At 38.4% G+C, this 72,089-nt stretch overlaps 2 protein-coding genes and 1 pseudogene across 2 annotated transcripts; 2 read left to right on the forward strand and 1 right to left on the reverse strand.

Moving 5' to 3' along the window:
- Positions 1–22,408: 22,408 nt before the first annotated feature.
- Positions 22,409–27,001, reverse strand: LOC119521211 (annotated as a pseudogene).
- On the forward strand, positions 27,000–27,411 carry LOC119521800 (protein preY, mitochondrial-like). The gene has a single exon (XM_037820475.1). It carries the CDS (start codon positions 27,000–27,002, stop codon positions 27,342–27,344), a length of 345 nt encoding a protein of 114 aa, XP_037676403.1. The 3' UTR covers positions 27,345–27,411.
- A 26-nt stretch (positions 27,412–27,437) lies between these two features.
- LOC119521801 (phosphatidylinositol N-acetylglucosaminyltransferase subunit Y-like) lies at positions 27,438–28,203 on the forward strand. Its single transcript, XM_037820476.1, has one exon. The coding sequence runs from the start codon at positions 27,438–27,440 to the stop codon at positions 27,651–27,653; it is 216 nt and encodes a 71-aa protein (XP_037676404.1). The 3' UTR covers positions 27,654–28,203.
- Positions 28,204–72,089: the final 43,886 nt, after the last annotated feature.

Raw genomic sequence — 72,089 nt, forward strand, 5'->3', positions numbered from 1 at the left:
TGCAAGTAAAAGCCAGGCTACTTCTATATTTTGCTTGGATATCTCATCAGCTAAATATGCCAGGTCATAACTTTCAAATTCTACCTTCCACCCAACACTAGGACTCAATTTTGCCAAATTCTCTGCCACTTTAAAACAAGGATCATCTTTCTTCCAGTTTGCAACAACACATTTATGGTTTCTGCTCAAGACCTCATCAGAAGTATCTTTGGAGTCCATATTTCCATAATGGTCTCTTTAAAGCAGTTTAGGCCTTTTCTATCAAGTTCCTTGCAATTCTTCCAGAATCTTCCCCTTATCCATTTAAAAAGCCATTCCTCAACATGTTTGGTATTTCCAAATTGAGTAGCACCAGCACCCCTCTCTTGGTACCAAAATCTGTTCTAGTTTGCTAATGCTGCCAGAATGCAAAACACCAAAGGTAGACTGGCTTTTATAAAGGGGGTTTATTTGGTTACACAGTTACAGTCTTAAGGCCATAAAGTGTCCAAGGTAACACATCAGCAATCGGGTACCTTCACTGGAGGATGGCCAAAGGCATCCAGAACACTTCTGTTAAATGGGAAGGCATGTGGCTGGCATCTGTTCCAAAGTTCTGGTTTCTAAATGGCTTTCTTCCAGGACATTCGCCTCTAGGTTGCAGCTCCTCTTCAAAATGTCACTCTCAGTTGCTCTTGGTGCATTTGTCCTCTTAGCTCTCCAAAGCAAGAGTTTGCTTTCAATGGCCATCTTCAAAGTTTCTCTCATCTGCAGCTACTCTCTCAGCTTCTGTGTGTTCTTCAAAGTGTCCCTCTTGGCTGTAGCAAGCTTGCTCCTTCTGTCTGAGCTTATATAGTGCTCCAGTAAACTCTTCAAGGCCCATGCTGAATGGGCGGGGCCACACCTCCATGGAAACTATCCCAATCAGAGTCATCACCTACAGTTGGGTGGGGCACATCTCCATGGAAACATTCAAAGAATTACAATCTAATCAACACTGATACATCTGTCCACACAAGATTACATCAAATATAATGGCATTTTGGGGAACATAATGTATTCAAACCAGCAGAGGCTTAGACAGAGAAAGGCCACATCTGTGCAACAAAAGAGGTTCCCTTGAGGTCTCTGCCTCCCATTTACAACCCTAAGTTTCATAAGAACACACCTCAAGTTGAGGGCTTGATTTATGAAGTAGTGGGTTCCTAATTTCACTTAATATACATTCTATCCCAAGATAAGTGGTCATTTTCTTATATTATCTTCACTTAGTTGTACAATCCTCATCATTCTTAACTTGAAACAATTATCATAACATAATACTTCCCAGAGCTCTTATCTGCTGTTAATTATTCATCCCTAGTGTTAATGTAGCATTGGTAAAATATTCCTACTAAATATAATCCTTAATATGTAATGGTTCTGTCTCCCTGTCCTCCATTCCCTTCAAAGCCTCGTTCTCAGGCCTGTATCTCCTGGGGAGTTCTGGGAATGAGGGCCTAAGCCTCATGAAGGCATTGGACTTATCCAAGTCAGCAGCCAGTTCTACACTAGAATTACAATAATTGAAAGAACCTAAATTACCCTCACCAAGATCTGCATGGCTTATTACATAAGTCTTTAGGACCAGAAGTGTAAATGTATTCCCTTCTGCCAGATCCCCCATTCTGTGGATACAAATGTCATCCGTCCTTCAAAGCCTGCATGCTCCCAGTACCCTGGATGTTTCAGGCTCAAGCTTCCCAGCCTAATGATTTGCAAATCCATGCAGATATAAGTCAAATTAATGTTTTCTCTTTCTGCTCTCAGTTAAATGGAGATCAGCTCTTCAATCCACATTTAATTTTCAATTCAGTGGACTAAGTTCCATTTTGTCAAGTATAATTAACCAACGGCAAAAATACCAACTTCATTCATTGCTTTGTTACCAGGGTGGAGAGAAGGTGGGATAGTGGCCACTTCTGCAGGCCTCTCTGGTGTGGTGGAAAGACAGCCAGACTTGGGGTTGAAAGAACTGGATTAAAGTCCTCATCCTGAGTGACCTTGAATTCAGTCATTTAGCCTGATTGAGCCCCAGTTTACAAATTGGGGATCATGTTAAAATTAAATAAAATGGATTTTATAAAGATCAAAAAAATATAATGGGTAGTTTTTCCATATAAGACTCTGTTCTTAACCCTTGACACCAGTGTCATAACTTATAAGTATATCCTGCTAACACTTACTTAGGTTTATTGTGCTGCTTTGTGGGTTACATGCCTTTAAACAACCATTTACAAACATGTCCAACTTCAATATATCACTGATACTTATAATCCCATTAATGAACCATAGTCACACCTGACCATTCCAATACCATTAAGTTCACCTTCATTATCATATCTCTGCATTTTAGATTACCATTTCCCTTTCATTAGTTTCTAACTCTAGGTTTTCTATATTCTACATTATAAGACACTTATTTTACATTTTTCAGAGTTCACATCAGTGGAAATATACAATATCTCTCCTTTTGTGTCTGGTTTATTTCACTCAGCATTAGGTCTTCAAGGTTCATCCATGTTGTCATATGTTACATGACCTCATTCCTTCTTACAGCTGGGTAGTGTTCCATCATATGTATATACCACATTTTGTTTATCCACTCATCTGTTGAAGGACATTTGGATTATTTCCATCTGTTGGCAATTGTGAGCAATGCCACTATGAACATTGGTGTGCAAATATCTGTTCATGTCACTGTCTTCAGATCTGGTTATACCAAGAAATGAAATTGCCAGAATGTAGGGTAACTTGATACCTAGTTTTCTGAGAAACTGCCAAACTATCTTGCAGAGTGGCTGTACCATTGTACAGTCCCACATGCAGTGAAAAAGAGTTCCAATTTCTCTACAACCTCTCCAGCATTTGTAGTTTCCTGTTTGTTTTATGACAGCCATTCTTATTGGTGTGAGACAATACGTCATTGTGGTCTTGATTTGCATCTCCCTAACAGCTAGTGAAGATGAACATTTTTTAATGTGTTTTTTTAGCCATTTGTATTTCCTCTTTGGAGAAATGTCTTCTCATATATTTTGCCAGTTTTATAATTGGGCTGTTTGCATTATTGTTGAGTTGTAGGATTCCTTTATATATGCAAGGTATCAGTCTCTTATCAGACACATGGTTTCCAAATATTGTCTCCAACTGCACTGGCTGCCTCTTCAACTTTTTCATAAGTTTCTTTGAGTTACAGAAGCTTTTGATTTTGAGGAGTTCCTAATTATCTATTTTTTCTTTCATTGTTTGAGCTTTGGCTATGTAAGGTCTAAGAAGGTACCTCCTAATAGTATGTCTTGAAGATGTTTCCCTACATTAGGATTTTTTATGGTACTGTCTCTTATATTGAGGTCTTTTATCCACTTTGAGTTAATTTTTGTATAGGGTGTGGGGTAGGGATCCTCTTTCATTCTTTTGGATATGGATATCCAGTTGTCCCAGCCCCATTTTTTGAAGAGACTGTTCTGCCCTAATTCAGTGGATTTGGGGTCCTTAAAAAATCAGTTGGCATTGACCTGGGGGTCTATTTCTGAATTCTTAATTCCATTCCATTGATCATTATGTCTATCTTTGTGCCAATACCATGTTTTGACTACTGTGGCTTTATAGTAGGCTTCAAAGTCCAGAAGTGGAGGTCCTCCCACTTTGTTTTTCTTTTTTATAGAATCTTCTTAGCAGTTTGAGGCCCCTTTCCGTTCCAAATACGTAGCTTTTCCAAGTCTGCAAAGTAGGTTGTTGGAATTTTGATTGGAATTGTGTTGAATCTGTAACCATTTTGGGTAAGACTGACATCTTAATGATGTTTAGCCTTCTTATCAATGAACACAGAATATCTTTCCATATCTTTAGGTCCCCTTTTATTTCTTTTAGTAATGTTATGTAATTTTCTGTGTAGACATCTTTTACATCCTTGGTTAAGTTTATTCCTAGTTACTTCATTGCTTTTTAGTTGCTATTGTGTATGGAATCTTTTTCTTGAGTGTCTCTTCAGTTCTGTCATTTATGGTGTATAGGAAGATTACTGACTTATGTGCATTAATCTTGTATCAGACCATTTTGCTGAATTTGTTTATTAGCTCAAGTAGTTGTGTCATCAATTTCTCAGGGATTTCCAAATATAAGATCATATCATCTGCAAATAATAACAGTTGTACTTCTTCTTTTTCAGTTTGGATGCCTTTTATTTCTTTGTCATGTCAGTTTGCTCTGTCTACAACTTCTAGCACAATGTTGAATAATAGTCATGACAGTGGGCATCCTTGTCTTATTCCCGATCTTGGAGGGAAGGCTTTCAGTCTCTTACTTTTGAGTACTATGCTGGCTGTGTGTTTTTCATATATGCTCTTTATCATATTGAGGAAGTTTCCTTCAGTTCCTACGTTTTGAAATGTTTTTATCAAAAAAGGATGCTGAATTTTTTCAAATGCTTTTTCAGCATCTATTGAGGTGATCATTTGATTTTTCCTTTTTGATGTGCTAAAGTGTTGTATTACATTGATTTTCTTATGTTGAACCACCCTAGCATGCCAGGGATGAACCTCACTTGGTCATGTTGAATGATGTTTTTAATGGGTCTTTGATTTCAATTTGCAAGTATTTAGTTGAGAATTTTTGCATCTATATTCATTAGGGATATTGGCCTGTAGTATTCCTTCTGGTAGCATCTTTATCTGCTTTTGGCATTAGAGTTCTGTTGGATTCATTAAATGAGCTAGGTAGTGTTTAATTTTCTTCAATGTTTTGAAAGAGTTTGAGTAGGAATGGTGTCAGTTCTTTTTGGAAAGTTTGTTAAAATTCCCCTGTGAAGCCATCTGGTCCTTGGCTTTTATTTGTAGGAAGCTTTTTGATCACTCTTGGATCCACTTAATTGTGTTTGGTTTGTTAAGGTCTTCTATTTCTTCTCTAGTTAGTCTAGGTTGTTCATGTATTTCCAGGAAATTATCCATTTCCTCTAAAATGTCTAGTTTGTTGGTTTACAGTTGTTGATAGACTCTGCTTAAGATTTTTAACATTTCTTCAGGATCTGCAGTAATGTCCCCCCTCTCATTTATTATTTTGTTTATTTGGGTATTATGTCTTTTTCATTTTGTCAGTCTAACTAAGGGTTTGTAAATCTTGCTGATCTTTTCAAAGAACAAAGTTTTGATTTTGTTTATTCTCTCTATTGTGTTTTTTTCTCCAAATCACTTATTTCTGCTTTAATCCTTGTAATTTCTGTTCTTCTACTTGTCTTAGGATTAATTTGCCGATCATTTTCTAGGCTCTTCAGTCATTCCATTAGTTCTTTGATTTTAGCGCTTTATACCTTTTTAACATATGCTTTTAGAGCTATAAATTTCCCCCTCAATGCTGCCTTCACTGCATCCCATGCTTTGAGTTTTGATATGTTGATTTTCATTTTCACTCATCTCTAGATATTTAGCAATTTATCTTGCAATTTCTTTTTGACCCACTGATTATTTAGGTGTGTGTTGTTCAACCTCCAGATATTTGTGAATGTTCTAGATCTTTGATGGTTATTGACCTCAGTTGCATTCCATTTTTGTCAGAGAATGTGCTTTGAAAAATTTCAATCTTTAAGAATCTATTGGGGCTTGTTTTGTGACCCAGCATATGATCTATCCAGGAAAAAGTTCCATGAGCACTAGAGAAGAATGTGTTTGGGATATAATGCTCTAAATATGTCTAATTCATTTATCAGATTTTTACATTCTCAGTTTCCTCATTGGTCCTCTGCGTGGTTGATCTATGTATAGGAGAAAGTGGTATATTGACATCTTCCATGATTATTCTTGATATATCTATTACTTTCTTCAGTTTTGCCAGTATTTGTCTCATGTACTTTGAAACACCTTGATTGGGTGCATAACCATTTATGATTGTTATTTCTTCCCTGTGAATTGTCCCTTATATTAGTATATAGTGTCCATCTTTGTCTCTTATGATGTCCTTGCATTTAAAGTCTATTGTTTCTGAAATTAGTATTGCTACCCCTGCTTTCTTTTGGCTGTGGCTTGTTTGGAATATTTTTTTCTATCCTTTCCCTTTCAATCTCTTTGTGTTTCCAGTCTAAAATGAGTCTTGTGTAAACAGCATATTGATGGTTCTTATTTTAAAATCCATGCTGCCAATCTATATCTTTTAATTGGGGATTTTAATTCATTCACATTCAATGTTGTTGCTGTGAAGGCAGTTATTGAATCATCTATCTTATTCTTTTGTTTTCAGTTGTCAGATCTATTTTTCCCTCTCTCTGTTTATTTCCTTTAAGTTACCCTTACTAATACTCTCAAGTTTTGTGCCCTTCTCCAGGTCCCTCTCTCCTGTCTTTTCTTCTTGGCTGTTAGAGCTCCCTTTAGTATTTCATGTAGGACAGGTCTCTTGTCAAAAGTTTGTTTTTGAAAACTTGAAGCTCTCCCTCAATTTTGAAGCAGAGCTTTGCTGGATAAAGAATTCTTGGCTGGTAATTTTTCTCTTTCATAATTTTAAATATGCCATAACACTGCCTTCTTGCCTGCATGGTGCCCACTGATTAGTCAGTACCTTGTCTTATGTTGTTTCCCTTGAATATGGTGGATCCCTTCTCCCTTGCTGCTTTCAGAATGTTCTCCTTCTCTTCAGCATTTGACAATCTGATCAGAATATGTTTCAGTGGGTTTATTTGGATTTATTCTATTTGGAGTTCATTGGGCATCTTTGATTTGCCTATTTTTTGTCATTTGGGAGGGTTGGGAAAATTTCCCCAACAATATCTTCAAATACTCTTCCTAGCACTTTTCTCTTTACCTTCTGGAACACCAGTGATTCTTATGTTTGTGTGATTCATGTTGTCCATCATTTCCCTGAAATCAAATGCATGTTTTTCAATTTTTTTCACCATTCATTCTTTTGTACTTTTGCAATCCATTGCCCTGTTGTTGAGTTTGCTAATTTGTTCCTCTACCTCTTCAAATCTGCTGTTATGTGTCTCAAGAATATTTTTAACTTGATCAACATTAGCTTTTATTTCCATAAGATTTGCTATTTGTATTTACTCTGGAAAATTCTTCTTTATTCATTTCTAGCATCTCCTTCATATGCCTTGTATCCTGAACCATGGCATTGATGTTTGTGTTCTTTGATATTTTTTCAAGTTCTGTGTCTCCTCTGCTTTTTTAATTTGGATATTTGGATTATCCATATCTTCTGGTTTCTTCATATGCTTTATACTTTTCTGTTGTTTTTGACCTCTTTGCATTTGCTTATCTTGATAGTTTTAGTATATGCAGGATTATGTGAACATTTATCTATAATTTGGCACAGCTACAGCCTTTTGGAGTGCACTTTCCCTGAACTACCAGTAGATGGCACTCTTGAGCGACTTCTTGTCCTCAAACCAGTTCTCCCCCAACTTCATCTATGCACTGAGTTGGGATCCAAAGCATGTGGAAATCCAGTCAGTGCACCAATTTTCCATGTACATGGCGGATTTTCAGCCTTGTGAGTGAGGGTTGTGCCCTGCATGGTTTGGCAGGGAGTCTACTCTAGCACACAGAGTCCTGGCCATTCCCAGGGCTGCAGATGGAGTTCTCTGGGGCTGCAGAGCTGCCTATCTCACCTCCCAAATCAAATGCCCCACAGTCCCTGTCTTCTGTGCCCCTGCAAGTCCCTGGGATTGGGAGAGGGTTCCTGGCATTTCCATGTAGCACCCTTGCCTCTTGGTTGCGCACACCATGGGATTCCATGAAGAATGGACACTGTCACAAACCCCCAAATCCTGGATTCCTTCAGGAAGTTCTCAGCAATGGGGCTGTGAAGGGTCATACCTTCAGCAACTGCAAAGATGGCTGCAAAGGACATGGAAAACTGCCCCCCTTCTGCACTCATCTGCCTGCTCCAGCCACCAGTCCCTGGTCTGGGGGCTCTTGGCTGCAGGTCTGTGAAGCGTTATCACCCAAGCCAAGTGCTGAGAAGGGTGCCCAGGGCATGGAAAGCTGCTCCCATCCATGATCATCAGGTGGCTGCAACCACCTATTCCCCAGCAGCATTTGAGGCCAAATGCTTACCAGTCTTAAATGCAGTCTCTCAGCTTCTCCAAGTACACACTCACTATGGGTGTAGGAGTCCCTGCCCAGCTGGTGGAATGCTGAAACTGCTGTCCTGGAGTGCTTTCTGTCCTTTTCCTAGTGTTTTTTCATGGAGAAGAATTTTGCTCTGTCTTTCCTGATCTTCCATCTTCCCAGCAGTCCTTTGATGGGGTCATCAGTAGACTGGACATATCCAAGAACAGAGTCAGTGACCTTCAAGGTTGGCCAATTGAAATTTCCCAAGTGTTTTTGAGGCTGGAAGATTTGCTTTCTCCCTGGTTGGTAGCATGCTGGCTTGCTGGCTGGCAGACAATCTTTGGGGTTTCTTGGCTTTCCCATTACATGGTGAAGTCCTCAACTTTATCTTCTGTATTCCAGCTGACTTTTCTGGCTTCCTCAAATTATTCTTTATGCTCTCCCAGTGTCTTCTTAATGTCCTTTATCTCTTTAGCCATTCTGGTGGATTTGTGTAGATTCTTAAAAAATATCTTTGATTCATTGTTCCAAATTCTGTGGCTGTTCTTTTAATACTCTCTTGTGGGGGCATTCTTATTGTTTGTGGAGCTTATCGATTACAGTGTTTCATGGAGATGTGACCCTGCCCATTCAAGGTGGAATTTAATCCTTTCCTGGAGTACTTTAAGGAAGTTTACCAAAAGAGAGAGCTCAGAGAAGCTTAGAGGGACATTTTGGAGACAACCTAAGATATGTAATCCAGAGTGTTCCCCTGGGAGAAGCAAGGAGATCCCACAGGAGCTGAGAAAAGCTAAGAGAGATGCTTAGACAGAAATGCCCTGGGAGAAACAAGCATAGAACCAAGAGAAGCTAAGCCCAAAGACATTTTGGAGATAGCCATGTTGAAACCAGAACCCACGAGGACTACAAGATGTCACCATGTGCCTTCCCATGTGATTGAGGAACCCCAGATGCCAATGGCCTTTCTTCAGAGAAGGTATCATCTTGTTGATGCCTTAATTGGGAAATTTTCATGACCTTAGAACTATAAATTTGTGAACTAATAAGCCCCCATTGTAAAAGCAAATCCATATCTGGTGTATTGCATTTTGGCAGGTTTAGCAAACTGAAACAGGCATCAACAGACAATATCTTCTATGAAGAAAGGATACTGACATCTGAGGTTTCTCTGTCAGATAGCGAGGCACATGGCTGACATCTGTTGGTCCTGCTCTCCTTGGTTTCATTGCTTTCAGATCCTCTGGGCAAGTGGTCCTCTGGGGGTGTCCTAGTTTGCTAATGCTGCAGAATGCAAAACACCAGAGATGGATAGGCTTTTATAAAACGGGGGTTTATTTCACTACACAATTACAGTCTTAAGGCCACAAAGCGTCCAAGGTAACACATCAGCAATCGGGTACCCTCACCGGAGGATGGCCAATTGCCTCCGGAAAACCTCTGTTAGCTAGGAAGGCAGCTGGCATCTGCTCCAAAGCTCTGGCCTCAAAACGGCTTTCTCCTAGGACGTTCCTCTCTAGCAAGCTTGCTCCTCTTCAAAACATCACTCACAGCTGCACTCCCTTTTCTCTCTTTGAGTCAGCTCATTTATATGGCTGCACCAATCAAGGCCCACCCCGAATGGGTGGGGCCACGCCTCCATGGGAACATCTCATCAAAATTATCTCCCACAGCTGGGTGGGGCACACTCCAAGCAAATCTAACCAGCCCCAAAAACATCTGCCCCACACAAGACCACAAAGATAATGGCATTTGGGGGACACAATACATTCAAACCAGCACATTCCACCCCCTGGACCCCAAAATGACATTGTCTTTTCAAATACAAAATACACTCATTCCATCACAACTCTTCCAGAAACTCCCCATTATCCATTTAAAAAGCCGTTCCAACATGTTTGGTATTTGCAAACTCAACAGCAAAAGCACCCCACTTCTCTGGTACCAAAATCTGTCTTAGTTTGCTAATGCTGCAGAATAAAAAACACCAGAGATGGATAGGCTTTTATAAAACGGGGGTTTATTTCACTACACAATTACAGTCTTAAGGCCACAAAGCATCCAAGGTAACACATCAGCAATCGGGTACCCTCACCGAAGGATGGCCAATGGCCTCCGGAAAACCTCTGTTAGCTAGGAAGGCAGCTGGCATCTGCTCCAAAGCTCTGGCCTCAAAACGGCTTTCTCCCAGGACGTTCCTCTCTAGCAAGCTTGCTCCTCTTCAAAACATCACTCACAGCTGCACTCTCTTTTCCTCTTTGAGTCAGCTCATTTATATAGCTCCACCAATCAAGGCCCACCCCGAATGGGTGGGGCCACGCCTCCATGGGAACATCTCATCAAAATTATCTCCCACAGCTGGGTGGGGCACACTCCAAGCAAATCTAACCAGCCCCAAAAACGTCTGCCCCACACAAGACCACAAAGATAATGGCATTTGAGGGACACAGTACATTCAAACCGGCACAGGGGGTTTTCCTCTAAGCTTCTCTGGGTGTTTCTTTCTCTGAGTTCTCTGGATTTTTCTGTCCTTTATCCTTGCATAAAGGACTCCAGTAAAGGATTATGGCCCACCATAAATTGGGTGGGTTATATCTCAAATGAAACAACCTAATCAAATTACCCTACCCACAATAGGTCTGCATCCACAAGAATGGATTAAAAGAACATGGCCTTTTCTGGGGTACATAACAACTTCAAACCAGCTTTAAAGGCTACTAGGCTAACTTGGGGCCTGTGAGACTTGGCGCCCAGCAGCCTGCATGACTTTGGCCAGTTAATGTTTAATCTACCACCTCTGTGTCCTGAAAAGAATGTGCAGCTGGACTATATACATATAGAAACCCAACCTCATATATCAAGAGTCTATAGCTTACCTACTTTCTGAGCCCCCTTAGATATTTTCAATCTTATTGTAATCTACCAAAAAAAAAACAACCTATAATTCTCCACTCCCTTTCTGCACAACATAATTGATCACCCCTCTGTCACAAGAAAGTTTCTGTCTAGAAAGCCCTTGAAACCTTAACTGGTTAGCTTGTTGCATGGTCAACTTCCCTGCTGAACGCTGTACATGCCCAGTGAGGAGAAAAGCCATTTGATTTTTGATGATGTCTGCCTCCCTATAAGTAAACCCTGAGTAAATTTTTGTCTCAGAAAATGCTTGGTGTCTTCTTTGGTCTTTTGACTTGCAAAGCCCCCTTGGGCTGTGACACTAGCATATATGCCTTATGACTTTTTGCTGATATCTGGTCATCTGATTACCTTGATGACTTTATTCTGAAGGTCTGTTTCTCTCTACTGTCTAGGATTTTGTTGTTGATGGATTTGTATTAAGGCTCTTATTTGGTGGTTGGATCATCAGTATTTCATAGCCAAAATAGTGCCAGGCACCCATGCAGGGGGTATATGTCAGATCCAAAGTCCCCTGGAAGAGGGTCTAGAGATGCCAAAGAGCCCTTTTTTCCTGCACTTTCTGGCCTGCTCAACAAATAGCACTCTTTGGCTACCTATTCCCCTTAACCCTATAAAGGTAGGCTGTTATGGCTTTTTGTCATTTCTATCTCTGATACAGTCAAAAAGGTGGTGCCCAGTGTCATCTGACTGGGAAGGGTTAAAAATGCATAGATCCCATTTGCCAGCCAATATTTGGCTTAGTGTTGGGTTCTGTTCCTCTTTACTTGGGGTGGGGGCCTGCTGCAGCTGTCCCAGTCCACAGCTATCCCCTAGAGAAGCATCTGGTCACCTGCTGCTGCTTCCCTCAAGGGTGGAGGATGGGCACCAGGAGTTTTGGAAGGAATTACTCAATCTCTGATGACCATTTCTCATTTTCTATTTGTCCCACACTTCCCTGGGTGTTATACTGGCCTCTCCTGGCCCCTGGATCCCCAAGCTGTTGATTTGGTCAGTTTTTGCCTGGCTGTTAGCTGCTTTTGGGAGAGAAGCAGGTTTTGCTCTTCCATCCCTAATCCCCCATTTGGAATCTCCTATTGGGGGCTGTTTTTTATTTAGTGCACATTGGCAGCTTATATTCTGCCCTGGGTCTCTGTGGACTTAGGTCCCTGTGTCTGCATATGTGTGGGATTCTAACTGTGAGTGGCTTTATAGTATGTGTCCCTGCTGGGAGGTGGGAAGGCTCTAGGCCACTGTCTCTGGACACTTCCCAGGCTGTGTGGGACCAGGTGAGTGGGAAGAAAGGGGACCAGCTGGTCTGGAACAGAAGTTTCCTACCTGATATTTTTCTCTTTCTTCAATTCAGCATTTGTGGAGTCCTTTTACAGACTCTTCTTTCCTCCAGAGTTCTAAGCAAGTGAGCTTTGTCTTTTTGTTAGCTGAATCTCTGTTTTTTTTTCAGGGATGTCTTACATCACCATGTTGATAATGTCATTCACCAACATTAATATATATATTAACTATATATTAATATATAATACATATATTAATTAAAGAAATTGTAGGATACAGAAAAATTATGTGGAAAACACTGCATTCTCATATACCCTCTCCCCATTAACACTTTAATTTGTGTAGTCACCTTGTTACAGGATATTATAATTGTACTAAGTATAGCCCATGGTTTACGTTAGGGTGTATTTTTCACTTACATAAATTTATTATTAATCCCTTACATTAGAGTGGTACATTTGTTATAATTCCTGAAACATTTTATGATTGTACTATTAACTATAGTTCATTATATACAACAGACTGCACTGTATCATACAGTGTTTCAGTTTTCTAAAGCTGCCTGCATGCAATATATCAGAAATGGGTTGGCTTTTACAGTGGGGATTTATTAGCTTATAAGTTTACAATTCTAGGGCCATGAAAGTGTCCAACAGAAGGCATGAACAGGATGATATGTGTACTCTGAAGACAGGCTGCTGGCATTTGGGACACCTCTGTTACATGGGAAGGAACATGGCCAGTGTCTGCTTATTATTTGCTCCTGGGTTTGTATCTTTCAACTTCTGGTTCCAATGGATTCCTTTCTGAGCTTCTGTGTGTCCTCTCCTAGCTTCTTCAAGGCTTTTATCTATGAGCTTCTCTTAATTTCATCTCTTTTACAGGACTCCAGTAAAAGGATTAAGGTCCACTTTAGGGCAACTCCTCAATTGAAATAACCTAATCAAAAGATCCCTCCTAGAATATATCCATACCAACAGTAATGGATTAAAAGAACATTGCTGTGTGTGCATTTTCAAGGAACAGAGTGAGTCGTTTTCATTCTCTTTGGTGGTATCCATATCTTAAAAAATAAAGACCTTCCCATTTGAGAGCTAAGTAAATATGTTTAATGTCATTTTAAAGTATAAATCAGATCACTAATCAGGCATAAGGATATTTTTTCCTTGTTTTTTGCAATGTGTAGAGTTGTGTATTTGGAACGCAATGATTTGGACATGTATTTAATGGAAAGCTTGCTTTTGGGTTTTGAGTTGTGGTGTAATGGCAAGCATCTAGTCATGTGAAAAGCAGTTGGATCTTTGTTCTGATTCTTCGGTTTTCTTTTATAAATTCAGAGAAATGCCTTTTAATCATTTGGTTTACATATCCTTGGAAATCAGGCATAGTGACTTGCCAGAGTTTGCCTCAGTCTTTAGCAAGCCATAAACTGTAAAGAAAGTTGTACTGGCCATCTGTTCTTTGGACCATTGGCTGTTTCTCCTACAATCCTGGCGTCTTTATCTCTTGGAGAGGAGGGGTGTACTCAAGCTTTTAAATTAAATGCAGATAGATGAACTTTATTTCTATTTTGACTCAATTTTTTATCTTGTAGATTAGGAAATAATATCTTTCAATTTTTCTATTCATTCTGAAGTGGAAATTTGATGTGTTTGTAATATAACTTTAGCTTCCTGAAAGATTGATAGTGAAGAGGACAAAAAAGCAATATATTTATATACATTCTGCTTTTGTTCCACCTAGCCTATCTTTGAATGGTAAATATTTTTAACCTCTGTCCTATACTATACTGAAATACCATAATTTCATTATAAAGTAAGCAATCTTAAAATAAGCAATGTTGGTCACACTTTCAATATTCCAGCCTTACATGGTGTGAGTGTATTTTACTTGGGGACTATGTATAAGTATCCATCAGTAGTGATGATGATCAGTGTTGTAAAGAATTTATTCTGATAAATGAGAAACTGGATATAATGTCAAAATAGCTATTTTTTCTCAATAAAATATCAAATTTCCTGAATGTTAAAAAAAAAAAAAAAAAAAAAAAGAACATTGCTTTTCCTGGGGTATGTAACACTTCAAACCAGAAAATACAGTTTTATGTTTTATTTTTTAATTTTTATTCCTGTAACAAATATGATTGAAAATTTGCCCTTTTGACCACACTCACTTGTATAATTCAGAATTCAGTGCTGTAAATATATTCACAATGTTTTGCTACTATCACTACCATCCATTCCAAAACTTTACAATCAATCCAAAAAGAAATTCTGAACAATTTAATCATTAACTCATCATTTCCTACCTCTTACCCAGCTCTTGCTAACCAATATTCCAGATTCTAACTCTATAAATTTGCTTATTCTAATTATTTCATATCAGTAAGATAAAATATTTGTCCTTCTGTGTGTGGCTTATTTCTAGCAAAAAAGTATCTTCAGAGTTCATCTATACTATCACATGAATCAGAACTTTGTTCTTTTCTAATGCTGGATAATATTCTATTGTATGAGTACACCACATTTTGTTTAGCCATTCATTGATTGATGGACATTTGGTTGGCTTCTATCATTTGACAATTGTGAATAAAGCAGATATGAATATTGGTGTGCAAATATCATTGTTGAGTCCCTGCTTTCATTCATTTGATTGTATACTTACTAGAGGGGTTGCCGTGTCATATGGTAATTCTGTACTTAACTAACTGGCAAACTGTCTTCCACAGTGGCTGCACCATTTTACACTCCCACCAGCAATAAATGGATGTTTCTATTTCTCCACATACTTTCCAATGCTTGTATATTTTGTTTGTTTGATAGTATCCATTCCAATGGGTTTGAAATTCTATCTCATTTTTTTGTTTGTTTTCTTTGTAAGAGTTTTTTTTTTTAATAAGTAATATAATTATTTTAAGTACAAAAGCCACTAGAACCATGATAGTAATTGATGATATATAATTTAATGGTGTTTTCAGTGCTCATTTTGTAGGGTATGGACCTTACATTGATTTTTCTTCAATTTTATTGAGATATATTTACACACCACACAAACCATCCAAAGTATATAATCACCAGCTCACGGTATCATGTAGTTGTGCCTATATTCATGATCAATTTTAGAACATTTTTATTACTCCAGAACAGAAATAAAAAGTAAACATAAAACCCAAATCCCCCCATACCCCGTATCCCCCCATTGTTAATCCATAGTATTGGTGTAGTAATACTGTAACTGTTGATGAAATAATATTAAAATATTACTGTTAACTATAGTCCATAGTTTGCAATAGCTATATTTCCCATATAACCCTCTATTATTTTTTTTACATTTGTAGTAGTTCATGTAAGAACTTATTTATATTTATAGTGTTAATCAGTCACATACATGACTTTAAACGACCACTTCCAATCAAATTCACCTAAAATACAGACTATCATTTATAATCCCAATAATAAGCTACCATTCCCAAATATTTACGTTCAACCTTGTTAAAAAATCTCTACATATTAGGTAACCACTTCCCCTTCTCTAGCTTCTGTCTGTCTCTAGGTACCCTATATTCTAAATTATAAGACTCTGAGTTTACTGTTCTATTTATTTCATATTAGTGAAATCATATAATTTCTGCCTACAATTTCATATAATTTGTGTCTGACTTATTTCACTCAGCAAATGTCCTCAAGGTTCACCCATGTTTTCATATGCTTCAGGACTAATTCCTTCTTACTGCTGCATAATATTGCATCAATGAAATATACTATATTTCTTTTATCCACTCACCATTGATGGACTCTTGGATTTTTTCTTTCTTTTGACAATTGTGAATAATGCTGCTGTGATCATTACTGTGCAAATGTCTGCTCATGCCACTGCTTTCAGAACTTCTGGGTATATACCAAGTAGTGGAATTGTTGGGTCATAGGGCAAATCAACACATTTAGTTTTCTGAGGAACCACCAAGCTGTCTTTCACAGCAGCAGTACCATTTGCATTCCCACCAGCAGTGAATAAGTGTTCCATTTTATCCACATCCTCTCCAACATTTATAGTTTTCTGTTTATATAATAGTGGCCATTCTTATGAGATTGAATCTCATTGTGGTTTTGATTTGCATTTCCCAAGTGGATAATTAAGACAAACTTCTTTTCATATGCTTTGTAGCCCTTTATATTTCCTCTTTGGGAAAATGTCTGTTAATATCTTTTGTCAATTTTATATTTGGGTTGTTTGTCCTTTTGTTGTTGAGTTGTAGTTCTTAATGTATTCTGGATATCAAACACAAGATATATGATAACCATATGTTGTCTTCTATTGAGTTGGTTGCCTCTTTACCTTTTTGACAAAGTCCTTCAAAGCACAGAAGTGCTCAATCTTGAGGAGTTCCCATATGTCTTCTTTTTCTTTCTTTGCTTGTACTTTGGGTGTAAGATCTAAGAAGCTACCTCCTATCACTAGGTCTTGAAGATGTTTCCTATATTTTCTTCTGAGTTTTATGGTACTGGTTCTTATATTTAGGTCTCTCATCCATTTTGAGTCAGTTTTTGCATAGGGTGTGAGGTAGGGGTTGTCTTTCATTCCTTTGGACATGAATATCCAATTCTCCCAGCTCCATTTATTAGAGAGACTATTCTGCCCTAGAGAAGTGGATTTGAGGGCCTTATCAAATGAAGTGAGCTTAGAGGTGAGGGTCTATTTCTGAACTCTCAATTCAATTCCATTGATCAATATGTGCCAATACCATGCTGTTTTATGTAAGTCCTCCCAATTTGTTCTTTTTTTTAATGATGCTTTCATCTATTCAAGGCCATTTTCCCTTCCAAATATATTTAATAACTAACTCTTCCAAGTCTGCAAAATAGGTTGTTGGAATTTTTATTGGTATTGCATTGCATCTGTAGATCAATTTTGGTAGAGTTGACATCTTGATATTTATCCTTCCTATCTATGAACATGGAATATATTTCCACCTACTTAGGTCTTCTTTGATTCCTTTTGGGGATATTTTGTAGTTTTCTGTGTACAGGGCCTTTACATCCTTGGTTAAGTTTATCCCTAAATACTTGATTCTTTTACTTGCTATTGTGAATGGAATTTTTTTTTTAATTGCCTCCTCAGGTCATTACTAGTACATGGAAACACTACTGACTTTTGCACATTAATTTTGTATTCTGCCACTTTTCTGACTTTTTTATTAACTCAAGTAGATTTGTCATAGATTTCTTGGGATTTTCCAAATATAGGATCATGTTGTCTGCAAATAATGACAGTTTTCTCCTTTTTAGATTTAGGTGAATTTTATTTCTTTTTCTTGTCTAATTTCTCTAGCTAGAACTTCTTGCACAGTGTTTATCAACAGTGGTGACAGTGGGCCTCCTTGTCTTTTTCCTGATCTTAGGGGGAAGGCTTTCAGTATCTTGCCATTGATTATGATGCTGGCTATTGGTTTTTCATATATGACCTTTATCATGTTGAGGAAGTTTCCTTCAATTCATACATTTGAAGTGTTTTTATGAAGAAAGACTGCTGAATTTTGTTGAATGCCTTTGCAGCATCAATCAAGATGATCATGTGATTTTTTCCCTTTCAATTTGTTTATGTGTTATATATCATTGATTTTCTTGTGTTGTACCACACTTGCATGCCTGGAATAAACCCCACTTGGACATTGTGTATAATTCTTTTAATGTGCCTTTGGATTCCATTTACAAGTATTTTGTTAAGTTTTCCATCTATGTTCATTAGAGACATTGGTCTGTAGATTCCTTTCTTGTAGTATCTTTATCTGATTTTGGTGTTACAGTGATGTTTGCTTCATAGATTCAGTTAGTGTTTCCTTTTCATTTTTTGGGGGAAGAGTTTGAACAGGTATGATGATAGTTCTTCTTGGGATTTTGGTAAAATTCCACTGTGGAGCCATTTGTTCCTGGACTTTTCTTTGTAGGGAGGTTTTTGATGACTGATTGAATCTCTTTACTTTGTGATTGGTTTGTTGAGGTAGTCTATTTCAACATAGGTTGTCCATGTTTCTAGGAAATTGTCCATTTCATCTCAGTAGACCAGCTTATTAGCATACAGTTCCTTTTAGTAACCTCTTCTGATTATTTTATTCCTTCAGATTCCATGGTAATGGCACCTATCTCATTTCTGATTTTATTTACTTGCATCTTATCCCTTTTTTTACTTTGGCAGACTAGCTAAGGGTTTGTCAATCATGTGGATCATCTCATTTGGTTTTATTGATTCTATTTTTTTTCTGGTTGGCCAATTCATTTGTTTCCACTTTAATCTCTGTTATTTCTTTTCTTCTTACTTCTTTTAGGGTTAGAATGTTGCTCTTTCTGTAGTTTTTCCAGTTGTTCAGGCAGGTCTTTGGTTTTAGCTCTTTATTCCTTTATAATGTAGGCATTTATAGCTATAAATTTCCCTCTCATTACCACCTTGGCATCATCCCATAGGTTTTGATATATTGTATTCTCATTTTCATTTGTCCTGAGATATTTACTGATTTCTCTTGCAATTTTTTCTTTGACCCACTTATTAAGAGTGTGTTGATTTACCTCCATATATTTGTGTAAGTTCTAGTCATTCATGTTTATTTCCAGTTTCATTCCATTATGATCAGAGAAAGTAAAGAATTTCAATCATTTAAAAATTATTATGACCCATTTTGTGCCCCAGCATATGATCTATCCTGGAGAATGTTTCTTGAGCACATGCAAAGAATATATATCCTTGTGGTTTGTAGTGCAACAATCTATATATGTCTTTACCATATTGTTTAGTTTTTCTATTTCCTTATTGATCCTCTGATTGCTTTATCTATTGATGACAGTGGTGTGTTGAAGTCTGCCACTATTTCTGTAGGAATATCTATTGGTCTCTTCAGTTTTGCTAGTTTGCCTAATGTACTTTGGAGATCCTTGACTGGGTGTATAAACATTTATGATTGTTATTTCTTCTTGATGAATTGCCTCTTTTATTAATTTATAGTATCCTTCCTTGTCTCTTGTGACATCTTCACATTTAAAGTCTGGTTTGCATGATATTAGTATAGCTATCCCAGCTTTCTTTAGTTACTACTTGTATAGAATATCTTTTTTCCATCCTTTCACTTTCATATTTTGCAATCCATTTTACCAATCTTTGTCTTTAATTGGGGTGTTCAATCCCTTAACTTTCAAAATTATTACTGTAAAGGCAATTCTTGATTCAACCATCTTATCCTTTGGTTTTTATTTGTCAGATCTTTTTTTTCCTATCTCTTTTTATACTTTAAGTTACCCTTACTAATAATCTTCAATTCTGTGCCCTTCTCCAGGCCTCTCTCTCCTGTCTTTTTTTTGCCAGGCCAACAGAACTCCCATTAGTATTTCTTATAGGACAGTCCTCTTGTTAACAAATTCTCTCAGCATTTGGTCATCTGTGATTATTTTAAACTCTCCCTCACTTTGAAGGAGAGCTTTCCTGGATAAGAATTCTTGGCTGGCAATTTTTCTCTTTCAGAATCTTGAATACATTGTACCACTATCTTCTCACCTCCATGGTGCCCAATGAATAGTTAGTGATTTGTCTTTTGTGACTTCCCTTGTGTGTGGTGATTCATTTTTCTCTGGCTGCTTTCAGGACTCTCTCCTCTTCAGCATTTAACAGTCTGGTTAGTATTTATCTTGGATTGGGTCTATTTGGATTTATTCTATTTAAAGTTTGTTGTGCTTCTTTATTTGCATATTTATGTCTTTTATAAGGGTTGAGAAGTTTCCCCCAATTATCTCCTCAAATAATCTTCCTAGCCCTTAACTCTTCTCCTTCTGGGACACCAACAATTCTTATATTTGTATTCTTCATGTTGCCCATCATCTCTGAGATCCAATTTTTCCATCTTTTCCACCATTTGTTCTTTTGAGCATTCTTATTCAGTTTTTCTGTGCTCTAGTTTGCTTATTCTTTCTTCTGCCTCTTCAGTTTGCTGTTGTGTGTCTCTAATATATTTTTAATTTGACCTACAGTATCTTTCATTTCTGTAAGACCTGCTATTTTTCTGTTTATTCTTTCAAATTCTTCTTTATGCTCCTCTTGTGTCTTCTTGATATTCTTTATCTCTTTAGCCAAACCACTGGAGTTATTTAGAAAATGTATTTGAGCACCTTTATTAGTTCCAAATTCTGTCTCTGGCTTTTCAATTTGGTCACTTGGCTTGGCCATATCTTGCTTCTTCATGTGCTTTGTGATTTTTTTGCTGGTTTCTAACTCACTCACTCATCTAACATTTTGTATTTGCTTTGTTTGCATTGAATATCTCCTTTGGCACTTGTTCTGTCAGTAATTCCCAGCCAGACCAGGGCTGGGGCCCCACATGGGAGGCACAACCCTTTTTGGAAGCCTGTTAGGGGTTGGGCAGAAAAGCAGTTTGCCAGACTGCACTTTCCCTGTCTTCCCAGCAGATGGTACTCTTGGGCCACCTCTTACCCACAGCCTTGCCTCTCCCTGACTGCAGCAGGATGCTGTGCCAGGACCCAACCAGGCAACAGTCCTGTCAAGGCCATAGTTCTCCATGTGTGCTGGTAGCTGTCAACTTCAGGGGTAAGGGATGGGCACTGTGCACCTGGCTGAGACCCTGCCTGGAGGCACAATGTGTCTGGTGATTCACAGGCTCCCAAATGAAAAGATCTCAGGCTGTGGGACTGAGAGGTTCAAATTCCCCATCCAACAGCCAGCCCAGGAGTGCTCTGCTTTTCACGAAGCTGCAAGACCTGGGTTTGTTTTAGGGCACTTCTTTGTGAGTAGGGTCATCTGTATTTTTCAGTCAAAACAGGGCCAGTTTCCTGTGCAGAGGATGTAGACTAGTGCCAATGGGCCTGGAAATGGGTCTGGAGAGGCTCTGAAATGCCCTGAAGTTCTGCTGAACTTTCGAACCTGCTCAGCAGTTGGTGCTGTTTGATGACTTAATCATCTTCAGAAGATGTTTACCTCCTATATCCCAGGCAGCTGATTGGGTGGGAATGAAACAGTGGGGTTCTTGTGCACTCACATCACTGACCAAAATCTTGCTCAATTTGGGACTGTGTCCCCCACTTTACTCTTAGCTGTCCCAGTCTGCAGCTGTACCCCAAGCAAGGATCAGGCCACCTGCTGCTGTTTCCCTCAAGGGCTGGGGATGGGCACAAGGACTAGGACTGGAAACACATTCCCTCCACATTTCTCAGACTCTTCATGTCTTACTGACATGTCCTGAAGTGTCCTTCCCTGCTCCCACGTCCCCAAATCCATTGATCTGGGTATTTTCTGCCTGGCCACTTGCTACTTTTGGGGACGATTTTGTGGTTACCTCCCTAATCCTCCATTTTGGTAATTCCTCTTTGCTGCCCTTTTGTATTCTGCCTTCCCCCATGGCTTAAGTCCCGCCATAGGTCTCTGTGGGCATGGGTCCCTGTGTCTGGATGTAAGTGGGCATCTGTGACACTGCTGTGAGAGATTTTATAGTCTGTGTCCCCAGGGGAAGTGAGAGGGATCCCAGCTGTTGCTTCTGTGAACTTCCCAAGCTCTTAAGAGAAATCTTCGCTATGCTAGAAATTTTTCTTGACATGATAATCATTGTAGTAGGTTTAACTCATGTTACGTTGGATAGTACTTTGATATGTCATGAAGTTAAAAAAAAGTCACCATAGGTGCAAGCAAAACAAAAAAGCCTCTACCTAGCAGCAGAGGCAGCCCCATCCACAAGCCCATGGGTCAGCATTTCTTAAATTCACATTGAGCCCTTGATGTTTATCTCATAATTCAGGAAATATTACAAATTGGTTGATGAGATGAGACCCAGGAGAGTGGCTTCCAATACCCCCTTTCCAAGGCTCAGAAATTCCTCCAATCAAAAAAAAAAAAAAAAAAAAAAAAAAAAAAAAAAAAAAAAAAAACAGCAGTTGAACTTTTAGCCCTTTAAAAGGTTCCAGCCCAAATGTAAATAAGGTCACATTTAAAATACATGTTTCTAGAAGCGAGGTGTACAAATGGGTTCAGGATAAGCTACACATCCTTCACATCTTCCTACATGGAGAACTGTGTCTCGGGTGGAAAAGCAACCTGATTCCTACTTTTTTACCCACAGAATTAGACCATGGGGAGAGCACTGACCAGATACATCACCAGCAGTGCCCAGGGCACAAAACTCACAGCCTCAGGCTTCTGTTCCTAAAGGCTCAACATTTACTGGCTTTAGTAATGAACTACTTCAGTAGAGGGTGGTCCATTTGCCAAAACACCACAGTCTGTGTGATGTCTGTCAAATGATTGATGCAAAACATAAAGCAGAATTCTAAATCCTCTGCTTGGTATCTGACTGAAGCAGAGAATAATGAAAAGGCATTCTCCACAGTAATTCCTTGCTTGATGGACTGGCAGTTTTTTCAGTCTGTTTTCATAGTAAGATGTTGCCAAATCCAAGAGACCTATTGGAATCTTCAGGTGGCAGATCATCTCTGCCTGTGTAAAAGGTACCAAAGGAAGGCACGATACACTTGATATGAAAACTGCTCTATTTCTATCACTCCTTCATGTCTTCATTCCAGTAAGACTGGAACATAGATCAAAAGTGCTCACACCTGATTTTAAAAACAGCTTTATGGACATGAATAAATTTCCCATTAATGTGAAACTTCAGATCAGCAGTTTCTGGACTATCAAATTCTTTCTTCAGGGACTCCACAACTGTTAAAAAGTCTTCATGCTCTTCAGACAGGAGGTGCCAGGTGATGGCAGGAGTGGGAAAGCAGGTGAACACATCTTCTTTGAAGTAGAATTGGGTGAGGTGGGACAGGGTCACCAACTGGCCCCAGTACTGGCCCCACATGTATATGTTACTCCCCTGAGTCTTGGTGGCAGTCATGTTGGCAGAGTGACAAGCTGTGACCTCTACTACCCTTTGTTTCTCCACCAAGATATGTGCTGGGCTTAGCAGGTTAATTTTATTGCCAATTCCAAGCTGCCTGTTCATGTTAGCTCCCGAGACATAGAGCAAGCCATCATCTGTTAGTGCTAGAGTATGCATAGCCACAGAAGATCTGATTCACACACATGCTGTAGAAAGCCACCACTCTCATGGAGGTCAGCTGGTTACCATTATTTCCCAGCCCCAGCTGGCCACTGCCATTGTAACCCCAGCCATATACCTCACTATTGCCCAAATCAGCCATGAATGAGGTCTGATCACAGGTACTGCTGACCACCCTCTTAAAGTGTAAGCAGTTTGTGACTTTTCAAGGCATTGGGTGATTTGCTATATATCTTGAACCCACCTGGCCACACTTATAACCCCAAGCAAACACCTATCAGCTGCCATAACCATCGAATGATGAGAGCTACTTCCAACAATGCTTGATTAGGAGACTGGTACAGATCTGGATAGGAGTGGTGCCCAGATTGGTTGCCCATTTCCAAGCTTGCTGTTCCCCTTGTGGCCCCACACATACACAGCTCCATCTTCATTGCTGAAAAGAGCATGTGGTCCACTCCCATCACTAAGACTTTTAATATTCTTCCCACATAAGGCTTCTAGCTTTTTGGGTACGAGTGTACTCTAATTATTGCCAGTTCCCAAACAGTTACTGTAGTTCAGTCCAAATACAAAGACCTCATCATTGTCAGTAACATACAGTGCTTCATTGGCTGAGGTGCCAAAGACACATTTTTTTCTGAATCAAGGTGATTTCTTGGGAGAGCAATGTGAAGACTGGCCACTTTCATACATTCACAATGACTGATTACAAACAATTCCTAGAAATAAGGCAACATCTCAGAGAACACAATCAGTCCTGTCGGGTATTCTGTACTCCTTGAGCATCAAATGTCCAGTCTCTACTCTCTTTCTACCTCCTAATTACCTGTGTCCTTATTTGAACTTTCAAAGTTTGCTCACTATATTAGTTCATATTAGTGAGACCATACAGTATTTGTCCTTTTGTTTCTCACTACTTCCACTCAACATAATGTCCTCAATGTTTATCCATGTTGTTATATAGCATCATGACTTTATTTTGTCATACAGCTGTGTAATATTCCATCATATGTATATACCACAGTTTGTTTATCCATTCATCTATTGATGGACATTTAGGCTGTTTTTGTGAATAATGCCATTATAAACATCAGTTTACAAATGTCCATTCACATCCTAGCCTTCAGTTCCTCTGAGTATATACCTGGGATTGCTGGGTCATATGGCAATTCTATACTTAGCTTCCTGAGGAGCCACCAAACTGCCTACCAGAGTGTTTGCACCATTCTGCATTCCTACTAACATTGAATAAGTGTACAACTTTCTCCACATCCTCTTCAGCACTTGTAGTTGTCTGTTTTTTTTTTCATAATTACTATTCTGTGAGATGATATCTCATTGTGGTTTTGATTTGCATTTCCCCAATAGCTAGTGAAGTTGAGCATCTTTTCATATGTTTTGGAGCCATTTGTATTTCCTCTTCAGAAAATTGTCTGTCCATGTCTTTTACCCATTTTTAATTGATTTGTTTATCTTTTTGTTGTTGTATTGTAGGATCTCTTCATATATTCTGTTTATTAAACCCTTATCTGACATGTGGTTTCCAAATATTATCTCCCATTGCATAGGCTGCCCTTTTACTTTCCTGACAATGTCCTTTTTTGAATAAAGGTTTTCAGTTTATCTATTTATCTATTTCTTCTTTCATTGCTCACACTTTGGGTACACCTCCCATCACAAGATATTTAAGATATTTCCTTACATTTTCTCCTAAAAATTTTATGGTTTTAGCTCTAATATTTAGGCTTTTGATTCACTTTGCATTAATTTTTGTGTAAGGTATGAGATAGGAGCCTCTTTCATTCTTCTGGATGTGAATATCCAGTTCTCCAAGCACTATTTGTTGAAGAGGCTGACTGTCCCAGTTGACTCTGCTTGACTGCTTTATTGAAAAATAATTGTCCATAGATGAGAGGGTCTATTTCTGAGTACTCAATTCTATTCCACTGGTCAGTATACATGTATTTATACCAGTACCATCCTGTTTTGACCACTGGAGCTTTGTAATATGCTATAAAGTGAGGTAGTGTAAGACCTCCCACTTCATATTTCTTTCTCAAGATATTTCTAGCTATTTGGGGAACACTGCCGGTACAAATAAATTTGATTATTGGCTTTTCTATTTCTGCAAAGTAAGTTGTTGAGATTCTAATTGGTATTGCAGTGAATCTATAAATAAATTTGGATTGAATTGACATCATAACTATATTTAGTCTTCCAATCCATGTAAACAGTATGTCCTTCAATTTAATTAGGTCTTCCTTGATTTCTTTTAGATTTTTTTTGTAGTTTTCTGTTTAAAGTTCTTTTATATTATTGGCTAAATTTATCTTAAATATTTGTTTCTTTTGGTTGCTATTTTAAATGGATTTTTTCCTTGATTTCCTCCTCAGATTGCTCTTTCCTAATATATAGAGATGCTGCTGATATTCACATGTTGTTCTTGTATCCTGCCACTTTGCTTACTCATTTATTAGCTCTAGTAGCTTTACTGTAGATTTTTCTGGATTTTCTACATATAGGATAATGTCATCTGCAAACAATGAAAGTTTTACTTCTTCCTTTCCAATTTGGATGCCTTGTATTTCTTTTACTTGTGTAATTTTTGTAGCTAGAACTTCCAGCATAATGTTGAATAACAATGGTGACAGTAGGCATCCTTTGCTTGTTCCTGATCTAGAGAGAAAATTTTCAGTATTTTCTGATTGAGTATGTGTTCTAGTTTGCTAATGCTGATTGAAAGCAAAACACCAGAAATGGATTGGCTTTATAAAAGGGGATTTATTTAGTTACAAAGTTACAGTCTTAAGGCCATAAAGTGTCCAAGTTAACACATCAGCAATTGAGTATCTTCACTGGAGGATTGCCAATGGCATCCAGAATACCTCTGTTAGCTGGGAAGGCACATGGCTGCCGTGTGCTCCAAAATTCTGGTTTTAAAATGGCTTTCTCCCAGGATGTTTCTCTCTAGGTTGCAGTTTCTCAAAAATGTCACTCTTAGTTGTACTTGGGATATTTTTCCTCTCTCAGCTTCTCCAGAGCAAGTCTGCTTTCAACGGCCATCTTCAAACTCTCTCATCTGCAGCTCCTGTGCTTTCTTCAAAGTGTCCCTCTTGGCTGTAGCTCCTCTTCGAAAGGTCACTCTCAGCTGCACTGAGTTCCTTCTGTTTGTCAGCCCATTTTTATGGCTCCACTGATCAAGGCCCACCCTGAATGGGTGGGGCCATGCTTCCATGGAAATATCCAATCAGAGTCATCACCTACACTTGGGTGGGGCACATCTCCATGGAAATACTCAAAGAATTCCAATCTCATCAGCACTAAAGTGTCTGCTCCACAAGATTGCATCAAAGAATAAGGCTTTTCCTGGGGGACATAATGCATTCAAACTGGCACAGTATGTTATTAGCTGTGGATATTTAATATATTCCTTTATCATGTTGAGGAAGTTTCCTTCTATTGCTATCCTTTGAAGTGTTTTCATCAAGAAAGGATACTGAATTTTGTGAAATGCCTTTTCTGCATCAGTTGAGGTGACCATGTTTGTTTTCCTCTTTAATTTACTGTTGTGGTATATTATGTTAATTGATTTTCTTGTGTTGAACCACCCTTGCATACCTGGAATAAAACCCACTTGTTCAGAGGGCAGGGAGCGTGGCCAGGAGTGGCTGAGGGCGCGGTAAGGTGCAGTCGCCTGCTGCCCGACCATGCTGAGCGGACCGTGCCTCAGGCTTGCCTCAGCGCTGCGGGGCACACTCACGCCGCCCTCCGCGGTCTCCCGTAGGTGGGTGCACGCGTCAGGGTCGCGGCCTTCGTCTGATCAGAACAGGAGAGCGGAGGAGCCGTCCTGCGCCTTCGACGCGGCGCTGCTGGATTTCCTGGTGTGCCCACTGTCCAAGAAGCCGCTCAGATATGAAGCATCAACACATGAATTGATTAATGAGGAGTTGGGAATAGCGTATCCAATCATTGATGGCATTCCTGATATGATACCACAGGCAGCTAGGATGACACATCAAAATAAGAAGCAAGAAGAAATGGAGCAGCACTAGATCATAATTGAAAGAAAATACAACAGTTAAATTCTGTTAATGCTGTATACCTTTTAAAAAGTCAGGGTGGCAGGTAATAAGTGGGGAAGAAGAATGTTTGTGTCTCTTCCTACATTGACTGTCCTTATTCCACTGGTCTCTTTAGCAGGACTGTTCTATTCAGCCTCTGTTGAAGAAAACTTCCCACAGGTCTGCACTAGCACCACCAGCCTGTGCTTTTACAGCCTGCTCTTGCCAATTACCGTACCAGTTTATGTGTTGTTCCATCTTTGGTCTTGGATGGGTATTAAACTTTTCAGACATAATTAATGTAACCAGAGCCAAAATGGTATATATGTAATGACGATATGTGTTGGGCCTCTATCTCTTCAAGCTCAACTAGATGGAAATACTGGAAGCTATTTAGTTTGCAGGAAGATGCTTTGCCTTGCATCTGTCAGAGGCTTAGGCCTATGGAATGATTGAGCTGCAGAAGCTTCTGTTATTATACTCTTGTTCTGCCCTTGTTTTTTGAAGGTTCTAACTGTCTTAGAAGACATGTTTTGACAAGGTGTCTTATTTAAGAGTAACAGCCCCAATCATCAGCTGATGACTATTTCTTGTTTCACTCATTTGAAATTTTGTTTGTTTGGGTACGAGCTCTTTGGTAACATTACATGTTAGGGATGACTAAAATAATTCCAAAGGAGCAGTGCTACAGTAGTTTTAGGGAATTGAATACATGTTATGTAAACCTTACAGTAAAATAGAAATTTCATGTAGTTGCAAAAGTTTTGAGTTTGGAAAACTAACTTAATTTCTTTGACATTAAATGCAAACATTGATAATAAAATAAGATGTTAATATTTTCCCATTTAAAAAAAAACCCACTTGTTCATAGTGTATAGAACTTTTAATGTGCTGCTGGATTCAATTTCCAAGTATTTTGTGCAGGATCTTTCTGCCTATATTCAATAAAGAGATTGGTCTGTAATTTTCTTTTCTTGTACCTTTGGCTTCGGTATTAGGTTGATTTTGGCTTCATAGAATTACTTAAGTAGCTTTCCTTCCTCTTCAATTTTTTGAAGAGTTTCAGCAGGATTGGTACTAATTTTTCTTGAGTGCTTGGTTGAATTCACGTGTGAAGCCATCTGGTCCTAGGCTTTTCATTTTGGGGAGTTTTTTGATGGACTAATTCAATATGTTTCCTCGTGATTGGTTTATTGAGGTGTTCTGTTTCTTCTTGAGTAAATGCTGGTGGGTCATGTTTTTCTAAGAAGTACACTTTTTCTGAGTTGTCCAGTTTTTTAGCATATAGTTGTTCATAGTTCCTTCTCATTATCTCCTTTCTTTCTGCAGGGTCAGCAGTTATGTCCCCCACCCATTTCTGATTTTATATGTACCCCCTCTCCTTTTTTGCTTTGACATCTTGGCTATGTGTCCATCTATTTTATTGATTTTCTTAAAGAACCAATTTCTTCTTTTGTTGATTCTATTGTTTTCATGTTCTCAATTTCATTTATTTCTGCTCTAGTTTTTGTGATTGCTTTCCTTCTGTTTGCTTAGAGGTTAGTTTGCTGTTCTTTCTCAAGTTCCTCCAGGTGAACAGTTAAGTCCTCTATCTTTGCTCTTTTCCTCATTTTTATTATCGGTGTTTAGGGTGATAAATTTCCCTTTCGGCACTACCTTTGATGCATCCCATAAGTTTTGATAGGATTGTTTTCATTTTCATTTGCCTTGAGATATTTACCAATTTCTCTTTTTTCTTCCTTCACCCAAGATTTGTTTAAAAATGTGTTCTTTAACCTCCATATATTTGTGAATTTTCCTGCTTTCCACTTGTTATTTGATTCCTACTGTATTCCATTATGATCTGACAAGAAGAGTTGTATAATTTTGATTTTTTTAAATTTATTGAGAACTGATTTGTGACCAAACATGTGGTCTATCCCAGAAAATGATCCATGAGTACTTGAGAAAAATGTATATGCTGCTGTGGGCTGCATTGTTCTGTAAATGTCTAAGTCTAGTTCATTTATCATATTATTCAAGATATCTCTTTCCTTATTGATCTTCTGTCTAGATGGTCTATCCATTGATGAGAGTGTGTATTGAAGTCTCCAACTACTGTTTTAGAGGTGTCTACTACTTTCAGTGTTGTCAGTGTTTGCCTTTCGTATTTTGGAGCACTCTGGCTTGGTGCATAGATACTTATGACTGTTATGTCTTCTTGATGGATTGTCCCTTTTACAAATTCATAGTGCCCTTCTTTGTTTGTCTCTTGTAATTGTTTTACATTTGAAGCCTAATTTTTCTGACATTAGTATAGCTACCCCCATTCTTTTCTGGTTGTTGTTTGCATGAAATGTCTTTTCCAATCTTTCACTTTCACCTGTTTTGTTCTTGGTTATTAAGATAGTCTCTTGTAGACAGTATATAGATGGATCCTGTTTTTCATCCACTCTGCCAATCTATGTTTTTTGATTGGAGAGCTTAATCCATTAACATTTAATTTGATTACTTTAAAGGCCTAACTTTCTTCAACCATTTTTTCCTTTTGGATTTATATGTCATATCTTTTCTTTCTTATTTTTACCCATTTAGTTTCCCTTACTGCTAATCTTCATTTTTACACTTTTCTCCAAACCTCACTCTCCTGTACTTTCCTATCTGCCTATAGCAATCCCTTTAGTATTTCTTGTAGAGCAGGTCTCTTGTTCATGGACTCTCTCAGTGTCTGTCTGTGTGAAAATATTTAAACTCTCTCTCATTGTTGAAGGACAATTTTGTCAGATATAGAATTCTTGGCTGGCAGTTTTTCTCTTTTGGTATCTTAAATGTATCATACCACTGCCTTCTTGTCTCCATGATATCTACTGAGAGATCTGCACTTAAACTTATCAAGCTTCCATTGTATGTGATGGGTTGCTTTTCTCTTGCTAATTCCAGAATTCTGCCTTTGACATTTGACAATCTGATTTTTAAGTGTCTTGGAGTAGGACTGTTTGAATCAGTTGTTTGGGGTATGCTACACTTCTTGGACCTGTAGTTTTATGTCTTTCATAAGAGATGGGAGATTTTCATTGATCATATCCTCCATTATTCTTTCTGCCCCTTTTACCTTCTTTTCTCCTGGTACACCCATGGCACCTATATTCACATGATTCATGTTGTCATTCAATTTCCGGAGACCCTGCTGGTGTTTTCCTTTCTTTTCCCTATCTTTCCTTTTGTGTGTAGGATTTCAGATGTCTTGTCCTCTAGTTCACTAATCCTTTCTTCTGCCTCTTCAAATCTGCTGTTGTAATTCTTCATTGTGTTTTTCATCTCTTCTATTATGCATTTTATTCCCACAAGTTTTTGTTGTTTCAAACTTTTGAGTTCTTATGTTCATCCAATGTTGTTTTTATATCCTTCATCACTTTTGCCATATCTTCCCAGAACTCAGTGATTTTAGTTTTGAATTGATTTAGCATGTTTGTTTTAACACCTTTAATTAGTTGTTGCAGCTCCTGTATCTTGTTTGAAGTGTTTGTTCCTTTTTCTGGGCCATATCTTCATGTTTTCTGATGTGACTTATGATTATTTGCTGTCTAGGCATCTGAATTTCTTAATTAGTGTATTCTGGGGGTCTTTGGCTCTCTTTTGCATAGGGTTTTCTTGCTGGTTGTCTTTGATCTCTCTCTGTCCTTTGTTTCTCTTAGTGGTCATTTGCCACATTGGCTGTGTCTCCCAGTCTTCCCCCAAAATCTGATGCCTACAGTGTCCTGCCTCAGGGACTATTTGTAGGCACTTTGTACCCAAGGAAGTTCACTCTGTGTGGTACAACATCTGCTGGCTCAGAGCTTTGCTGTTTTAGAGCCCTGCTTTAATGAGCCATCCATATTTATCAGCCAAATAGAGCCAGGTTTCCACTCAGGGCATGTAGAAAAGCTCCTGTGGTTCTAAGAAACAGTCTGGAGCATCTTTTAAAAAGTGTTTTAATTCCCTTGCACCTTCTGGCCTGTCCAGCAGATGACACTGTTCGGTAACTTGATCATTCTTAGAAGCTTCTTTGCCTCCAAACACAGGCTATGTCTGCACAGGTGAGCTGAAACTGCAGGATTCCTATGCTCTCACATTGCTGGCTAAAATCTGGCTTGATGTGGGGCTGTGCTCCCAACTCCACCTGTGGCAGAGAACTCCCATAGTCATTGCCAAGGCAAGGAATTGGCCACCTGCTGCTACTTCCCTCAATAGTAGGGCAAGGGCTTTTGGACCCAGGGTTGGAAATAGAGTCTCTGTCCACATTTCCTCAGACTCTTTGTCTCTCACTGACCTGGGCCTTGAAATGTCCTCCCCTGTCCTCTGGGTCTGCAAATATTGGGGGTATGTCTCACTACTGTGAGAGATTTTATATTCTGTGTCACCAGTGGGAGGGGTCTTGTCTGCTGTTTCTGTGCCTTTCCCATGCTGAGACCTAGTGAGGGGTGGGGGGGAGAGGACCCATTAGTCTAGGATGGAAGATTCCTGCATGATGTTTCTTCTCTATCTTCAATTAAGCATTTTCAGGATCCTTCTCCAGTCTATATCTTCCTGCAGAGTTCTGAATAATTCATAATTGTCCTTTTTTCATTGAATCTCTGGAGAGAAGTTTTCAGTAGCTGTTTATGTCACCATGTTGATGATGTCCCAAACTGCTACATGGAAGGGAGATGGATGAGTTGAGTTTATCTCTTTCTGGAGAGCCTCTCTCATTCTATTCCTTTTTGAAGTTGAATAATATTCCTTCATATGGGAAGACAGAGGATTAGGAGAGTCAGGGCAAACAATGTCTCCATGAAAAACACTAGATAAAAGACAGAAAGTGTTCCTCAGTACCAGTTCCAGCACTGCACTGTCTGAACAAGGTCTGCTAAATCCATAGGGATGGTGCACTTGGTGAAACTGAGTCTGCATTCAGAAATGAGTGAGTGAGGCTGCTAGGGAATCATCAACAATGCCACAGTTGGGAGAAACTGAGATTTGGCATTTGGAGAGGGATTAGTTTAAAACCCCAAAAGCGGCTGTGGATCTGGAAGTGAGAGCCATACGGTCAAGCAAGGGGGGACTGCCTTCCCCACCCAAGGCACCTGCCTCAGTATCTGGCATGGCTGATAGCCTTTTGCTTACCCGCAGCTAATTGTCTCAGAGATAGAAAAGTGGAGGTCCACAAAAAGGGGGAGATTACCATGCCCCATACAGCCATCTTTTCAATGGACTGGAACACCCCTGTGCAGCACTGTGGCCAAGAGCTATGCCACACAGTCAAGTATGGTGGGAAGCACCATCCAAACCACTGGCACCCACCTCAGTATCTGGTGTGAATAATAGCCTTTCACACACCCACACCTAATTGTCCAGGACCTAGGAAGGCAGAGGTCTGCTGAAGGGGGAATTTACCATGCCCCATACAGCCAACTGCTCAGCAGGCTGGGAATGCCCCTACAAGGTGCAGCTGCCCAGAGCTTCCCTTGGAGACTGTGCTCACCTGTGACATTTTGCTGTCTTCCCCCCATGGAGGCTGTGCCAGTTTGAATATATTATGTCCCCCCAAATGCCATTATCTTTGATGTAATCATGTGGGCAGACCTATCAGTGTTAATTAGATTGTAATTCTTTAAGTGTTTCCATGGAGATGCACCCCACCCAACTGTGGGTGGTGACTATGATTAGATAATTTCCATGGAGGTGTTGGCCTGCCCATTGGGTGGGTCTGAATTAAATTACTGGCACAATATATAAGATCACACAGAAGGAGCGAGCTTGCTACAGCCAAGAGGGACACTTTGAAGAAAGCACAGGAGCTGCAGATGAGAGACATTTTGAAGATGGTTGTTGAAAGCAGACTCTTGCTCCAGAGAAGCTGAGACAGGACAAATACCCCAAGTGCAACCAAGAGTGACATTTTTGAGGAACTGCAATCTAGAGAGGAATGTCCTGGGAGAAAGCCATTTTGGAAACCAGAACTTTGGAGCAGATGCCAGCCACATGACTTCCCAGCTAACAGAGGGTTTCTGGACACCATTGGCCATCCTCTGGTGAAAGTACCAGATTGCTGATGTGTTACCTTGGACACTTTATGGCCATAAGACTGTAACTGTGTAACCAAATACACCCCTTTTATAAAAGCCAGTCCATCTCTGGTATTTTGTATTCTGGCAGCATTAGCAAACTAGAACAGATTTTGGTACTGAGAGTGGGGTGCTTTTGCTGCTGAGTTTGCAAACACCAAACATGTTGGAATGGCTTTTTAAATGGATAAGGGGAAGATTCTGGAAGAATTGTAAGAATCATGATAGAAAAGGCCTAAACTGCTTTATGGAAATATGGACTCTAAAGATACTTCTGACAAGGACTTGAACAGAAATGATGAATGTGTTGTGAACTGGAAGAAAGGCGATCCTTGTTTTAAAGTGGCAAAGAATTTGGCAAAATTGAGTCCTGGTGTCAGATGGAAGGAAGAATTTGAAAGTGACAACCTGGAATACGTAACTTAGGAGATCTCCAGACTACATGTGGAGGATGTACCCTGGCTTCTTCTTCCAGCTTATAGTAAAATGTGAGTGGAGAGAGACAAACTTAGAACTGTACTCTTTGGTTCAAAGAGTTGAAGCTGATGGCTTGGAAACTTACAGGCTTCCAGGGGGTGGAATCCCAGAAGCTACAGCCCAACATGAGGATGTAACCAAACATGGAATCCAGCCACCATTTCAGTACAAGCCAAGATTGAAAAAGGAGTTAAGTAGAAAGGATTTGTGGCAAGTCCTATTGTGTGATGGCTTTAACCCCTGCATTCTTCATGTGAAGCCAACAGAATTTTTGCAAGATCTTTATAGATGGAGCTGCTGCTGTTCTGGACTGGAGGGGACAGACAAGGAACAAATTGAAGGAAAAATTTCTTCCAAGACAGAGCCATGGAGGTTGAGGTCTGGAGTCAAGAGGCCTTGGGCTGGGAGAGTGGAGCAGCCCACACACATGGAAAGGGTGAGTTTGCCCTGGAGGTTGAGGATGGGCCTTCTGCCTCAATGCTCTGGAAGAGTTTTGCCACCTCAGGACCCAAAGAGGGTGGAGCACATTCCCAGGGGAATGGGGAGAGCCTGGCCACCACCCCACTGTTCTGAAGTGACTGAGTGTGTGCCCCAGAGATGGAAGGGAATCTGGGTGCTGCCCTGATGTTTGAGGACGGTGGGACTGAGAAGGTGGTCTCCCCAATGTGTGGATATGTTGGAGAACTCACCCCAGCATTTGGAGAGGAATGGGCTGCCACAGGGGCCCTTAGGAAAGGTTAGACTCCCACTCTCTCAAGCCCCAAGGATGCAACAGCATTCTGTAAATGACTCTCAGACTTTGAAATCTAATGGAGTTTGTCCTGTGGGTTTTAGGAACTGTTTTGGTCCTGTTAACCCTGTTTTCCTTACTGTTTCTCCTTATGGCAATGGGAATGTTTATCCTATGAATGTCCCTCCTTTGTATATTGGAATCACATAACTTGTTCTAAGTTCACAGATCCACAGCTAAAGGAAAATTATATCTGAAGACTGACCATGCCTATAATTGGCTTTCATGGAATTTTGTACTTAACTATTGTTACTGAAATGATTTAAGTTTCTGTGATATTGTGGGATGAATGTATTTTGTATATGGAAAGATAATGTCATTTTGGGGTCCAGGGGGTGGAAAATGCCAGTTTGAATGTATTATGTCCCCCCAAATGCCATTATCTTTGATGTAATCTTGCGTGGGCAGGCCTATCAGTGCTAATTAGATTGAAATTCTTTGAGTGTTTCCATGGAGATGCACCCCAGTCAACTGTGGGTGATGACTCTGGATAATTTCCATGGAAGTGTTGTCCCACCCATTGGGTGGGTCTGAATTAAATTACTGGCACACTATATAAGATCACACAGAAGGAGCGAGCTTGCTACAGCCAAGAGGGACACTTTGAAGAAAGCACAGGAGCTGCAGATGAGAGACATTTTGAAGATGGTTGTTGAAAGCAGGCTCTTGCTCCAGAGAAGCTGAGAGAGGACAAATACCCCAAGTAAAACTAAGAGTGACATTTTTGAGGATCTGCAGCGTAGAGAGGAACATCCTGGGAGAAAGCCGATTTGGAGACCAGGACTTTGGAGCAGATGCCAGCCACATGACTTCCCAGCTAAGAGAGGGTTTCTGGACACCATTGGCCATCCTCCGGTGAAGGTACCCAATTGCTGATGTTTTACCTTGGACACTTTATGGCCTTAAGACTATAACTGTGTAACCAAATACAACCCTTTTATAAAGCCAATCTGTTTCCAGTGTCTTGCATTCTGGCAGCATTAGCAAACTAGAACAGGGGCCCTTGGAGATGGGACCTGCATTGAAGTCCCAGTCGCCCTACACCAATACCAGGTATATGTGAGTCTGTGGCAGAGACAGACTGTGGAGAGACTATGCCAAAGGTTTGGACTCCTGCAACAGCTTTAAGTCTCCAGGAATGCCTGGGGAATTTGATTCTAAAAGCCACCCAGGGCTGGCAGAACTAACTACAATGGAAATTTGATGCAGTGAATCACCCCTCACAAGATTTGGACCCACACTCACCACATAGACAAAGTTGGGAAAAAATTACCTGAGGGTAATAGGTGGCTTACAGGCACCATCTGCTGGTAACTCAGAGAAAGTGTACTCCACCAAGTTGTAGCTCTGACAAATTAAAGATAATTGTTCAAATAAATCTGCATATCCTAAAAGAACCCTTTCAAGATAAGCAAATGCCAAGGGGCCAAAAACAACAGAAAATTTTAAAGCATATCAAAAAACCAGAAGATATGGATAACCCAAACCCAGTCACCCAAATCAAAACATCAGACGAGACACAGTACTTGGAGCAATTAATCAAATAATTAATGACAAACAAAGAGATCATGGCACAGGATACAAAAGACATGAAGAAGAAACTAGAAGAGCATAAAGAGGAACTTGCAAGAGTAAATAGAAAAAACAGATGATCTTATGGAAATAAAACAAACTTGATCAAATTAAGAAGATTCTGGATACACACAGTACTAGATTAGAGGAAGCTGAGGAGAGAAACTGTGAGCTGAAATAGGCCAAAATTGACAGTGAAAGTTCAAAAGAAAGAATGTGGAAAAAAATAAAAAAAAAACAAAATAGACCTCAGGGATGTTATGGACAACATAAAGCACACAAATATAAGAATCATTGGTGTTCCAGAAGGGGAAGAGAAGGGTAAAGGTCTAGGAAGAGTATTCAAGGAAATTGTAGGGGAAAACTTCCCATAGCTTCTAAACAACATGAATACACATATAATAGATGCACAGCAAACTCAAAACAGAATGAATCCAAACAAATTCACTCCAAGACATATTCTGATCAGATTGTCAAATACTGAAGAGAAGGAGCAAGTTCTGAAAGCAGCAAGAGAGAAGCAATTCACCACATGCAAGGGAAATGGCATAAGACTAAGCAGTGAATACTCAGCAGCCACCATGGAGGTGAGAAGACAGTGGCATGACATATTTAAAATTCTGAAAGAGAAAAATTGCCAACCAAGAATTCTTTATCCATCAAAGCTCTCCTTCAAATTTGAGGGAAAGCTTAAATTTTTCACAGACAAATGCTGAGAGAATTTGCTAACAAGAGACCTGCCCTACATGAGATACTAAAGTGAGCCCTACTTCCAGAGAAACAAAGAAAGGAGAGAGAGGTATGGAGAAAGGTTCAGAACTAAAGAGATTTAGTAAGGCTAAGTTAAAGGAAATTAAGACAGAGAGAGGGAAAAATATATCTGACAAACATAAACCAAAGGATAGGATGGCTGATTAAAGAAATGTCTTCACAGTAATAACATTGAATGTGAATGGATTAAACTCCCCAATTAAAAGATATAGATTGGCAGTATGGATTAAAAGATATGAACCATCAATATGTTGCTTACAGGAGACTCATCTTCAACATAGGGACACAAAGAAATTAAAAATGAATGGATGGAAAAAAATTTCATGCAAAATACAGCCAAAAGAAAGCAGGAGTAGCAATATTAATCTTAGATAAAATAGACTTTAAATGCAAGAAGTTTATGAAAGACAAAGAAGGTCACTACATACTAATGAAACTGACAATTCAACAAGAAGAAATAACAATCACAAATGTTTATACACCCAATCAAGCTGCCCCAAAACACATGAGACAAACATTGACAAACTAAAGGAAGCAATAGATGTTTGTACAATAATTGTGGGAGACTTCAATGCATCACTCACTCCTATTGATAGATCAATCAGACAGAGGACCAATAAGGAAATTGAAAACCTAAACCATCAGATAAATGAATTTGAATTAACAGACATATATAGAACATTACATCCCAAATCACCATGATACACATTCTTCTCTAGTATTCATGGAACTTTCTCCATAATAGATCATATGCTGGGCCATAAAACAAGCCTCAATAAATTTAAAAAGATTGAAATTATTCAAAGCACATTCTCTGATCACAATGGAATACAATTAGAAGTCAATAACCATCAGAGACTTAGAAAATTCACAAATATCTGAAGATTAAACAACACACTCCTAAACAATAAGTGGGTTAAAGAAGAATTAGCAAGACAGATTGCTAAATATGTAGAGATGAATGAAAATGGTAACACAACATATCAAAACTTATAGGATTAGCAAAGGCAGTTTTGAGGGGGAAATTTATAGCTCTAAATACATACATTAAAAAGGAAGAAAGAGCTAAAGTCAAAGAACTAATGGAGCAACTGAAGAAGCTAGAAATTGAACAGCAAACTCATCCTAAACCAAGTAGAAGAAAAGAAATAAGAATTAAAGCAGAAATAAATGACATAGAGAACAATGACAACAACAAAAACAATAGAGAATAAATAACACCAAAAGTTGGTTCTTTGGGGAGATCAAGATTGAAAAGCCCCTAGCTAGACTGACAAAATAAAAAAAGAGAGAATACCCAAATAAAGAAGATAATGAATGAGAAAGGTAACATTACTGAAGAAATTACTGAAGAAATTAAAAAAATTATAAGAGGATACTATGAACAAGTGTATGCCAACAAACTAGATAAAGTAGAGGAAATGGTCAATTTTCTGGAAACACATGAACAACCTGGACTGACCAGAGAAGAAATAGAAGACCTCAACCAACCAATTACAGGCAAAGAAATCCAATCAGTCATCAAAAAGTTTCCCACAAAGAAATGCCCAGGGCCAGATGGCTTCACAGCAGAATTCTAGCGAACATTCCAAAAAGAACTGACACCAATCTTGCTTAAACTCTTTCAAAACTTTGAAGAAAATGGAATGCTACCTAACACACTTTATGAAGCTAACATCAATCTAATACTAAAATCAGGTAAAGATGCTACAAGAATGGAAAAGTACAGGCCAATTTCCCTAATGAATATAGATGCAATAATTCTCAACAAAATACTTGCAAATTGAATACAAAGACACATTAAAAAAATCATAAACCATGTTCAAGTGGGGTTCATTCCAGGCATGAAAGGATGGTTCAACAGAAGAAAATCATTCAATGTATTACAACACATTAACACATCAAAAGGGAAAAATCAAATGATTATCTCAGTAGATGCTGAAAAGGCATTTGACAAAATCCAGAATCCCTTTTTGATGAAAACATTTCAAAAAGTAGGAATTGAAGGAAACTTCCTCAATACGATAAAGGGCATGTAGGAAAAAACCCACAGCCAGCATAGTACTCAATGGTGAGAGACGGAAAGCCTTCCCTCTAAGATCAGGAATGAGACAAGGATGCCCACTGTCATCACTGTTATTCAACATTGTGCTAGAAGTGCTAGCCAGAGCAATCCAGCAAGACAAAGAAATAAAAGGCATTTGAATTGGAAAGGAAGAAGTAAAACTGTCATTACTTGCAGATGATGTGATCTTATATCTGGAAAACTCTGAGAAATTGATGACAAAGCTACCTGAGCTAATAAACAAATTTAGCAAACTATTAGGATACAAGATTAATGCATAAAAGTCAGTAATGTTCGTATACACTAGAAATGACCGAACTGAAGAGACACTCAAGAAAAAGATACCATTTTCAATAGCAACTAAAAAAAATCAAGTACCTAGGAATAAACTTAACCAAAGATGTAAATGACCCATACATAGAAAACTATATAACTTTACTAAAAGAGATATAAAGGGACCCAAAAAGATGGAAAAATATTCCTTGTTCATAGATAGGAAGGCTGAATGCCATTAATATGTCAATTCTACCCAAACTCATCTACAGAGTCAATGCAATCCCTATAAAAATTCCAACAACCTACTTTACAGGCTTGGAAAAGCTAGTTATTAAGTTTATCTGGAAGGGGAAGATGCCTTGAATTGGTAAAAACATTCTAAAAAAAGAAAAATGAAGCGGGAGGACATAAACTCCCTGACTTGAAGCTTATTATAAAGCCATAGTAGTCAAAACAGCATGGTACTGGCACAAAGATAGATATATTGATCAATGAAATCAAATTGAGAATTCAGAGATAAACCCCCCAGATCTCTGGTTGACTGATCTTTGATAAGGCACCAAAAACCACTGAACTGCGACATAACTGTCTTTTCAACAAATGGGGCTGGCAGAGCTGGATATTTATATCCAAAAGAATGAAACATGACTCCTACCTCCCATCTATACAAAAATTAACTCAAAATGGATTAAAGACCTCAATATAAGAGACAGTACCATAAAACTCCTAGAAGATAATGTAGGGAAACATCTTCAGGACCTTGTATTAGGAGGTCACTTACTAGACCTTAACACCAAAAGTGCAAGCAACAAAAGAAAAAATAGATAAATGGGAACTCCTCAAACTTAAAAGCTTCTGCACCTCAAAGGAATTTGTCAAAAAGGTGAAGAGGCAGCCAATTCAATGGGAAAAAATATTTGGAAACCATGTATCTGACAAAAGACTGATATCTTGCACATATAAAGAAATCCTACAACTCAACAATAGTACAGACAGCCCAATTATAATATGGGCAGAAGATATGAAAATACAGTTCTCAGAAGAAGAAATACAAATGGCCAAAAAAAAAGCCACTTGAAAAAATGTTCAGCTTCACTAGCTATTAGGGAGATGCAAATTAAGACCACAATGAGATATCTCACATCAATTAGATTGGATGCATTAAACAAACTAGAAGCTACAAATGCTGGAGAGGAGAAAATGTGGAGAAATTGGAACTCTTATTCATTGTTTGTGGGACTGTATAATGGTACAGCCACTCTGAAAGACAGTCTGGTAATACCTTAGAAATCTAGATATAGAGTTGTCCTTTGATCCAGCAATTGCACTTCTCGGTATATACCTAGGAGATCTGAAAGCAGTGACATGAACAGATATCTGCATGCCAATGCTCATAGCAGCAATATTCACAATTGCCAAAAAATGGAAACAACTCAAATGTCCTTCAACAGATAAGTGGATAAATAAAATGTGGTATATACACATGATGGAATACTATGCAGCAGTAAGAAGGAACAAGGTCGTGAAACATATGACAACATGGATGAACCTTGAAGACATAATCCTGAGCAAAATTAGCCAGGCACAAAAAGAGAAATATTGTGTTACCACTAATGTGAACACTGAAAAATGTAAAATAAATGGTTTATAATGTGTAATGTAGGGTATCTAGTGATAGGAAATAGTGAAGGGGGAATGATAATCTAATAAGAACAGATAAATAATTGTGGGTAAACTTAATGTTCTGGAAATGCTCAGGAATGACTATGGTTGTTAATTTCTAGGACAATGGTAGGAACAAGTTCACAGAAATGTAGTCATTTTAGGTTACTTGTTTTTCTTATTCCTTTGCTGGGTTATAGTCTAAATATTCTCTTGAGGTAGAGTAGGAATGTGTTAGAAGTAAAGTAGTTAGTATATGTTATTAGTTTTTTTCTTATTTCTTTATTTTGTTTTTGTTTGAAATGTTTTTTTATTGTCTGTTTTTTTAATTTTCTGATAAAGTTAACTGAAAAAAATACAATGAAAAAAATATATGCAGAAACCCCCTGAAGAGCTGGGGGAAATTGCAGAGGTGTTGGGCTTCCTCACCTGGATGGCTGTTGATGTTCTCACAAACATTGAGGACTGGCAGGATGAGGGACTGAGCCCTCTATCACAGAACTTGCCCTTATGAAGCTTGTTACTGCAAAGGAGAGGCTACATCAGGTTATAATTGTGCCTCAGTCTCCCTCAAATATCTCTGTTGCTCAGATGTGGCCCTCTCTAGCTAAGCCAACTTGGTGGGTGAAATCACTGCCCTCCCCACCACATGAGATCTGACACCCAGGGGTGTAAATCTCCTTGGTAACCTGGGAAATGACTCCTGGGGATGAATCTGAACCCAGCATCATGGGATTGAGAACATGCTGACCAAAAGGGAGATGCTAAATGAAACACAGTAAAGTTTCAATGGCTGAGTTTCCAAATGGCATCAAGAGGTCACTCTGGTGGGCACTCTTATGCACTAATAGATAACACTTTTTAGGTTTTAATGTATTGGAATAACCAGAAGTAAATACCTGAAAGTAACAAACTGGAACCCAGTAGCCTTGACTCTTGAAGACGTATGTATAAGAATGTAGCTTACAAGGGGTGACAGTGTGATTGGGAAAGCCTTGTGGATCACACTCCCCTTTATCCAGTGTATGGAGGAATGAGTAGAAAAATGGGGACAAAAAACTAAAGGAAAAATAGGGTGGGGGGATGATGTGGGTGTTCTTTTTATACTTTTTTTAATTCACTTTTTTGGGTACAAGGAAAATGTTCAAAAAATAGACTGGAGTGATGAATGAACAACTATATGATGGTAATGTGAACAATTGATTGTACACTTTGGATAATTGTATGGTATGTGAATATATCTCAATAAAATTGAATATAAAAAATAAAATATTCTATCATATATATATATATATATATATACCACATTTTCTTTACCCATTCATTGGCTTATGGATACTTTGATTGCTTCCAACTTTTGGAAATTGTGACTAATGTTGCTATGGACATTGTTTTGCAAATGCCTGTCTGCTTCCCTAGTTTCAGTTCTTCTGAGTATATACTGGGTAGTGGGATTGCCAGATCATCTGGCAGTGCTACACTTAGCTTCCTTAGGAACCTCCAAATTGTCTTCCATGGTGGCTGTAGCATTTCACATTCCCACCAGTGAATAAATGTTTCTGTTTTTCCAAATTCTCTCTAAAACTTTTAGTTTTCTGTTTGGTTAATAGTGGCTATTTTTGTAGGTGTGAAATGATATCTAATTGTAGCCTTTTTGTTCTTTTCTAAAGGAACGTCTTTATTAAGATATAATTCACAAACCACAAAACTCACTCCCCTGAAGTGTAGAATTCAGTGGTTTTTAGTATGTAACATAATTGTGCAACCACTCCCATAATCTATTTCCTGAATATATGCGTTATCCCCAGAAGAAACTGTACTGTTAGCAGTCACTCCTGAATCACCCTCTCCCCAGCTACTAGCAAACACTGATTACTTTCTGTCTCTATATATTTGTTAATTCTTTACATTTCATATAAATGGAATCATGATAAATGGCTTTTCATAGCAGACTTCTTTCACTTAGCATGTTTTCAATGCTAAGCACATATCATTTGTAGACCATATCACTACCTCATTCCATTATATGGTCAAATAATAGTCCATTGTATAGATATACATCTCATTTATTCATTAATCAGCTGGTAGACATTTAGGTAGTTTCCATTTTTGGCTAATATGAATAATGCTGCAATGAGCATTAATGTACAGCTGTATTTTTTTCTATCTAGTTAAAATTTTAATTCATTTAGAACATATTTTGACATAGTAATCTATTTCTTTCCCTTCCCAAACAGCTAATGTGGCCCAGTTATTTCTCTTTATCCTGAATGTGTTGTAATTTTACTACACAAAATTTAGTGTGAGTTTGTGTGTGTGTATATGTGTGTTTTAATCTTGATTGGCACTTACTGATTTGAAGATGCATACCTTTCTTCAGTTGTGGAAAATATTTCTTCAGTTTCCTTTCCATTCTCTCCTAGTACACCTATCAGATTGAGGTTATAACTCCTAGCTCTTCTTTTAGGAGAAAAAAGAACTTAAAGAGAAGGTGTAAAGGAGTGAGAATTCTAAATTTTTGTGTACTCCCTCATATCTTTTACATAGTTGTCTGTAAATATCCAACTTAGTATTAGGTTTTTTGCAGCATTTCACTACTATCATTACAAAGCATTCAACTTAGCTTTCAAGAGAGTCAATTTGTTTTTATATTATATCTTATCAACTTATGTAATATGTAATAAAATTATGAAATTACAATAAGTAAATTTCCCATAAGTATTGCTGGCTTTGATAAACATGTAAAATTTAGTGTGAGGAGTGAAAGGAGCATAATGTATAATTGAATTAGAGAACAGCCAACATTCAACATACCATGGAACTTAATATTTGCTAATACCATAGAATTCAATTAAGGGGATGTCTACTGTACTGAATGTATTATACTGACTCCTGTTCTTATTGCTCTGTTCATCCTGATTACTCAGGTTTAGTTCTTTCATTTGTTGAATTTGTCTTTCTCATTGTGTAGGTGTTCCCAGGTGTTTGATGAGAAAATATGGGCTCATCTCTTTGGGTAACTTGCTGGAGGGTGGACGAGGACTGAGATGGTCAGAAGCTATTGCTTTGTCTTGAACTATTTTTAGTGCGAGTGGGGATGCTAAGGACCCCAGCAACAGTTCTGGAAATTAATGTTCTTCATTCTTGCCTGGTGTAACAAGTAATTGGGGGAGTGGGACAGACACACAACACTGTCATGTTTCGTCTCCCCAATCTCCTGTTCTTAGAATTTTGGCTTGATAACAGATATCCTCATTGCTGATATGTGGCACAGACAGGGAGAGATAGTTCCACTGAGATTCCCCAACTACTCACAATTTTTTACAGTGGGACCTCTTTTCCTCCCCACTTCTATCACCTGAATTTTACACCATTTCCCTGCACTAATCTTCCTTCTGCCACTGGAGCTCCCCACCAGACCACCCCTCTACTTTCTGCCTCCTTGTTTTTGAGTATGGAGAAAGATCTGTGTTTTAAATGTATTTTAAATAATTTTTATGGCTTTATTAAGAAGAGGGAGAGAGTTGTGCTTAAATCATCTTCATAAACCAGGAACTACTTTGGTTTCTGCTAGATATGCTTTACAAAGGGAAGAAGTTTCCTTTATCCCTAGTTTTCTAAGAGATGTAAACACAAAGGGAAGTTGAGTTTTATTAACTGGCTCTTCAGCACTTGTTGAGATGCATGATTTCCCCTTTTAGGTTATTAGACTAATGAATTGCATGAGATATCACTAAATGTGAATTCTGTAAGAAATACTACTTCCTTAGGCCAGACTGTATTTTAATGTATGCCATATTCAATTGATCAATTGTATTGGGAAATGTTACATCCATATTTATAAGTTAATTGGTCTTTGTGGGTAAATACTCACTTTTTCAGGTTTAAGTATCAGATTCTGCTCACCTCATAGTAAGTTGGGAAATTTGTCTTTTTTAGGACAGTATTAATAACAGAAATAGTTTTTAAGATTTGCTAGAACCCTGTACCTTATCCTTCTTGTGGGGAAGAACTTCTTAGACACACTTAATTGTTTGGAAAACAAATTGTTCAGAATTGTTTAAAATACCAAGAAGTAATCCTTCCAGCACCCCAGGAAAAGCTGTGTGTAGCAGTTTGATATGTCTGTCCAGATAAATCCTGAACAATTGCATGTGCACATGTATTTACATATACTCATCCTGCATATGTATATATATAGATACTCTTAGTTTTGATATGTATTTCCTTAATAGTGATGTTCAGCATCTTTCATGTGCTTTTTAACCTTTATATTTCCTCTTTGGAAAAATGTCTATTCATGATTTTGCTGGTATTTAATTGGGATATTTGTCTTTTTATTGTTGAGAAGTAAGGATTAATGTATGCTGGATATGAAACCATTATCAGATATGTGGTTTCCAAATATTTTCTCACATTCAGTAGGCTGCCTTTTCACCTTCTTGACAAAATCCTTCAAAGTAAAAAAGTTTTCAGTTTTGAGAAGATTCCATTTATCTATTTTGTCTTTAATTGCTTTTGCTTTGATTATAAAGTCTAAAATCCACTGCCTACCATGTGAACTTGAAGATGCTTCCATACATTTTCTTCTAGGAGTTTTATGTGTCAGCTCTTATATTTAGGTCTTTGAACCACTTTGAGTTAGTTTTTTATATGGTGTTGTATTAGTTAGGGTTCTCTAGGGAAACAGAACCAAAAGAAGCTATCTGTAAATATGAGATTTTATAAAAATGTCTCACACAATTTTGTGGATGCATGAGTCCAAATTCCACAGGGCAGGCAGTGAGCTGGCAACTCCAATGAGGGTCTCCAATGAATTCCACAATAGAGGCTGGATGGCTGAAGAAGAAATGATGGTTCTCTCTCTTCTCCTTTAAAAGTCTTCAACTGATTGTAATAAATCCAGCTGATTGAATTCTCACATTGCAGAAGACCCTTCCTTCACTGATGTAATCAGCCACAGATGCAATCAATTCATTGATTGTGGGGAGCCGCTTTCCGGGTTAGGGCCTAGTGGACACGCCGCGACCTGCTCCAGAGTAGCCCCCGCCCATCGTTTGAGCCAGGATGGCGCCCGTATCCTGCTTCCGCATATGACGCATGAGGCAGCGGTTGCTGCTAGCCTATTGTACACGCTTGCGTACTGCCAGCACATTGGTTGTAACTATTGTATATAAGAAATTACCCGGGCTAGCCTCGGGGAGACAGCCCACAGGGAGCCGTGCCTGACGGCCGCATAGAGGTTGTTCTCCCACGGGGTATAGGGCCTCGTGTGGAATATGTAACAGAGAAAAGTTTTTTCCTGACTCCAGTAAAAGGCTTGCGCTCACAGCCATTGTGTGCCTCGAGTGTTAGTTTGTCTGTGTCTCTCTCTCTCTCCCTCTGTTCTCCTCGCCGGCCGAGGACAGGACGCGCGGGACGGATCGAGAGGGCGCCGGACAATTGATGACTTAATAAACCAGCCTTATGGTTTATTAACCAGCCACAAATGTCCTTGCAGTAATGGCTAAGCCAGTCTTGCTTGATCAGACAACTGGACACCATCACCTAGCCAAGTTGACACATGAACCTGACCATCACAGTCCACCCCTTGTCAACTTGGCAGCTATAAACATCACCTTAAACCATATTTTATCCCTAAATAGAACACAATTACAGAATTATGTTTTGCCTAACAATACTCATCTCTCCTGTGTACAACTGGAAACATGCTAAATCTCTCCAGAATAGGTGCAAGTCCTTGGGTACCATTCACTCTTAAACTTGATATCCTAAAACTTAAATATATCACAGTGCTTGTTTCTGTAACTGGTTACATGGTCATAGTTTATATTTATCACTACCCTCTTCTACAACCCTTGGAATATCCCCTTTACCCTAAATTTTCATTTAAGCTGGCTGTGGATCTTTGCCTGGTGTGATGACCCAAACCTTCATTCCTGAAGTTTCTGGGCCATTGATAGTCCTGCTTGGATTGGGTTGTTGCAGTTTTCCATTGACTTTAATCACAGAGCATGGTAGTACTAAGAGATGCCCTAGGGGAGCTCTTGTATTCCAGGAAATCTTTTCTTTCCCTCCATTGTGTAGTTGCAATCCTATTTCCCCTTCACAGTCAGGATCAGTCACTCCAGCCAGTACAGTAATCCCTGACTTTGTTGATTCAGAAGCATGGGAAGCCAAAAGTGGCCAGTTGGCCATCTTAACTTCTGGTTCAATGGAATCACTGTTGTGTCTCCTGGTAGGAACAGTCCTCCTTTTGGAACTAAGACCTGTGGACCAGCAGAGCTTAAGGTTGCAGGGACAGGAAGCAAAAATATTTCTAGTGGATCACTACAGGTGATAGTGAGTGGTGCCACTCCTAATTCCACCCCTTGATTCCTGGACCTGTGAATACTGGCTATGAGAGAAACAGCACCAAAGATTTGAAAATGATTCAGAGCATACACAGCACCCCTGGATAGCAGTGCCATGTTCCTGCAAGGTATTGCCACCTACTTGCTACCATAATTTAGTCTTCAACAGGCCACTCCACTGTTCTATGAACCCAGCTGCAGACAATATTATGACATAGAGCTGTAAAGTTGATATTCCTCTGAGGTAGGAGTGTGAAGATGTACTGTTGGCCTTGCCAGCTGAATGAAAACTGTTTTTGGTTACCCTTATTAATAGCTATTGAGAAAAAAGTATTTGCCAGATCAATAGTTGCATACTAGGTACCAGGTGATGTGTTGATTTGCTCAAACAATGATACCACATGTGGAACAGCAGCTGCAATTGTAGTCACCACCTGGATAAGTTTATGACAATCCAATGTTATCCTCCGAGACCCATTTGTTTTCTGCACAGACCAAATAGGAGTCTTATGTTGGGATATGGTGGGAATCAACAAGCCTCTATCCTTCAAATCCTTAAGAGTTGCATTAATCTCTGCAATCCCTCTAGGAATCAGGTATTGCTTCAGATTTAGTATTTTACTAGGCAGGGGCAGTTCTAGTGGCTTCCACTTGGCCTTTCCTACCATAATCACCCTCACTCCATTAATCAGGGAAACAATGTGAGGATTTTGCAAGTTGCTGATTATGTCTATTCCAATTTTGCATTCTGGAACTGGGGAAATAACCACAGAAAGAGTCCAGGGTCCCACTGGACCCACCGTGAGATGGACCTGAGCTAAAAGTCCATCAATCACCGGACCTCCATAAACCCCTACTCTGGTGGACTAGAGTGATACTTTTAGTCTCCTGGAATTAGTGTCACTTCTGAATCAGTGTCTAATAATCCCGAAAATATCTGATCATTTCCTTTTCTGCAATGCTCTGTTACCCTGGTAAAAGGCCATCAGTTTCCCTGGGGAAGGCTGGGAGGAAGATTAACAGTATATATTTTGGGCAGTGTAACAGGGTCCTTCCCCAAGGGTACCTGAACTTCCCCTCTTTCAGGGATTCTGGGTCTGTAAACTGTCTTAAATCTGGGAATTGATAAAGAGGCCATGACTCTGTTTTTGAAATTCAAGTTTGACTTTAATTCACTTGACCTAGAATTCTTCTGCTTAAATAGGTCAAACAAGAATTTAGTAGATTGTCCATCAATTTTGCTTCTAGATACTCATGATCTACTAGCCAACACCGTAAGTCTCTACAAGTCAGATTATTTTGATGCCTGCTTTGAGTCTGCTATCCATTATGGGAGCCATGCTCACTTTGTCTTTCTTGATTAACTGCTGCCACGTGGCTTTTGCCAACTCAAGATCCAGTTATCCCCTTTGTGTTTAAGGCTTCCAACTCAGTGATAGCAGTTCCTACAGTAATGTCTGACCTACAGTTAAGGGTGGCTAGCTCCATCATCCCTCACAGTCCTGGTAAAAGATGTGTCTCCTGGACACTCCTGGGGTGTGTGAGAAGGTCTTCCATGATAAATCCACTCTAACATTCCAATCTCTCTAAGACTTTGGATCCCCTCTTCTACATTATACCAGGGCAGTTCTGGCATTTTGACCTCAGGTAATGTCAGCCACCTTTTGATCCATGTTTCAGCCAACCACCAAAAGAAACTGTTAATGCCCTTTCTAACCTCTTGAAATACAACACTGAATGCAGAATATCTGCTTAGTGTGCTCATATCAATCAATTCAGCCTGATCCAACCTTATATTCCTTCCACCATTGTCCCATACCCTTAATATCCTGTCCCACACATATTTCCCTTATTTATGCCTATATAAATTGGAAACTCATGCAATTCTTTTGAAGTATACTGTTCTTCCTCAGTGTCACACTTTGAACCCAACCTTTTGGGGCATGTTGGAAATTTAGTCTAGTTATAGGTCTTGAAGAAGGGAGTGGTGGTGGGAGTGGGTCATGAAAAGAATTAAAAGTATCCTTCAAGACAACTACCTCAGGATATTCCATTGTAGTTTCATCTGCTGAAACAAAATCCCTCCAGACAAATGAGATGGGGGGGGGGGTGATTACAGGTTTAGCAGGCACTGAATGGCTAATCTCAGGTCTCAGGTGGAGGATGGATGGCAGGCTCCTCAGGTCATACTGGAGTTCAGGAAACTGTTTTCTCAAGGCAGGCTGGAGATTGGGTAGCCTTCTCCTCAGGGCAGTCTGGAGGTGTGGGGGCTGTTTCCCCAAGGCAGACCATTATAGTTATAGCTAGCAAACACTCAGCAGAATCCTCAGTTCCAATATCCCAATGCCAGCATTATCAACCCATATGTTCTCTTTCCAATTTTAAAGATCCATTCTTTTCCAATCAATGCCTTCACTTTAACAGAGACACCCTCGAGTTTGAGATTTTCATTTACATTGTAAATCTGCTACTCACACAATGATACTCTGGGTCTGGTTTTCAAATATCTCAAGTCTGCAGCCATGGGAAATAAGATTTTCTTTTGGAGCATACATAGAAAACTTTACATCTTTCATATGGCATTTAAGTTTTAATTTGAAGACTTCGTCTCTTTCCTTTCTTTTAAAACTGTATCCAGCATACTTAAAAACAACCAGCCAACATCATTATACTTTCTAATGCCACAAAACTCTGTTAAGGTGTCAAAAATGCTGCCACCCAGAATCTTACAATCGTATGATTGGGAGAATCAAATGGTTATATTTTGTGTATCTCTATTGCCAACTCATGCCATGGACTGTCAGCACCATCTTGATTATTGGAAATAGAGTCTTTAGTGCCTTTGAGTCTAATCAGAATAGGAAAACCATTCTAAAAGCCCATTTTTAGATTCTATTTCTCAAGAACCACCCCACTCCAGATACCAAGCTGTATTAGTTAGAGCTGTCTAGGGAAACAGAACCAAGAGGAGTGTCTCATGCAACTGTGTGGATGCACAAGTCCAAATTCTATAGGACAGGATGTGTAAGTCCAAATTCCATACAGCAGGCAGTGAGTTGACAACTCCAACGAAGGTCTTTGGTGAACTCCCCAGGACAGTCTGGCTGGCTGAAGAAGAAATGAAGGTTCTCTCTTTTCTCCCTTAAAAGTCTTCAACTGATTGCATTAAATCCAGCTGATTGTATTCTCTCATTGTGGAAGATACTCCCTTCATTGATGTAATCAGCCACAGATGCAATCTATTGAGTGATTTTTTAATAAACCAGCCTTTGGGTTTATTAACCAGCCACATATGTCCTTGCAGAAATGGTTAAGCCAGTGCCTGCTTGATCAGACAACTGGATACCATCACCTGGTCAAGTTGGCAAATGAACCTAAGCATCACATATGTAAAATAGGGTTCCTCATTCATTCTTTTGGATATGGATACCCAGTTCTCTCAGCACCATCTATTTCAGAGACTTTTCAGTCCCACTGAGTGGACTTAGCAATCTTGTAAATAATCAATTGACTGAGACAGATTTTTGGGCTGCTAGGCCATCTGACATCCTGCTTCACACCTAGCAATAAACTCTTTCTTTCTTTGAAACCCCATTGTCTCAGGAATTGGTCAACTGTGCACATTGGTCAGAAAATCCACCACCTTTGTCTGGTATCAGTTGGCAACTCTGGTAGAATGAAAGGTCCTAAGAAGCAAGGAAACTGACTGTCCATGTTTGAAGCCCCAGTAGAACAGTTGAAAGTGGTAATAAGACTTTTGTGGACACTAGATGTTCTTTAGTTTAGAGGCTTGACAATTGAGTTTTTCTCTGTTCTGATGGCACTCCAGACTCTTTTGGCACCTTAAAAATCTTCAAAGAGAGAAACCATTTCCAGTTCCAACTATGACTGGGTGAGGGGTTCATAAAGGTAAAAGTGGATTGGGAAATAAGTTCAGTGGTTTGAGTCCCCTAGACTTGAACTTGAAGGCCTGGGTCCTGCTTCCACAATGATCCCCTTGCTCTGACCTCTACACTTTTCTGTTTTCTGGACATCATTCTCTATGGGTTTTGAAGCCCTGACCTTAATTGTTTGTTGAGTATTTCTACTGGAAAATAACTAATCCAACAATTAATTGATATTCAATGAAATTAAGTAGGCCTGTTTAACTGTTAGCTCATGTGTTGCCTAGGGATAGTAAGTGTTTAATGCCTGTTTACTTGTTAGTTTGTGTGTTCAGTCTAGTTATTAATTGGTTTTTACTTAAACATGGTGTTAGGTGTCTGTTTAAATTTGTTAGATGGTGTGATTTCACATTTGTATTTTTTAATTGTTCCTAATTGGTTACTGATTGCAAAAATTTTTTTAAATGGAAAATTCTAATTCCAATAGCATTCCTGAATGTTGTCCTTTGGGCTGTATTTCAGAAGATTTTAGTTATAAGCCTATGAAAAACAAAAAATAGTTTACTTCTGTAACAAAGTATGGCCTCAATATGCTTTAGAATCAGGAGAGAAATGGCCCAAGAATGACTCTATAGAAAAGAACACTGTATTAAAGTTAGAGTTGTTCTGCAAAAGAGAACAGGAATGGGATGAGAAGATGTATATTCAATCTTTTATTTGTCCCTCACAGATTTTCCTGTGTTTCTGTTTCTTGTTTGACTTTCTATTTGTGTCTCTCTGCCTGTATATTCTTATACCTCAAGATGGTAATAGCAAATTAACAAAAAAATCTTTAAAAATGCTATTCAAATTGCTTTAAAATAAATAAGCACTTTTATATAACTATATAAATTAGTACCCCTGAAGTTGAGAGAGAGAGAGAGAGAATTTAAAACCCACTGGGCAGCAGCAGGGTTCACAGGCTAATTTTTTGTAACTATTGTAGACAAACCTGGACATTAGGAAGAAACCACCCCTGGAATTTCTCTAAGCTAAGCAGAGGGCTGCCTCAGGGAAAAGGCAAAGAACTTTTCCAATTGTTCAGGTCATATCTCTAAGTGAAATAGATCTAAAAATTGGAAACAATTAAAAAAAGGGGTGTAGGAACTCTCAAGTCTTTCCACCCTCATTTAAAACTCTTAAAACCAAGTTTAACAGGCCAGACTTCATTATTGCTTCCTACCTCTCTCTGTCCTGAGGGCCCAACCACATAAAGCAGCCATGTGGGAAGGGCTAGGTGCAGAAAGATGGGATGAGTGTAGTTTAGAATTCTTTCTGCTGGACCTAGTGATTAGAAATGGTGGGCATAGAAGAAATACTATGGAATAGGCCATTTGTTAATATTGTTTTTTCCAATATTACTTTGGAATGGTTACCGTAACAGTCAAATGATTATTAAAATATAAATAGCCTTGGGCATAGGAGTAATTGAATAAGATCTAATTGTCAAATTTCAGTAAGTAATATGAAATATCCTTGAGAGCAATGGAAAAATTTTCCTGTATTTTAAGCTTGAGACAAATTAAACAATTGCATTATATTTTCCAGAGCTTGACAGTCAATATACTATTGAGGTTGTTCATAATTTTAGGATATTATGAAAACAAAGAGACTTTTAACCTCCAAAAGAAGGAACAAAAAGCAAATACAGCTGCAAAAATTGCAGTGATAAAGTCTAATTTGATTCCTGTTTTTATGATGAATTTTTGAATCAAACAAATGCAATTTTATTCTGCTTAGGTATGTTTTCACTAAATTTATACAAGCTTACTGATGAAATAAGCTAGTATTATAAGTACATTTTCAAAATTACTTTTAAAAATAGCCTAACTAGACAGGTTGCAAAAACTGAGCAATGTACCTGGTAATGGTGACACATTTAAAATATAATAAAAATAAAGCTATGCCAATGCTTCAAATATATCCTGTTTAAGAAATCAGTTAAGTTTAGCAAGAAATATAAATGAGACTTTTGTAACCTTGTTCGAAGAATCTGGCTTTTTAATAGCACTGCCATTTGTTACCCCAGTAAGTGGAAGAATATGAATTTGTAGTGGCTTTGTTGATATCAATAAGTACATTTTTGTTAGAAAGTATTGTCATGAATGAGAAAGACAAAATTCTTAGCTTAAGAGATTTTATATTCTAGTTAGAATGCACATGTACCAGGGCATACTATATGACATTGGTAATAAAGGAATAAAAATGCTGGAAATTTTTAAAAAGTGGACAAATAATGAATGACCTAAGAAGACCTCATAGAAGAGATGAAATGTGTAAGACCTTTAGATAAGAAAGTGACATTTGAATAAATACAGTTCTTAACTTAATTTTGTGAGCTAACATATTCCTGGTATTATTTAGTACTTGGGAATAATGATGAAATTTCTTTTTTCTGGAGATTAATCCCTTAATTATTGAAGAGCTGATTATATTTTAAACTTGGCCTCTTCTGATCTTTGAAAGTAGTGCTGGATTGGACTGAGGGATTTTAGGCATATTGTAAAGTAATCATGTGTGTGTTGTGAGTATAAAGTATATAAATGCCTGGCTGTGGTACAAACCCAAGCAAAAATTTCTTCCTTCTTCCATTATTTTGTAGTATCTCTGTCTCTTCTCCCCTTCATGAATGTTGTTATTGGAAGGTAGTATGCATGTTCAAAGAGATTTGTAAGTTTGTTATCAAATTTATTACTAAGTGTATGCAGACTGAATAAATAAAGACTATATGTGGGATGGATAGTTTTTTATTATTTTCCACAATAAGATGATCATATTTTCTGATTAAAATGAATTTTGTTTGTTGCTAGTCATTGCTGACTACAAGCATTGAATGGATATGGAAAGTTGTAGGTTTGAGAAAGTGAATTTTGTTTATTGCAGTCATTGCTTACTACATGCCGTCAATGAATGTGGAAAGCTCTAGAAGGTTTATAAAAGTAAATTCTGTCTGTTCTACTCAATGCTGACCAAAAATTTGATAAGTCTGTTTATAATATTTAAAAACATTTGTTTCAAACTGTGTATTTATACAAAACTAAAATTTAGTTTTCTCCCTATCAAAATAATGTGGCTTAATCATCTAAGTACTCTGTCTAGAAGACAAAGATTTTAGATCTGAATAATACTCTAGATATTGTTTATGTTGATCTTATCATCCTTTATTTCAGAAGACCTCTTACTACTTTTTAAGGAAGTTATGAAGGATTTGTTCTTTCACCTTGTCAAAGTGATGTGCTAAAATAGTTTAACATATTACATAGAGGTGTTTGGGAAGTATTAATATAATTAAAAATGTTTTTCTATCCTTTTGTTAGCTACATTGTATGAATGAAATGTTAATATATTTAGAGAGTGTATAAAAATTCCTGAAGACTTGATAATGTTCTCACTGTCTATGTTATATACTGATACTTCAACAATGGTATGATGTTGTTAATCATGGTTTTAGTTATTGTTAGAAAAGGCTACAGATCAAGGAAACAGCCAAATTTACTTTGCAGACACACTACTTTTCTCTAATGCTTCTCTAAAATTATGTGGTCAGCTATAAGTCAGAACTTCATCGGCAACAAAAAAGGATTTTAAAAGAGAAGCAAGATGATTACCAGGAGCTTCTGCCAGAATCCACACATCGAGACCACAGAGAGAGCAGGAGCCTGGAGCATGCATGGTGGCTGCAGTGGGCCCAGGATGGTGATGGTGACCATAGATCTCCAACGTGAGTCTGCCCTTCCCACCACCTCCCATCTACTGGCTGGGGCAGGTCGCTGACCCAAGCAATGGCACAGACGGTCCCCCAGGGGCATGGCGACCACTATGCAGAGAGGCATGGGCCCATGTGGCCCTTTGTTTAAGGGTTGCAGGTTGGGACAGAAGTGCTCTGGCAGCACCCATCCATGGATACCAGCTTTGCTGACCTTCTGCTTGTCTCATTTTGAGTGAAAATCCAGAGAAAGACATTTGTCAGCTGAACTATTGACAATGCAACCACAGGAGTTAATGATCTTCAAAGATGTAGTTATATACTTCACCCAGAAAGAGTGGGCATTGCTAGACACATCCCAGAGAAAGCTATTTGAGAAGTGATGCTGGAGAATATCAATCATCTCATCTCAGTAGGTATCTTCATACAAACTGGATGTTAGTTTTGCACATCAGATGTGCTTTTCCAGGTGGCACAAGGAAAGAAAGTATGAACAGAAGGAATGGGATTTCTCCAAACCCAGAGTCCAGGCAGGAAAACTGACTGTGAAAAGCAAGAAATGACATTCATGCACCTTATCTGCAGGAAAGACAATTCTAGCATCATGTTATTGCAGATATCCTACACCCAAAACAATTCCTTTCAATGTAATTACTTGCAAGAAGATTTCACTCTCAGATCCACAGTGACTCCACATGCATTGATTCCAATGAGAAAGAAACCATATTTAAGCATAAAAGTTGGAAAAGTCCTCAGTGATCAATCATCTTTTCAATACAATGGAATGCAAACTAGAGATAAACCATATGGATGCCTTCTATATGGGAAAACTTTCATTAGACTTTTTCAACTTAGACAGCAAGAGGAAACTCACACTGGAGAGAAACCCTATGAGTGCCATCTATGTGGGAAAGCTTTCAGTCAGTATTCTGGTCTTAAGTGACATGAAAGAGCTCACACTATTGAGAAAACCCACAAATGCCAACTATGTGGAAAAGCCTTCAGTCAAAATTTTTATCTTAGATGACATGAGAGAACTTGCACTGGAGAGAAACCTCATGTATGTCATCTATGTGGGAAAACCTTCAGTCATCAGTCTTAGAGAACATGGGAAAACTCACACTGGAGAGAAATACTATGAATGCCATCTATGTGGTAAAACCTATTCTTGATATTACCATTTTAGAGTACATGAGAGAATACAAACTGCTGAGAAATTCTATGACTGTCATACATGTGGGAAAGTCTCCATTTATTGATCTCAACTCACACAAAGTGAGAGAACTCACACTGGAGAGAAACCCCATAAATGCCATCTATGTGAGAAACCCTTCAGTAACTATTATAATCTTATAAGACATGAGAGAACCCACACTGGAGAGAAATCCTATGAATGCCCTACCTGTGGAAAAGTCTTTGCTTATTTTGCTGTCCTAAGAGAACATGAGAGAACTCACACTGGAGAGAAAAACTATGAATGTCAAAAGTGTGGGAAACCTTCAGCCAATATTCTTCTCTTAGAAAACATGAGAGAGCACACACTGGAGAGAAGCCCTATACATGCAATACCTGTGAAAAAGCCTTCACTTATTGTTCTGACTGAAGATAGCATGAGAAAACTCACAGTTGAGAGAAACCCTATGAATGTCAAACTTATGGGAAAACCTTCAGTGTATATTATCTTAGAAAGCATGAGAGGACACAAACTGGAGAGAAACCCTATGCATGCCATACCTGTGGGAAAGCCTTCACTTATTCTTCTGACTGAAGAGAACTTGAGAGAACTGACAGTCAAGAGAAACCCTGTGAATGCCAAACCTCTGGGAAAACCTTCGCTTTATATTCTTATCTTATTCTTATCTTAGAAGTTCTTATCACTCTTATTCTTATCTTAGAAAGCATGAGAGAACACACTCTACAGAGAAACCCTTTGCATGCCATACCTATGGGAAATCCTTCAATGATTCTTCATATCTTAGACAACATGAGAGAACACACAGTGGAAAGAAGCCATAAGAATGTATTCTATATAGGAAAACCTTAATTTTTATACACTTAGAAAACATGGTTACTCAAACTTGAGAGAAACCCTATGAGTATCATCAAAGTTGGAAATCTTCCAGTCAATATTTTGACCTTAGATGATATGAGAGAACTCACACTACACATACTTTGAATATTGAAGAGATTTCTGACATAGCTTTAACTTTTAAACACACCAGAGAACTCACATACTTAGGAAATACTGTTTGTAATCTATGTGTTAGTACCTTTAGTCATCCATAGTATTTCAGATAGTATAAAGAAATTCATACAGGAGAGAATTTTTATGAATGTCATCTATGTAGAAAACACTTAATGTATAGCCTGATATGAGAGAACTTATAATATAAATCTAATGGACAAGGAGAGTCCTCATCTACTACTCTAACTGATAAGCAAGCCAGAGAAATTATATGTGAGGAAGTCTATGTACTCAATGCAGGAGTCCCTTAATTTGTAATTTATCCTTTAAGTAAAATAAGTGTTCTACATGGGAATGAAACACTAGGTCTGTAATTACTGTGCACTGTCATTCAGTGAAAAACAAGCCTTAATGTGTTAAAAATACTCGATTTAGGAATACCTTGTATACATGAAATAAGATGGGAAAATCACGAAAACATGGTAAGAGGGAAAAGTATTTATTAGGAGGATGGTACCCCTACAGAGAGATCCAGAAATTTCATGATGTAGAATGTATTTAATGTGAACTCAAGGGAAATCATTTAGAAATTTGGGAGGTTGTATTCATGACTTATTATGTCTCTTTGAGGGATGTTTGAGGGGATTGGGCAAATTATTGAATATTTGGTGGCTGAGTTATGAAGATCAATGGTGGAAATACTATTGGTGTGGGAACAATGTGAAGCCTGTGATTTTGGAGTCTTCTAGGGTAAATGAATATACATCTATGGTTGCATCTAATGGGTCAGTAATGGGCATTTTTTAGGTCAGTGATTAAATATCTGAAGGGTAGGAGTGGATATGTTTGTTTTGTTTTTGATCTTAGAGGGAACAGAACTTCATCTTGGTAACAGTATCTATCAGTGGGTAGAGAGAGTCCTGCATGCAGTACTTGACTGAGTCAAGGAGAGTACAGATAATTCTCATTTTCTCTCACTCATTGCACATTGGGGAGTACCACTCAGAATGCACTGAAATAATCATTTTAGTAATCAAAGAGGTAGTAGATCCCAAAATGTACAAGGCCCATAGGCAATGCCATTATGATGATCTCAATGTGGGAATCCAGTCCTTGACATTAATTTTTGAAAAATTATGATCCAGGAGCATGCATTTATAAGAACTTTTCAACTAATTTCATAATTTTAAGATTGCTGAATTCTTTCCTATTGAAATTGGGAACACTAGAAATATTTCTTTTCTCTTTACTTACCTTATGTTTTATGAAATATTGAAAAACTGACTGTTTTACCCTAAATATAGACCAAGAAAAAGTTGTCTTTTCTCATACCTTCCATTATAGACATAGTGATGGGCTTATGTGGTGTAATAAGCAAAGAGTGGAAAGAAAATTCAGAAAACTTGGGAAAAATGAAAATTTTTGGTTGCAGTTGACATATTTTGTTATATAAAAGCTACTATTAAATTTGTAAAAGAAAACTAGAGGCCATTACTAATTTTAGAAATGACATAGTATCTGAAGTAAAAATGAAACTCAACTTTTATATGATAGAAATTTATTAGGAGAGTTATTCCATGTTCCTGGGCCCAAAGTTTCATGTCATCAGAATTTGCATGTCCTGTTTGATGGTGTTTCCACCTACAGTGGACACTGTCTTGGGAAATTCATCAATTTCATGGCTGTTACAGAGATTAAGTCCACTATCCTCATATTCCAGGAAGTGATCATTCTCAGCCACTCCCACCAGGATCTCCAGCCTCATAGGTTGTGAAAGCAGTTTAGTGTATCCCTCACTGCCTATGTCATTCCAAAGATATCCATCCAAATAAGACCCTTGCCATATCCATACACATGAGTAACATATATGGCATCTTTCCACACCACCAGTTGTTGACAAAGTTTCATTTGCTACAATAGGGAATATCTGATTCTCCATTGCATTCTAGCTACAAATCTAATCAGACTGCTCAGCCATTGGTGATCACTCCCACCATGCGGCAGTAAACATGTACACAGGTGTTGTGATGGTTAGGTTTATGCATCAGCTTGGCTAGATGATGGTGCCCAGGTGTATGGTCAAGTGGGCACTGGATAACTGTTACTGCAAGGACATTTGTGGCTGGTTAATAAACCAGAAGGCTGATTTATTAAGTCAGTCAGTTGACTGCATCTGTGACTGAGTACTTCAATGAAGGGTGTGTCTTCCACAATGAGAATATTCAATTAGCTGGATTTAATCAAATCAAAGACTTTTAAGAGAGAAGAGAAAGAATATTCACCTCTTCTTTGGCTAGTGTCTCCTGGGGAGTTCATTGAACACCATCATCAGAGTTGTCAGTTCACTGCCTACCCACAGAATTTGGAATCATGCCCCCTGCCTTATGGAATTTGTGCTCATGCATCCCCGCAGTTGTGTGAGACATTTAAATAAAATCTTATAATTACAGAAAAAGAAAGAGAAGCAAGACAAATATTTAAATTATGCTTTACCCATGAGTTAACATAATTCTAGTAAATTTGTAAAGGAGAAACAGGACAAAATCTCTGCCATGGTTTATCAAAATAAGAAAACTGTCTAATGTTTTTGTTTCTGAAAGCAGCTTCATTTAAAAATACTTATTAGAAACTTAGGGCATAGATTGTAAACTCTTACAGCAGTCACATTTACTCTTGAGCTTTAACTGTTATTTCTAAGTTCTGAAAGGCCTTGTTCTTTGTACCACCTGGTAGTTCACTGGAACTTTAGGTGTCTGTGTGACACTTGAGACTCAGAGTTAGAGTTTTCCAGCTTTGAAATTCAGCATTACTCCATACAGCAACTGTTAAAGAAACTGAAAAGAAGATCAGTTTTGATTAGAGATGTGAATGAAGTTGATCTGGCCAAGATTAAGGTAAATAAGACTATAGGGTAAAAAATAATATTGTCTGTTTTGTGAAACTTTAACTTCTGTGTGAGAACAAAGTAAGATATATTTATTTAGTCCAAAATTTTAAATTTTGATACTGCACTATCAAGTCACTTTATTTAAACAACCTAGTTCAGTTTTATTTGACTTGGAGCCTAGAATAAGGAATAAAATCTTAATATTCTGTATTGTTTATGCATCAGGGTATAAATATACCCTGATGCATTTCAGAGTATTTTGGGTAGAAAATAAAAAAGTATTTTCAAAGTCCCTTGAGATATGGAGAAAAAATTAGAACTATTAGATTTCCCCACCTGGGGAATTCCTGCTATTATCTTAAGGAATAGTGGCACCCAATTTAATAACCCAAACCTTTGATGTTGAGACTTGACCTTGAAACTTATTTCTGTAATGGCAAAGCTAAGCCTAATTATAATCAATGACTAAGAGCCACCACCAGTGAACTTCTTTTGTTGCTTAGATGGGACCCCTCTCTCTAAGCTAAACTCTGCAAATAAACTCACTACCTTTCATCCTGCATGGTAATGACTTCCAGGGGTGTACATCTCCCTTGACCCATGGGACATGACTCCCAGGGATGGGCCTGGCCCTAGAAACATGGGATTGGTTGACCAAAAGGGGGAAAAGAAATAAATAAAATTTCAGTGGCTAAGAAATTTCAAATCAAGTTGAGAAGTCATTTTGAATGTCATACTTATGCAAGTTTCAGCCTGATATTGCAAACTGCCACAAGATGGCAAGCCCCAACCAACAGTGTTCCTGGAAACTATAAGGGATGCCCTGGGTTCTAACAAATTTTTACTTGTTAAGTTTATTTTTTGGATACTTAAAGCCTCCAGATTTTTCATATGCCAGATAAACCCTGAAACCCAGAAGTACTAGTTTCTCCAAGAACAACATTTATTCCTTTGCCACATAATGTTGATGTGCTTTTTTTGTAAGAAAAGTCAGAATGTTCATCATCCAGATACCCCTCAAGATTGGGGAATTATCAAATGGCAGGGAGGAATTATAACCAAGAAGTTAGGATTTAACAAATGATTATGAATACAGAATCATTACATAAATATTATTTTTTCTTTCTGATATATTACAGAAGACAGAAAGCAAATACCTGAAACCTCTGAACTGTGATCCACTGCCCCAGTCTCTGATAATGATTGCAAAAGCCATTATCTTGTGCCTTTGTGATTGTAAAAGCTGGCACTTCCTTTATCTGTTTTATTTTTTCCTTTAGAAACTCCTAAGGGCAAACACCCTTACGCTAATGGAGGAACTTGAATCAGCTCAAAACTGACCATTAACTGGGTGCATCACAGTTTCACTCCTTTACATTTGTAAATTGTTTCTGCCTATACTTGCTATTGAGATAATAACTGTCTTCTTTTCTGCTTACACTTTTTATTGAAATTGTAGTGACTTCATCTCCCATTGTTAGAATACATAAAGACCTTGAACTCCCAAGACTTGGGGAGATAGTTCTTTAGGCCACTAGGCCATTTGATCTCCTAATTTGCACCTAGCAATAAACATTTTCTCTCTTTGAAAAAGAAATCAATTGACCATAGATGTGAGCATCTATTTCTGAATTCTAAAATCAATTCAATTGATCAATTTTTCTGTCTTTATGCCAGTACCATAATGTTTGACCACTGTAGCTTTGTAATATGCTTTAAAGTCAGGAAGCATGAATCCTCCAACTTCATTCTTCTGTTTTCAAGATATTTTTGGCTATTTGGGGCCCTTTCCCCTTCAAAATAAATTTTATAATTGGCTTTTCCGTTTCTGCAAAGTTGGTTGTTGGAATTTTGATTGGTATTGCATTGAATCTGTAGATCAATTTGGGTACATTTCACATCTTAACTGCATTACACATTCCAATCCATGAATACATAATGTTCTTCCATTTATTTAGGTTTTCTTTGATTTCTTTATCAATGTTTTGTAGTTTTCTGAATATAGGTCTTTACATCCTTGGTTTAGTTTATCACTAGATATTTGATTCTTTAGTTGCTATTGTAAATGGATTTTTTTCTAATTTCCTCTGTGGAAAATTATTACTACTGTGTAAATACACTTCTGATTTTTGAGTGTTGATCTTGTATCCCACCAATTTGCTAAATTCATTTATTAGTTCCAGTAGCTTTGTCATAGATTTTTGAAACTTTCTAAATATAATATCCTGCCTCCTGCAAATAGTGAAAGTTTTACTTCCTCCTTTCTAATGGAAGTCTTTCTTTGGATTTCTTTTATTTCTTTTTCTTGCCTAATTCCTCTAACTAAAATATCTAGCACAATGTTCAATAATATTGGTGAAAGTTGGCATCCTTATCTTGTTCCCAGTATTAGAGAGAAAGCTTTCAGTCTTTCACTATTGAGTACAATGTTAGCTGTGGGTTTTTCATATACACCATTTATCATGCTAAGGAAATTCCCTTCTATTCCTATCTTTTGAAGTGTTTTTATCAAGGAAGGGTGCTGGATTTTGTCAAATGCCTTTTCTGTGTTTATCGAGATGATCCTGTGGATTTCCATTTGGTTTGTTAATGTGGTGTATTACATTAATTGGTCTCCTTGTGTTGAATCACCCTTGCATATTTGGAGTAAAAGTCACCTGATGATGATGTATAATTCTTTTAATATGCTGCAAGATTCAATTTGCAAGTATTTTGTTGAGGAATTTTGAATTTCTATTCATTAGAGAGATTGGTCTTAATTTACTTTTTTGTATCTTGGTCTGGCTATGGTATTAGGGTGATGTTGGCTTCATAGAATGACTTAAGAGGTGTGATAGGTTCCTGTGTCAACCTGGCCAGATGATGGTGTCCAGGAGTCTGAACAAGCAAGCAGTAGCCTAACCATTACTGCAAGGACTTTGTGGCTAGTTATAAGCCAGAAGGTTGGTGTGCTGGTTTGGATGTATTATGTCCCCCAAAATGCCATGTTCTTTAATGAAATGTTGTGGGGCAGGCATAATAGTCTTGACTAGGTTGGAGCCTTTGTATTAAGTTGTTTCCACGGACATATGGCCCACCCAACTGTAGCTGATAATTTTGATTGGATTATTTCCATGGAGGTGTGGTCCTTCCCATTCAGTGTGGGCCTTTATTAGTTTACTGGAGCCCTACAAAAGCTCAGACAGGAGCTCTGTGCAGCTGCAACTTAGAGAGACATTTTGGAGATGGCCATTGAAAGCAGATTTTTTTGGAGATACTAGCCCAGTGTTTGCTCTGGAGAAGCTAAGAAAGGACAAAATGCCCAATATCAACATTTTGAAGAATGCACAGGAGCTTAACGAGAAGCTGGAACACAATCCAGGATCAGGAGATGCAAGCCATATGCCTTTTCAGCTAACAGAGGTTTTTCAGATGCTATTGGCTTTCCTTAAGTGAAGGTGTACTTGTGCTGATGCCTTAATTTGGACATTTTCATAGCATTCAGACTGTAAATTTGTAACCAAATAAACTCCATTTGTAAAAGCCAATCCATTCCTGTATTTTGCATAATGGCAGCATTAGCAAACTGTAACAGCTGGTTTATTAAATCATCAGTCAATTGACCACACATGGGATTGATTATATCAATGAAAGGCATGTCTTCCACAATGAGAGAATTCAATAAGATGGATTTAATCCAATCAGTTGAAAATATTTGAGAAATACAGAGAACTTTCACTTTTTCTTCAGCTAAACAGCAGCTCCTAAGGGGTTCATTGAATACGTTCGTCATAGTTGCCAGTTCACTGCCTGTGCTATGGAATTTGAATTCATGCATCCTGCCCCAAGGAATTTGGACTCATGCATTCCCAAGGTAGTGTGAGACACTTTTAATAAATCTTATATTTACAGAGATTGCTTGTTGGTTCTCTTGCCTTAGAGAACCCTCATATAGTTTGGTACCAGGAATGGTTCTTGACAAACAGAACCTTAAAATGGACTTTTACAATTGGTTTTCTACTCTGATTAGATTCAAATGCACTAATGACTCCAGTTCCAATAATCAAGATGGCACTGACAGTCCATGGCATGAGTTGACAATGGAGATATGCAAAATATCACCACTTTATTCTCCTAATCATACTCTTGTATGAAACAAGGCTCTGGATGACAATGGAGTTTTGTGGAGTTAAGAGGTATAATGATGTTGGCTCGTTGTTCTGAGATATGCTGGATAAAGTTATAAGAGAAAGGGGTGACCTAAAGGCTTCAAATTTGAAATTTAAATGCTTTTTGACAGATGTAAAGTTTTTATGTGTGCCCTGAAAGAAAATCTTATTTCCTGTGAACACAGACTTGAGATTTCTGAAAACTAGACTCAGAGTCTCATTGTGCGAGTAGCAGATTTACAAAGTAAATTAAAATCTCAACTTTTCAAGGTGTCTGCTGTTAAAGTGAAGATGTTGATTGGAAAAGAATGGGATCCTGAAGTTTGGGATTGGGACACATGGAGTGATAATAATGGTGGTGAGAACATTGGAACCCTGGACTCTGCTGAATCTTTGCTAGATAAACCTATAGTGGTCTGCCCTGAGGAAACAGCTTCCCCATCTCCAATTGGTCTGAGGAGCCTGCCATCTAAACCCTACCTAAAGAGATTAACACTTCAGTGCCTGCTAAACCTGCAGTCTCCTCCCCTGAGGAAGCAGCCCTCACTAATCTTTCTGGAGAGATTAATCCTGTTTCATGAGATGAAGCTACAACAGATTCTCCTGACATAACTGGCTTGAGGGATACTTCTAATTTTTTTCATGACCTACCCCCACCACCACTCTTTTCTTCAAGACCCATCATTAGACTAAATTCCCAACAGGCCCTAAAGGGAGAGGTATAAAGTGTGACCGTTGAGGAAGTACACCATACTCCAAAAGAATTGCATGAGTTTTCCAATTATATAGACATAAATCAGGGGAATATGTATGGGAATGGATGTTAATGGTGTGGGATAATGGTGGAAGGAATATAAAGTTGGATCAGGCTTACATGATTGATATGGGCCCACTAAGCAGATTCTGCATTCGATATTGTAGCTTGACTAGTTAGAAAGGGTGTTAAATGGGTGGTTGGCTGAAACATGGATAAAAAGTGACTGATGTTACCTGATGTTGAAATACCAGAACTGACCTAGTGTAATGTAAAAGAGGGGATTCAAAGACTTAGAGAGACTGAAATTTTAGAGTGGATTTATCATGGAAGACCTGCTTACTCCCCCCACCCCAGAGTTTCCAGAGGGCACACCTTTACCAGGACTATGAGGAATAAATTTGTGAGACTAGCTGAAGAGCTATGTAGTCACCCTTCTCTGTAGAGAAGATTCTAGTTTTGGGTGGGGACCAGAACAAGATGAGGCTCTGCAACAGGTCCTGGCTGCTGTGCAAGCTGCTTTAACACTTGGACCATATGAACCAGTTGACCCAATGGTGCTGAAAGTGTCAGTGCCAAATAGAGATGGTGTTTGGAGAATCACAATGCAGGCCCCTAGATTTTGGAGTAAATCTTGCCATCCTCTGCAGATAACTACTCTACTTTTTAGAAACAGCTTTTGGCCTGCTATGGGGCCTTAGTAGAGACAGATGGCTTAACCATGGTCCACCAAGTTACCATGAGATCTGAGTTTCCTATCATGAGCTGGTGTTGTCTACCTGCCAAGCCGTAAAGTCGGGCCTGTATAGCAGCAATCCATCATAAAATGGAAGTGGTATATATGAGGCTTGAGTGGGTCCTGAAGGCACAAGTAAGTTACAAAAGAAAGTGGCCCAAATGCCCATGGCCCTCACTTCTTCCACCTTATCTTCTATTTCCCAGTCCACAGCTATGGCCTCTTTGGGAGTTCCTTACAATCAGTTGACTGAGGAAGAGAAATCTTGGTCCTAGTTTACAGATGGTTCTGCATGATATGCAGGTACTACCCAAAAGTGGAGAGCTATAGCACTGCAGCCCCTTCCTGGGATGTCCTTGAAGGACACTGATGAGGGGAAATCCTCACAGTGGGCAGAACTTCAAGCAGTGCACCTGGTTGTTCATTTTGGTTGGAAGGAGAACTGGCCAAAGGTGCATTTGTATACCGATTCATGGGCTTTTGCTAATGGTTTGGCTGGATTGTCAGGGATTTTGCAGGACTGTGATTGGAAAATTGGTGACCAAGAAATCTAGGGAAGAGTTTTGTGAATAATCCTTTCTTAGTGGGCAAAAACATGAAGATATTTGCATCCCATGTGAATGCTTACCAGAGGGCAAATTCAGCAGAGGAATATTTTAGTAATCAAATGGATAAATGACCTGCTTTTTGGATACCAGTCAGCCTCTTTCCCCAGCCAGTCCTGTCATTGCCCAATGGGCTCATGAAAAAAGTGGCCATGGTGGTAGGGATGGAGGATATGCATGGACTCAGTAAAATGGACTTCCACTCGCTCAGGCTGACCTGGTCAGAGACACTGCTGAGTTCCCAATCTGCCAGCAGCAGAGAACCACATTCAGTCCTGATATGGCACCATTCCCTGAGGTGATCAACCTGCTACCTAATGGCAGGTTGATAACATTGCACCACTTCCATCTTGGAAGGAGTAGCAATTTTTTCTCACTTGAATAGACTTATACACCAGATATGGTTTTGCCTTCCCTTCACATAATGCTTCTGCCAAAACTACCATTATGAACTTACAGAATGCCTTAGCCACCATCATGGTATACCACACAGCACTGGTTTCAACAAAGGAACCCACTTCACAGTAAACGAAGTGAGAGAATGGGAAACCATGCCCATGGAATTCTCTGTCTTACCATGTTCCCCATCATCCAGAGGCAGCTAGCTTGATTGAATTGTGGGATGGCCTTTTGAAGTCTCAATTACAGTACCAACTAGGTGACAATAACTTGTAGGGTTGGGCAGTGTTCTCAAGGAGACTGTGTATGCTTTGAATAAGCATACACTATGTGGTACTGGTTCTCCCATAACCAGGATTCAGGGGTACAAGAATCAAAGTGTGGAAACAGGAGTGGCACAGCTCACTATCACTTCTAGTGATCCACTAGGAAAATTTTTGCTTCCTGTCCATGCAAGCTTAAGCTCTGCTGGTCCACAAGTCTTAGTTCCGAAAGGAAGGGTGCTTCCACCAAGAGAAACAACAATAACTCTATTGAACTGGAAGTTAAGTCTGCCACCTGGCCACTTTGGGCTTTTCATACCTCTGAATCAACATGCAAGGAAGGGGATTACTGTACTGGCTAGGTTGATTGATTGTGACTATCAAGGGAAAATAGGACTGCAACTACACAATGGAGGTAAATAAGAGTTTTTTCTGGAATACAGGAGATCCCCTAGGGCATCTCTTAATAGTACCATGCTCTGTGATTAAAGTCAATGAAAAACTGCAACAACCCAATCCAGACAACTTCAAGAATGAAGGTTTGGGTTGCTGCACCAGGCAAAGGTCCACAGTCAGTTGAAGTGCTTGCTGAGGGTAAAGGGAACATGGAGTGGGTAGTGGAAGAAGGTAGTGATAAATATAAACTATGACCATGTGATGAGTTACAGAAATGAAGACTGTGATTGCATGGCTATTTCCTTCATGTTTTGTTACGAGTATGCTTGTATTTCCCTGTAAAGCAAATATCTTTGTTTTTTCTCTATCTTATCCCCTTATCACATGAGATAAGCTGTACTGCTCATTTTTTAGTATTTAAGTTATAGGAAATCAAGTTTAAGCTTCATTGTCACCCAAGTATTTGTACCCTTATTCTGGAGAGATTTAGTGTGTTTCTAGTTGTATGCATGACAGCTGAATATTGTTTGGTGAAATATATGTCTGAAATTGTGCTCTATTCAGAGATTAAGTGTGGTTTAAGGTGATACGTATAATGACCATCTTTTTGTATTTAATGCTATTTTATTGAGATATATTCTCACACCATACAGTCTATCCAAAGTATACAATCAGTGGCTCACAGTATCATCACATAGCTGTGCATTCATCACCATGATCAATTTTAGAACATTTTCATGACAACATAAAAGGAAAAAAAAATAAAACCCCCTTATCCCCCCCCCCCCATTATTGACCCCTAGTATTGTTGTGGTACATTTGTGACTGTCGATGAAACAATATAAAGATATTTGAGTGTACATATGTATATTTAATATTTTTTATTGTGATTTTTCACATACCATAGAGTTATCCAAAGATCCAAAGTGTACAGTCAATTGCCCCTGGTACCATCATACAGCTGTGCATCCATCACCACAATTAATTTTTGTTCAATTTTTAGAAAATTTTCATTACTCCAGAAAAGAAATAAAGACAAAAAAAAAAAAAGAAAAGGAAACTCAAATCCTCCAATATCCCTAATGACCTCCCCTTGATTGTTGACTTATAGTATTGGTATAGTATATTTGTTACTGTTTATGAAAGAATGCTGAAATACTACTAACTGTAGTATATAGTTTGCAATAGATATATATTTTTCCCTATATGCCCCTCTATTATTAACTTCTAGTTGTAGTGTCATACATTTGTTCTAGTTCATGAAAGAGATTTTGAATATTTGTACAGTTAATCTCAGACATTTCCTACCACAAGGTTTACTGTTTTATACATTCCCATCTTTTAACCTCCAGCTTTCCTTCTGGTGACATACATGACTATGAGTTTCCCCTTTCCATCACAGTCATGCAGCATTCAGCACTGTTAGTTATTCTCATAATGTGCTACCATCACCTCTGTTCATTTCCAAACATTTAAGATCATCCTAGTTAAACATTCTGCTCATACTAAGCAACCACTCTGCATTCTTTAGCCTGTTTCTATATCTTGGTAACTTACATTTCAGATCTGTGAGTTTACGTATTATAATAAGTTCCTATCAGCAAGACCCTGCAATATTTGTCCTTTTATGTCTGGCTTATTTCACTCAGAATATTGCCCTCAAGTTTTCATCATAAACCCATTTTTTTAAGATAGTTTTGTTCACATGCCATGCATTCCACCCTAGTGAACAATCAGTGGTTCCCTGTATAGTCACATATTTATGTGTTCACCACCCTCACAACAGTCTATATAAGGACATCTACATTTCTTCCACAAATTGAGAGGAAGAGTCAAAGAACGTAGAGAGGCAAAAGAAAAATCAAAAAGAAAGAAAAAACATGACAGCTATGAAGAAGCAAAAGGAAAGACAACCTTAGATCAAAGTAAAGAGACAACACCACCAATGCCAAGAGTCTCACACCCCTCCCATATGCCCCCCTCTTATCTACACTTACCTTAGTATTTTGTCTTTGTTACATTAAAGAAAGGAAGCATAATACAATGATTCTATTAATTATAGTCTCTAGTTTACATTGATTGCATTTCCCCCAATACCTCCCTATTTTTAACACCTTGCCAGGTTGACATTCATTTGTTCTCCCTCATGAAAAAATATATTTGTACATTTTATCACAATTGTTGAACACTCTAGGTTTCACTGAAGTCTTTGTCTTTCCTCCTGGTGTCCCGCATGCTCCTAACCTTCCTCTTTCAACCATATTCATAGTTATCTTTGTTCAGTGTACTTACATTGCTGTGCTACCATCACCCAAAATTGTGCTCCACACCTCTCACTTCTGTCTTTTCCTATCAGTCTGTAGTGCTCCCTTTAGTATTTCTTGTATGGCAGGTATTTTGTTCACAAACTCTCTCACTTGTTTTTCAGAGAATATTTTGAACTCTCCCTCATATTTGAAGGGCAGTTTTTACCAGATATAGAATTCTTGGTTGGCAGTTTTTCTCTTTCAGTATCTTAAATATACCACACCCCTTCCTTCTTGCCTCCATGGTTTTGAGAAATCCACACATAGTCTTATCAAGCTTCTTTTGTATGTGATGGATCACTTTTCTCTTGCTGCTTTCAGGTTTCTTTGTCTTTGACGTTAGATAATACGATTATAAAGTGTCTTCGTGTAGGCCTATTCAGATCTATTCTGTTTGGAGTATGCTGTGCTTCTGGGATCTATAATTTTATGTCTCTCATAAGAGATGGGAAATTTTCATTATTTCCTCTATTGCTTCTGCCCCTTTTCCCTTCTCTTCTCCTTCTGGGACACTAATGATATGTACATTCTTGTGTTTCATTTTGTCCTTAAGTTCCTGGAGATATTGCACATATTTTCCATTCTTTTCTCTGTCTGTTCTTTTGTGTGTAGGCTTTCAGGTGCCTTGTTCTGCAGTTCCTGAGTGTTTTCTTCTGCTTCTTGAGATCTGCTGTTGTATGTTTCCATTGTGTCTTTCATCTCTTGTGCTGTGCCTTTCATTTCCATAGATTCTGCCAGTTGTTTTTTTTTGAACTTTCAATTTCTGCCTTATGTACACCCAGTGTTTTCTTTATAGCCTTTATCTCTTTTGCCATATCTTGTCTAAAATTTTTGAATTGATTTACCATTAGTTATTTAAATTCCTGTATCTCAGTTGAAGTGTATGTTCCTTTGACTGGGCCATAACTTCATTTTTCTTACTGTAGGTTGTAGTTTTCTGTTGTCCAGGCATCTGACCTCCTTGGCCACCCCAATCAGGTTTTCCCAGATAAGAACAGGCTCAGATCCCAGAAGGAGGTATGTCTTAGAGGATTGACACATGCTGTGCTTTTCTGCCCAGCAGGTGGTGCTTGTCAGCCTGTCACTCCAGAATGGTGTAAGGAGGTGTGGCCTGTGGCAGTTTTCCCCCAGGTTCTGGGTCTTATTCTGAATGGAAGGTTGGTAGTGGAGCTGGGCCCCATCTCTTTCCTTTTGGGAGGATATGCCCCAGATTTTATGTTGTGATCTTGGGTATTCCTTCCAGTTCAGGTTGGTGTATGATGAGTGGACAGTCACGTTTGTCTCCCTGCAGTTATTCCAGGTTATTTGCTAGTTGTTCCTATTTTTATTAGTTGTTCCAGGGAGACTAACTAGCTTCCACTCCTCGCTATGCTGCCATCTTAGCTCTCCTATAATGACCACTTTGACAAGGGTTGGGCTGTAATGGCTGGATTCATGTGTCAACCCTGCCAGATGATGGTGTCCAGGAATCTGGTCAAGCAAGCACTGGCCTATTCATTACTTCAAGGACATTTGTGGCTGGTTAATAAACCAGAAGTCTGTTTTATTAAATCAGTCAATGGACTTCACCTTGACTGATTACATCAGTGAAAGGAATGTCTTACACAATGAGAAAATTCAATCAATTGGATTTAATCCCATCAGTTGAAGAATTTTAAGAGAGAAGAGAATGATCCTTCACTTTTTCTTCAGCTAGCCATTGTCTCCCAAGGAGTTCATTGAGCCCCTTCATTGGAGTTGTCAGTTTGCTGCCTGCCCTACAGAATTTGGGCTCATGCATCCTGCCTTATGGAATTTGGACTTGTGCATCTCCACAATTGCATGAGGCACTTTTTTTATATTTGCAGATATCTCTTGTTGGTTCTGTTTCCCTACAGAACCCTAACTAATATAGTTGGTGTCCTTCTATTTTTGGAAAAGTTGAAGCAGGATTGGTATAATTTTTCTTGGAATGATTGATAGAATTCATCTGTGAATCCATCTGGTCCTGATTTTTCTTTATTGGGAAGTGTTTGCAGACTTATTCAATCTCCTTACTTGTGATTGGCTTGGTTAAGGTCTTCTGTTTCTTCTTGAGTGAGTATAGATTGTTGTTTCACTTCTAGGAAGTTTTTTATTTCATCTAAATTGTCTAGTTTGTTGTGGTAATGACTCCCTTCTCATTTCTGATTTGTTTGCATCTTGTCTTTTTTTTACTTTGTCAGTCTAGGTACATGTTTGTCAATTTTATTGATCTTATCAAAGAGCCAACTTTTGCTTTTATTAATTTATTGCTTTTTCTCAATTTTATTTATTTTTGACCTAATCTTTTTTTATTTTTTCCTTATGCTCACTTTATGATTAGTTTGCTGTTCTTTCTCTAGGTTCTCCAAGTGTTCAGTGGGTCTTTGAGTTTACCAT

Source organism: Choloepus didactylus, chromosome 27 (assembly GCF_015220235.1).
Source record: "Choloepus didactylus isolate mChoDid1 chromosome 27, mChoDid1.pri, whole genome shotgun sequence".
In the NCBI taxonomy this organism is placed as follows: Eukaryota; Metazoa; Chordata; class Mammalia; order Pilosa; family Megalonychidae; genus Choloepus; species Choloepus didactylus.

Coding starts and splice junctions, on each gene's coding strand:
- LOC119521800 (XM_037820475.1), top strand. CDS start 27,000: ATGCTGAGCGGACCGTGCCTCAGGCTTGCCTCAGCGCTGCGGGGCACA.
- LOC119521801 (XM_037820476.1), top strand. CDS start 27,438: ATGTTTGTGTCTCTTCCTACATTGACTGTCCTTATTCCACTGGTCTCT.